We start from the raw sequence: 72,089 nt of genomic DNA, 5'->3' as shown, positions 1-72,089 counted from the left end.
TCTTTCTCATGATGGAATCTCTCAAATAAAATCGTTGCATTTAAATTATAAATAGTGGCAAAATTAAACGGCAAGCGTGTTGTTTGAGAGATTCCATCATGAGAAAAAATATATTTATTGAGGCTACGCGACAAATTATTTCCTAGTTGTAAGTGCATTTCTAAATAAAACACTGAAACTTAATTTTTTTGAATTATATTTTATTAAATTGTTAAACATAAACTCCATAAAAAGTTGTCATTAAAACTCAAAACGACGGGCCAGCAACGCGAGCCCGGGTCTGCTAGTTATACCCTACACCACTGGGGAGAGTATTACAAGTTGGTTTTGTCCAAAAAGTTTGTAACGCATCGAAATAATGGTCGTAGACCCATACTTATATATACCAAAATGAATGTCTCGACGAGCTGAATCGATCTTGTTGATGAGCCTATTGATTTTGGTGATGGTCGGATCATATTCAGGGTGTGGGGAAAATTATTTGGAGAAAAAGTCAACGTTTTATTTCAGAGCGCATATCGCCGCATCTATAAGGGGTATGTCAAAAGCAATACCTGCTAACGAAAGTAGAAAATATCACCTTTACAACGGTGTATAGTAGAAGACGAAGATATCGCAATAGTCGCTAATACAACCCAACTTTTAATTATGATGACGAATATCACAGCTTTGGATGGAGAACTTCCAAAAGCAAAGCCTGACTATGAAAGTAGAATATCCCACCTTTACAATAATGCAAAGTAGGTTGGCGTAGGCGGCTAAATAACGGAGATATAGCAATAGTCGGCAATACATCCCATTTTTAAATTTTTTTCGAAATCGCGCTACAGGTCGCAATTTTGATCGGATCGTCACGAAATTTTGGGGGTTATTGTGGGTCCCACAGAGGAAGAAGCCTATTGATTTTGATGGTGGTCGGATAATATTAAGGGGTTAGAATGAGCAAAAACTTTTTTGGAGAAATGTCAACGTTTAATTTCAAAGCCAATATCTCTGTTTCTTTAATGGGTATAATAATTGTTCCACAAACATCCCATAAGGGACAAGGGAGACTTCTCTCATATCAATGAGTGCACCCCGATTCATTTTAGCTCAATGATATGGGACCTACAGTTTATTGCCGAGTCCGAACGACGTGTCTAAGACACCACTTTTGTAGAGAAGTTTTACATGGCTGAAATACTCAGGAAATGTCGCCAACATTACTGAGGGGTATTTTGCCACCGTTGAAAAGTGTTTTGATGTTGCCTGGACGGGGAATCGAACCCACGCCCTTATGTGTGCAAGGCGGGTGTGCATACCATTGCACCACGGTGGCACCCCTTTAATGGGTATATCAAAAGCAAAACTTGCAAGGAAAGTAGAAAATATCACCTTTACAACGATGTAAAGTAGGTTGTCGTAGGTGGTCAAACAACAGAGACATCGCAATAGTCGGTAATGCATTCCATTTCCCGATTTTTTTGTAATCACGCTACAGGTCGCAATTTTGATCGGATAGTCACGAATTTTTTTAGTTGATGCGGGTCTCGCTGAAGAAGAAACCTATTGATTTTGGTGATGGTCGGATAATATTCAGGAGTCGGAATAAGCAAAAAGCTTATGTGGAGAAAACTCAACGTTTTTTGCGAATATCTCCGCTTCTGGCAGGAGTATTCCCAAAGGAAAGCCCGTCAATGGAAGAATAAAAGATTTCCTTTATATTGATCCAAAGTATGTTGGCGTAAGTGAGCAAACAACCGAGATATCGCAAAAGTCAGTAATATATCCAAATTTTTCCATTTATTTATAATCACGCTACAGGTTGAAATTTTTATCGGATAGTCACGAAATTTTGGAGGTAGATGGGGGCCCCACAGAGGAAGAAGTCTATTGGTTTTGGTGATAGTCGGATAATATTTAGGGGTCGGAATGGTGAGAAACTCCTGTGGAGACGAATTCAAAGTTTTATTCTTTGTGAATATGTCGGCGGGTATTCCAACGGCAAAGCCTGTCAATGGAAGAAGAAAATATTACCTTTACATTGGTGTAAAGTAGGTGGCCAAACAAGGGAGATGCCACAATAGTCGGTAATGCATCCAATTCTTCCATTTTTTTGGAATCGCGCTACAGGTCGTAATTTTTATCGGATGGTCACGAAATTTTGGTTGCTTATGGGGGTCCCAGAGAGAAAGAGGCATATTATGTTTGGCGGTGTCGGATTATATTCCCTAAAAGAAATTTTTACCAGTGAAAAACTTATGCAAAGGGGTAGTGGTGTAGGGTATCACATGGTCGGCCCCGTCCCAACTATAGACTTTGCTCACTTGTTTTTTAATAAAGTTAATTAATTAGTGGTTAATAAAAACCACAGTACAATAATAACCCAAACAAACCTTTAAGCACCTTTGCTAAACTTCAACAAATAAAAATAGAAGAGTTATAAACAAAAATTAAGCTACAATTTTATGAAGTCTGTTTATACACCAGAGAAATAAATATAACTAAATGCGTGTCATTTATATTCATTAGGCCTGGCATATTTTCTGAACGTTAAGCTAGTAAATATTTTGCTATGACATCGTTGTGTTTTGTTGTGTTAGGGATTGGGTAAATGACTAGTGTTATATTCTATCAATGGTGGTGTAAAGATAATATGTTATAGCACCGCATTATTTTACCTAAAGCCCTGGTTTTCATTTGTAATACTTTTAGATTATTTTTTTGTTTGTTTGGAGAGTGAGAATAGTTGTTTTAGTGTCCATATGGTTCTGGTAGAAAACACATTAGCAGCATCCATTTTGTTAGGCTTAAAAGGGATTTATCATATGTACCTGTAGTTGTGTTGAATAATTAATGTAGCATTTATTGGAAGTATGGTTTATCCCATGGTTAATATTTCTTACACAAACATAGAGGAGTAAAACTAAAATGTATAAGTTATCAATAACACGTTACATTACTTCTAAGTTGTTGAATACTTACATTATTTCTACGTTTTAGAATACTGCGGTGGTGATATTTATTAATATCTAAAAATCAACTTTTGTCCATTTGGCAATTGCAAACTAGTAAGAAAAGGGCCGATCATACATATGATATCGTACATTATACAAGTAAGTACGTATCAGTCAGATGTGCTGACGGAGAAAAATTCCCTCAGCCACTCACCAAGAAAAAAACAAATAAAACCAAACACAATAATTATGCCGTATATAAATTATATTGATTTTATATCACGAGTTTGCTTTAAAATCTGTAGGTACCGTAAAGTGGGCTAATACCAAATCATTGAAATATACCAAACATTTTTGGCAACCAAACTTGCTCATAAAGGACTCAAAATATTAAATTATGCTAAATAAAGTTTGAAAGAAATTTTTGAAAAAGTTTTAGAGATATCTTGCACAATATGCGACAGGGTTTTGAAGCTTTTGTGCCATTATCTTAGGAAGTATTGACTTACTCCGGAACAAAATGTACCATTGTAAATGAGCCCTCTCCAACAATCTACTGAAAAATAGTCTAAACTTCACTTTATCCGAATTTTGTGTGGGAGGTACCCGAAGGAGTGGACCGATATAGTCTATATTTCAATCCCATACTGGACTGGATGAAATAATACGATGTGCAAAGCCTGCATCAATAAAAAACTCCCTGCGAGGATTATCTTGGGGATTTGTCATTTTGGTTGGTGCCGTCAGGGTTTCATGGAGCTTTTAGGCCAATATCTCAGGAATTATTGACTTACTCCCGCAAAAAAAATTGTATCGTCGTAAAGCGAGCCACAAAAAAAAACCTACTAAAAAAAATACAAAACGATCAGTGAGAGCTCTTAAACTTCACTTTATCCGAATTTTGTGTGGGAGGTACTCAAAGGAGTGGACCGATACAATTCATATTCGAACCAAATACATGACTGGATGAAATAATACGATGTGCAAAGCCTGCACCAATCAGAAATTCCCTGCGAGGATTATCTTGCGGATTTGCCATTTTGGTTGGTGCCGTCAGGGTTTCTTGGAGCTTTTAGGCCAATATCTCAGGAGGTATGGACTTCCGCAAGAAAAAAATTGTACCGTCATAAAAGGAGCCGCAAGGAAAACTTACTGAAAAAAATTGCAAAATCATCTGAGAGGAGCCTTTAAACTTCACTTTATCCGACTTTTGTGTGGGAGGTACCCGAAGGAGTGGACAGATATAGTTCATATTCGAGCCAGATCTATATCTGGAAAGAAGAATACGATGTGCAAAGTTTTGACCAAATCGATTGCTCCCCTCGAGAGTTATCGTTCAGACCATTTTACAGAAAAAAACTTAAACTAAGTTTGGACAAAATTGGTTCGAATCGGTTGAAAATTTGGTTCGAATCGGTTGAACTGTTCAACAGTTATCGTGCACACAAGCCGGACAGACAAACATTTTCCGTATCAAAGAGTATATATACAATTCTAGCCTAAAGGCTGAGGGTATAAAAACACGTTGTCTTCAAACCATTTTTTAACATAAATATAGCCACGCAAATTAATTTTTATGGCCAATATTTTTTGGAAAGTCTAAAACGGTAAACCTTGACTTCACCTATGTTAAATTTTCAAAAATATTGCCCATATATATTGCTGAAGTATTTCTCTTTGTAAAACTATACAAGAGCCACAGTGGAAGAAATTGGGATACTAAAGAGAAATAGAACGAAGTAAATAGAACAAAATGTAATGAAGAAGAACAAATAAAAAGCCGTCAATTAAAATATTCTTAACTAAAATGGAATCGTTTCTTTCCTATCCACAATTTTAGGTGCAGCAATTTTTCTATCACGAATAACCTAAATGCCAAAATTATCTAATCTAAACTTAACAAGTAAAAAAGCGTTAAGTTCGGCCGGGCCGAACTTTTCATACCCTCCACCATAAAATATTCTGAACTAAAATGGAATAATTAGTTTTCATTCCTGTCCCCAACTTAATGTGGGTACGTTAAAATGTCAGATAATGTACATAAAATGCTTCATTCGGGAGGCCATTTTTATGGTGCCTATATCTAAATATGTATGTTGACAATTTTTTGTGGGCTAGAAATTGGGAGGTACTGTTATATAGGGGTTATAATAAAACATGGACCTATGTTGACAGTTTTTGATGGGAGCCTTTAATGTCAAATAACTCCTAATTCGGTTACAAATTGTAGCTAGAATCCTCAAAGCACCGAAAATCGGTACATAACGTGGGAACTTCAAATGTCATTAACAGCTAGTTCAGAGGTATGTGGGCTATACGAAAATATGAACTTAAATGAACAATTTTTGTTGGCTTTTAAATTTCAAATTACAGAAAGTTCGTCCAAAAAATAAAGCTAAGGTACGGAAAATCGGTAGGTTTGTTTGGGGCTATACCAAAACATGGACCTACGTTCGGTATTTTAAAAATCCTCAAAGTACCGAAAATCGGGAAGTATCGTTATATTGGGGCTATGTTGAAAATTGTTGATGCAGATGTGTGGTGACCACTACAACCTTCAAATGTCAAATTACAGATAGTTCGGTTAAAAATAGTAGCTAAAATTGCCAAATTACTGAAAATTGGGAGGTACCGTTATATGGGAGCTATATACGAACATGGACCTATGTTGTGACCAATAAGAACTTTAAATGTCAAATTACTGCTAGTTCGGTTTAATATTGTAGCTAAAACCATCAAATTACTGAAAATCGGGAGGTACTTTTATATGGGGGCTTTATCAATACATCGACCTTTCTTGACAATTTTTGGTGGAGAGGTGTGGTGACCACTAAGAATTTCAAATGCCAAATGTTCAAATTACAGATAATTCGAACTTGTAGGTAAAATTCAGGGACCTACATATGTTCATAATTTTTTCGAATATAAGTTTTTTGGTCACCAAGAATCCTAAATATCAAATTATAGCTAATTCGGTTTAAACGTCAAAATACCACTGAAATCGGGCGGTAACGTTAGATGGGGGCTATTCCAAAACATGGACCTATGTCCACTAGTTATATAATTTTATTGACATTTAAGAACCCTAAATGTCAAATTATAGCTAAATCGGTCTGAAAATGTAGCTAAAAACGTCAAAATACCGTAAATCGGGGGGTACCGTTATATGGGGGCTATTCCAAAACATGGACCTATGTCCACTAGTTTTGTTATATAAGTTTATTGACACTTAAGAACCCTAAATGTCAAATTATAGCTAAATCGGTCTGAAAATGTAGCTAAAAACGTCAAAATACCGTAAATCGGGGGTACCGTTATATGGGGGCTATACCAAAACGTGGATCTATGTCCAAAAGTTTTGTTATATAAGTTTATTGACACTTAAGAACCATAAATGTCAAATTATAGCTAAATCGGTCTGAAAATGTAGCTAAAAACGTCAAAATACCGTAAATCGGGGGGTACCGTTATATGGGGGCTATACCAAAACATGGACCTATGTCCACAAGTTTTGTTATATAAGTTTATTGACACTTAAGAACCCTTAGTGTCAAATTATAGCTACATCGGTCTGAAAATGTAGCTAAAAACGACAAAATACCGTAGATCGGGGGGTACCGTTATATGGGGGCTATACCAAAACGTGGACCGATATAGCCCATCATCGAACTTGACCTGCCTGCAAACAAAAGACGCATTTTCCCAAAATTTCAGCGTTCTATCTCCATTTTTGTGGATGCTAGAGTGATTACCACAGACAGACGGACGGACGTGCACAGATCGACTCAGAATTTTACCCTGATCAAGAATATATATACTTTACAAACGGAAAAACAAACTTAATATACCCTCGATACTATGGTGGAGGGTATAAAAATGTGTTCAATCGGGTGGTACCTTTATATATGGGCTATATCAATGTGTGGACCTATGTTGACAAATTTTTGGTGGTAACGTTTTGTGACTGCAGTGACTAGATTTGGGCAATCTAGATCCCGGAGCGGATCGATCTTTCTAGCTCCTTTTCTTAAAAGGAACTAATTCCTTAATATAGTTCTATAGTTCCAAATAGCAGTAAAGTTTTAATTGGCGATAACTTGGATGAGTAAAATTCAATAATTGAGAAGTTTTTGTTTCTACTTTAAAAACAGATAGGGGCTAAAATTTTTTTGAAGCCAGCTATTCAAAAAAAAAAAATGCGAAAAATTTAAATGAATTCGAACCTAAATACATGAATTGCTAGTTTACTGTCACATCTTCATCAAAGTTAAAAAAAAAGCATCAAATATATTTATTTTTTCAGTAAATAAATATATAATTATGTACATCGCGTATCATCCATGGTAAGCATATGTTTCATTTCCATTCATTTCCATTCAAATGGAGGAAACTTCTCTTACTCTCATTGGTGTAGTTGGACCCTTCCCAAAGGGGTCTTATTATGCCCAATTTACGGTGGAATGATGTGGAATGGGGTAAACGATGGAAAACATTTTTCGTTAAAAGGATTAAAATAAAATCGCAGTAAAAGTGAAAGAAGTTTGTGGCATTCATGTCAACTAAAGTTGTTTATATGGGACGAACATTTAATCCCTCATAAAGTAAAGCTGAAAAGTCATGGGATGAAAAACACTAACTCTTACAGTACAAATTTAACCTAAGCACCGAATGTTTAAAAACACTTGCTACACACACTTAGTGTGTATATAAATTCATACTGGAAATGTATAGATAAATTCAGCCTTGTGAAACTATATGTAATATTCTAGTCGTACATTATGCCATTGTATACAGAAGATGAGCTCTAAACATGTGAACAACAGCAGAAGTGACAAATAAAACTATTCAAATTGTCTGAAAACTCTATTTGAGTTAACTTAAACCAAAGCTCAAAGAAAGCATGGAACATATATTTATCACCATTAAATTGAATTTTATATTTTTTTAATTTGGAATAGATATTGAAGAAAGTTAGGCTCAATATAAGTACATTTTCAAATTTGTTGCTTTAATTATGTGTTATTATATTCATAACGAAACATATTTTGAGTAAATAGGGTGTGACATAATAAAAAAGCACCAACATAAAGCTATTTAAGCTTCAATATAATTTTAAATGATCTCAGTTAAAATCACTTTTTTCAAATTCTACGAATTACGTTTTAAACAAGTTCACTTATGAAACGTTGGTAGATCAGCAGACAGTTTTATCAATCAGCTATTGAAAGAAAAAGAAATTAATGTTATGTAAAACCACTAATGCCACAAAACCAATAACTTCAATTGTGTTTGAGTAAAGTTAATATTACAGACTTACTTGCACTTGTTAAAAACAAGAGAATAAATACTACCACCATCATCAGACGATTCATGGTTTAGACGAATGAATTGGATGGGTAGATAAATTGAGGAGTTAAACAAACTATGGTGGTGCTGAAAGATATATAATGAAGGCGAATTAATGTCAGTTGAATTTTATTACTTTAGAGAATGCTAAATAATAACACAAACTGACGATATAACACAATGCTTTCGGAAAGGAACAGGAGAGAAATAATGGCTTTAGAATCCAAGTATGTTTGGATGAAATCATGTCGGTCTCTCGGACGGATCAATAGATTTGGTCTTGATATATCTCTTAAAAACCTAGAATGGCTTGTGGGCATTATAAATATTGAAAAGAAAGACTTCCCAAGTCAGATCCAGTTCGAAGATAAGCTCTGTCTGTCTATTCCTTCAAGTACATCATCATTACAAGTTCAACACATTTGCGCAAGAACACATTTCGGCTGTACATATCGCCTATGTCACATCTAAAAATATCCAGGTTCTAGAAAAAATTAAATGAAAAAATGTATAAACGTATGGGGCAATGTTCAAAATTTGAGTTTTAGATAATAATATATATGATCACAATATAATTAAAACAAAGTAGAAAGAATATGTTTACGTGTTATTATGCTAACAAACTCATTTTAATTTTAACCCTCCATCCATATTTCCAATAAATGCAACTTTAATTATTCTACAGCTAAATAAGAGCCTAACAAATTTGTTGTTGCTAATGACTTTTTTCCTGCCACTAAAATAACTATTCACACTCACCATACAAAAATATTATCTAAAAGTATACAAATGAAAGTCACGACTTTGAGTAAAATAATGCGGCGCACAGTGCGAAATATGGGAACTTTAGTGGAACTTTACTCAAAAATAAAGTACATTGATATTATTGTTGGGATCCATTGCTAAGTATCCCACGACAAATGCCTCATATTCAGTTTTGTGATTTACCCCGCGAAACAACTAGAAATGCACTTAAAAGTTGCACTTTGTTTTACAATATTTATTTTCCTTAAAAATTGCTTCTAGCTTTGCTTAAGTAATATAGTGATACAAACAAATGGTAAGCTAATTGGCCATATTTTTTGTCGGTGTTATAATTCTTGACAATTTAATTATTTGCCAGTGTCTTCAATTAGAAACATTGCGGGTTTTTTTGGGATAGCGTTTGCAATTTTGTTTTCTTCAAAATTTTGTTGTTGTTGTTTTAATATTTTAAAACAACTAGTTTATTATTGGAAAAATTTGGCATTGTTCGCCAAGGGGTAAGGCAGGGAATACTATAGTTTCCATTCTCGCCACAGAATCTCATCAGTTCCCTTGGTTTTTGTTTGTGGATATTCTCCACAGAAGTTATTTGTCAATAACTTCTTCAACAAAAAACTTGTTATACCCAAACATCAATCGTCTGCTCAAAGTATAACTTCTTCAACAAAATTTAAAATATTAAAAAAAAAACAATGGGATTAAGCCAGACTATTTTGAAAAAACTAAATTATGTTTTTTATCAGGTTTGGAGGTTTTTTAAGGATTGTGGTGAACTGCAGAAAAAATCGCATATTTTCTGGGAGATAGGATACTTTTCTATGGACAAACCAAAAATTAGCTGCAGGTTGCGCAGGTTTGAGAGATATGCGACTTTTTAAGAAAGTCATTGGAATATCCTTATATCTATATTTTTGAAAATTTGATAGAAGGACCGGCATTTGACGTCAATGTTGGTTTCGTTTATCCCAAAATGGGTTCACCAATACTAAAAATGTTGATTTTAAAAGTTTTCTGACTATTCTTGCAAATTTCATTCACATTTTATAAAAAAATGGTCAAATGGTCAAAGTACCTAAAACAAAGCATAGTTGCACCAGATGTTTTTAGGTGATATACTCATTTGCAAAACTCTGTAATAAGACAAACATATACTCAGTCGAAACGTTCAATTTGTAAAATTTATGTTATATCAATGACACTATACTAATAAAACATAATTTTAAAAAAATAAGTTTCAGTGTTTTATTTAGAAATGCACTTAAAACTAAAAAATAATTTGTCGCTTAGCCTCAAAAAATATATCCTTTCTCATGATGAAATCTCCCAATAAAACGCTTGCCGTTTAATTTTGCCATCATTTATAATTTAAATGCAAGTGTTTTATTTGAGAGATTCCATCATGAGAAAGAATATATTTATTGACGCTAAGCGACAAATTATTTTCTAGTTTTAAGTGCATTTCTAAATAAAACACTGAAACTTAATTTTTTTTAAATTATTTTTAATATTTAACTTTTTAGTAAATACATATTTTTGACCACTGTGAACAAAATTATAGTCAATATAGGCCAAAAATTTATATAAAACTTTAAAATGCCTGAAATCGTGTAGTACCGTTATATAAAGGCTATACCAAAACCTGGACTTATGTCCATAATTTTTGGTGGCGAAGTTTCTGTACAATTGGGAACCCCAAATGCCAAATTACTGCCTATTCGGGTTAAAAATGAAGATAAAATCCTTAAAACACTTGAAATCAGGTGGTACCGCTATATGGGGGCTGTACCAAAACCTGTACCTATGTCCATCATTTTTAGTGAGGAAGTTTCTGTACCAATTGGAGGTCCCAATGCCAAGTTACAGCCAATTCGGCCTGAAGATGAAGATAAAATCCTCATAATACTTGAATCGGGTGGTACGGGGCTGTATCAAAACCTGGACCTATGTTCACAATTTTTGGTGGGGAAATGTCTGTAAGCAAAAATTTATTTTCTAGTTTCTAGTGCATTCATAGATAAAACATTGTATCTTAATTTTTTTTAAATTACTTTTTATTTTTAACTTTTTAGTAAATTAATTTTTTTGACCACTGAGAATCCCATAACCAAATTACAGCTAATTTAGGCCTAAAATGCAGGTACAAAATTTAAAATGCCTGAAAACGGGTGGTACAGCTATATGAGGATATACCAAAACCTTGACCTATGTCCAAAACTTTTGGTGGGGAAATTCCTATACCATTGTAAACAGCAAATGCCAAAGTACAGCCAATTCGGACTAAAAATGAAGATAAAATCCCCATATTAGATTTGGTTTCATATTCATGTATTGTCATCCAAATCTGAAAAGTGTGCAAAGTTTTAGTTCGATTTGAACTAAACAGACAACAGAGGAAGTAAAATAAAACATTGTAAAAATGAGAAGAATTGGATATATTAAAAGCACCATGATGATAAATAAACTCTTAAACAAATCATCATCCCAGAATGTAAAAGAAAACAACACGTCTGGTAACACCAAATACTGTAGCATACAATTCATACCCCAACTTACAGAAACAAATATAATAAGGCAAATCATAAGCGACAATGAGGTCAACTTAGCACACAAACCATACCAAACAATATCCACATTATATACAAGAACAAAAACTAAAATAGATAAACTCGATCAGAATAACATCGTATACGAGATTACATGTAAAGGGAATGAAGAAGAAAAATGCGGCAGACTATTTATTGGAACAACAAAAAGAAGCTTAAACACGAGAGTAAATGAACACAGCAATGACATACAAAAAAGAAAACAAACAACAGCGTTAGCGCAGCATTGCGTTAAAAATAACCAAACAGCTGACTGACTAAATACCAAATTTCAGCCATTTGGTGAGTTGTTGTGGCGACAACCATCAAAATACCGAAAATCGGGAGGTACCATTCAATGGGGGCTATATGAAGGCGTGGACCACCAACGAAGACCAAATACCAAATATCAGCCACAACCTACAAAATACAGAAAATCGGGAGGTACCGTTCTATGGGGGCTTTATTAAGGCGTGGACTTGTACCAACAAATTTCTGGGGGAAAGTTTTGTACCCCCAACGAAAACTAAATATCACATTTCAGCCATTACGGAGGAATAATGAGGCCACAACCTTCAAAATACCGGAAATCGGGAGGTACCGTTCTATGTGGGCTATGGGGAAAATTTCAGTCATATTGAGGCCACAACCTTCAAAATACCGGAAATCGGGAGGTACCGATGGCGTGGACATATACCAACGACATTCAGGGGGAAAGTTTTGTACCTCCAACGAAGACGAAGTACCAAATTTCAGCCATTTCGGTGTCATATTGAGTCGTAAACCTTGAAAATACCGAAAATCATTTTGTACCGTTCTAAGGGGGCTATATCAAAATGTGGACCGATATAGCCCATTTGCAATACCAAAAATCCTAAGAGAAACTTCTCTACCCAATTACAAATCTCTATCTTAAAAACTCCGAGCTGTATCTTGATTTCAACAGACGAATGGACGGACGGACATGATTGTATCGACTTAGAATTTTACCCTGATTAAGAATATATATGGGGGTTTCTGAGTGAAACCGGACACTTTTTCCTTTATACCAGTGTGAAACATTTATTATTTTACCAAAAAATAAATATATTCATTTATAAACATTTGTTTTGATGTTTTATTTAGGAATTTATCTTAAACCAATATCAAAGAAGTACTTCTTTGCACATAGTTTTTACAGAATTTCACAAAATTCTAAAAATATACTAAAATGTTTTGTTGATAAGCAGCTTCAACCCAGCAACAAATAAAATAAATCAAAACCTCATCTTGCAAAAGTGTCCGGTTTCACTCAGAAACCCCCATATACTTTATAGAATATATATACTTTATACCCTCCATTTTATGGAGGATGGTATAAAAACACTAAAATTACCATAATTTCCAGGAATTACACTTATATTTTGTTCAATCGATTTCAATAATCACCATTAAAACACATCAATCTATGCCGTTTCAATGCGGTCCACCAAGAACAGTGGATGCAGCATCACGTTATATTTTTAGACAATATCTATTATATCTCGGGACTCGCGATAGTTTTTATATATCTATAATAATATCAGTCTTCCAAATATCAACATTCATTTGATTTAGATGTAGTGCATATATTAAAAAAATATATTAATTAGAAACTTTATCTTAAGCTCCACTTTGTGTAGTAAAGCAACTAATTTGAAATTAGTATCGATGGGATGGGATTTACCCATGTTTTGGGTAAATATCTGGTAAATACCTTTAAATCAATGTCCATAGATGAAAGAAATCAAAAAACAAAAAAGCCGATGAAGGGATTTTTAAGCAATTCGCGGTCAAATTTCACATTTTTAGGTTTATTTTTGGTTTTCGTGATTTTGCTTGAAACCTCAAGTCCTATCGAAATGGGGCTAAAGAAAATGTTGTTGCTGTGAAAATTCTTTAGAGATTGAACGTTATTATTTGTTCCTAGGTTTTACCATTTTTGAGATATAGAAGTTCAGGTCACTTTTTTTTAGGTTTTTTGTTAGTTTTCACGATTTGCTTGAAGTATTATCGAAATGGGACTAGAGAATATCTTTTAGCTGTGAAAATCTGTTTTCGTATTTTTTTCCTAGGTTTAAGCGTTTTTAAAATATATTAGTTTAAGTTGTGAAATTGCAGTCAGGACATTGTTTTATAAGGAGACGATACTGTCAGTGACTTGTCCCAATTTGAAATTCTATATCTCGAAAATATCATAAAGTGGAATATTGTAGATAATTTTCACTGCTACTACATTCTCTTTAGTTCCATTTTGATAAGGCTTGCGGCCTCTAGCAAAATCGTGAAAACCTAAATAACCCTAAAAATGTGAACTTTGACAGCGATTTATTTAAAAAGCGCTCCGGCGATTTTTTGGTTTTTTGATTTTTCTCGTCTATGAACATTGTTGTTTCAGAATCCGCAAAAACTTCCCAGGTGTAAGTTTCTTTCATTTAAGGTTGGTTCTAGAGCACCGTGTGTTTATTTGGGTAAATAAAATTTTATTCTGAAATCAAAATCTTGTTTTTCTGTCCGACAGAAAATCAAAAAGAATACCAGAAAAGCGGTTTGTTTAACCACGCGGACTAAAATTTGTATATGTAAATTCGGTCGTTGGAGTTGCTTGTGCAAAAAAGTTAACGAAGAATCCAAAAGTTATAGAGGAGGGCCTAAATCTCAAGATTATCCTCCGAAATCATGGGTTAATCCATCTGAAATAAAAAAACTATTTTATTCATTGATTTGACCAATTTCCCATCACTATAAATTGACATGAAAACGAATCATGTTGAAACAGTTTCACGGTGTTCCTTAACCAAATTTAAATGGAAGGTGCTTACTCCTGGGAAGTTTATGCAGATTCTGAAACTACAATGCTCATAGATGAGAAATATCAAGAAACAACAAAATCGCCAAAGGGATTTTAAAATAAATCGCGATTTAAGTTCACATTTTTAGGGGTTCTTTAGGTTTTAACGATTTTTCTTGGAAACCGCGAGTCCTATGTAAATGGGCCTAAAGAAAATGTTGTAGCTGTGAAAAGTCTCCACAAGATTTACCTTTATGATATTTTCGTAGGTTTTACCGTTTTTGAGATATAGAAGTTCAAATTGAGGTAATGCACTGACTGCATCGCCTCCACCTAAATAACCCCTAAAAAAGTGAACTTAAATGGCGACTTATTTGAAAATCCCTCCGGCGATTTTTTTTCGTGATATTTATCACCTATGAGTATTGTAGTTTCAGATTCTGCAAAAACTTCCCAGGTGTAAGCACCTTCCATTTAAAATTAGTTAAGGCGCATCGTGGTTTATTTTACCTAAATGATTTCACATGTATGGTATATTACAACTGTTCGCGAGTTATTTCCTCATACTTCAGTTCAACATAAATTAATTTTCAACAAAAGACCGATATGCTTTATTTAAGTTAAAATAAACGCCAAAAATTGTGTATTAGACCTATGCACAGCGTTCGATTTTCGAAAAAACCTGGCCAAAAATCGAAAAAAAATTTTTTATCAATTTACACTAAAAAGGGTCAGATATTGTTAATAGGATGCCAGTGCGTGTAGTTATAAAAAATATATACATTTCTTGTTTAATAAGTGGGTATAAAACCAGGTCAAAGTGACCCTATTTGGATTTTTTTTTTAATATTTAAGATGTTTATAAATCTATGATAATATGCGAAATAAACAACGGTTATTAAAAATTTTCTTTTCGTAAATGTAATGAAAGGTATGTGAAACGTATTTATGATGTTCAGTGTCGCCAATGAATTGTGCGTTCTTTAATAATTGATGTCCGTACTTGTTAATTTTTTTAAGATCAATTTTCACAAAAAATAATGAAAATAGTTATGAGTAAGATCGAGTTGGGCTGTGTAACTTATCATTTCATAAAAAGGGAAGAGTTTTTTACCAATTTTGTCTTTCAAGTACATGAAGAAAAGACAAAATTTTTTAGTTTTCCATCGAAAAAAAAATTTAAAAAATTTTTTTAAGCTACATGAAAAATTTTTGGTAAATGGATTGAGAAAACATTCCCTTTCTCAAATCTGTTCGAGATACTAATTTCGGTTATTGCGCGCAAAAGTTATGGCGGTTTCAATTCTGATAATAAGAAAAAAATCTTAAAAGAACGCTACTCATTATATTGAGACGAAAATGCGTCGGACGGCAGCATACTTTTGTCATCGCTTGTACCACTAAGATTGTCCGAAATTGATGACCAAAATTCAATAATTTGGCAAAATCAAAAACCGTCGTCTACTCGTTATTGCAGTCCAATAAAGGTGGAATATGTTCGTGAAGATCAAAATTCGATTATTCAAGAGCAAATGTATATCGATCAACAAATAGAAGCTCTTGTTCCATATTCTACTCACATAAACGGAAAAGATATAATAATTGCATACAAATTACTTTTTACCATGATTGATGGCAAAATTCGTAATAATGTCACTCTTACGAAGTCAAACATGCGTTGCTATCTGTGTAATGCTACGTCTAAACAGTTCAATAAATTGGACGAAGTTTTAGCTTTGCCAGTTGAGGAATCAAATTTGCGCTATGGTATAGCCACATTACATGCTTGGATCCATTTTATGGAATATTTTTTGCATTTGGGATATAAATTAGCAAACAAAAAGTGGCAAGCCCGCTCAAAAGAAGATAAAACAAGATTGGAAGAAAAAAAAACGGGAAATACAAAAGAGTTTCAAACATAAATTGGGGCTTATTATTGACACGCCAAAAGTTGGAGGGTTCGGAAACAGTAATGATGGTAACACGGCCCGAAGGTTCTTTACCGATTCGGAGAAATCTGCCGAAATTTTAGGTTTAGATGCCGACTGCCTTAACCGAGCACACGTTATAATGCAAGTTTTATCTTGTGGTTTCGCAGTAGATATAAATCTTTTTAAGCAGTATTGCTTGGATACTGCAACATTCTTAATAAACACGTATCCGTGGTATTACATGCCCACATCAATTCATGAAGTACTCATCCATGGTTTTCTCATTATTGAGTGGGCACCACTGCCCATCGGTCACCTTTCCGAAAAAGCTCAGGAGTCCAGGAATAAGGATATTAAGAAATATCGGGAAAACTTTGCTCGAAAATCTTCTAGAATAAACACAATGACAGATATAATGAATTGGTTACTTGTATCCTCAGATCCTCTCATTTCAAGTCTGCGTTCAAACCCTCCAAAAAGAAACAAAAAGCTATCCTCAGCTGCTATTAAATTATTATCTACTAACGTCATTGGGAATGCTGAGGTAGTACCTGTAAACCCCAATATAGATTCTGGATCATCAGACGAGTACGAGTCTGACAGCGAATAGTATTGACTTATTGTGTGTATTTTAATAGTAAACGAAGCAATTACATATATATCATGTATGTATATAAAATGGTCCTTTTCACCCTATTTATAATCATCATATTAATTTAAACTTTTTTAAATGATCAAGAATAATATGAAAAAATATTTGTAAATTTGGTTTAAAATTTAAAAAAAAAATGTTTTCTTAATTATTTAGTACCTTACAAATTTCATTTCATTGATGACTCATAATGAAATTTAGCGGGAGAAATTTTTGTCTTTGACACCATTCTGGCCAAAACTTTGATGAAGTACGACATTAACCCTTAAATGTTTTTCTAATTTTCATATTTCTGGAGCATAGGTAAGATATAGAGTTTTGGTGTATTCTAGGACCTATACTAAAAATTGATGGCGAACAAATGTGTAGAATATTTTGATCCGATAAGATCACATTTTATAGGAGGAGGGACCAAAATGACCACTTGAGGGTTAAATGATATGAAAAATGAAACCAGCGAGCCGAAAAACATAAAACCCAAGGTTTGGCCGAGATCCATCCATTTTTAGAGTTTTGGCCAGGTTTTTTCGAAAATCGAACACTGTGCTATGTGGCATGGTCCGAAATTTAAGATAATATTCAATTTTAATATGAAACAAGTGAGAAAAGGCTATAGTCGGTACGGGGCCGACTATGTGATATCCTACACCACTACCTATTTGAATAATCTTTTCACTCGAAAACATTTCTTTTAGGAAGATACGAAAGTTTTCACCTATCTGGCTTTTATACCAAAATAGCAAAGTGCCCGCTACTTCGTATGCGGAAAGGATATAAAAAAAAACAAATAAACAATATATAACATGGAAATGGCAAACCCTGAAAATTTTATTGTACTTATACCAATTTTAATCAATAATTATTGTTATTTTAGTACTGTTCGTACCGCTTTAGTTCGATTTTCAAAAAATCAGCCGTATCTCACCCTTACTTGTCAACAGCGAGACCAACATTGCACACCAATACTCACACTAAACCCAAAAAATACAGATTCCAGCACTGTCCCTACACACCCAACAACAAATTGAGTGCCACTAAGTACTCTTCGTACCCATAAGTACGATTTTCCAAAACTACCTCAATCCTTCACTTCACCAGTGACCTTAATTCCAAAAAACAGGATTCCAGCGCTGTCGGTGCACTCAAATTCAAATTGTACCATTTGGTATATTTCGTGCCCATAAGTACGAATTTCAAAAACTACCTCCATGTCTCAATCCTACACTCCAACCGTAGTCTTACCAAATTCCAGGATTCCTGCTCTATCCGTTCCGCCAAACAGCCACTGTACCAAATTTAGTACCATTTAGTAGCCATAAGTACGAATTTCCCAAACTACCTCAATCCTACACTTCAACAATAATCTCAATTCCAAATTTCAGGATTCCAGATTCCAAATTATACCAAATTTAGTGCTTTTCGTATCCATAAGTACGAATTTCCAAAACTACCTCAATCCTACACTTCAACATTAATTACGAATTTAAGGTTTCACGCTCTATTCGTTCACCCAAATCCAAACTGTACCAAATATTTAGTATTTTTCTTACCCTAATGTAAGAATTTGCAAAATTAACTCCATCCTACACCCCAACAGCAAGCTTAATTCTAAATTTCATTATTCCAGCTCTGTTCGTTCACCCAAATCCAAATTTGGTACTTTTTGTACCCATAAGTACGAATTTTCAAAACTGCTTCCATACACTCCAAATGTAGCCTACGAAGTACGAATTTCCAAATTATCTCAATCCCATACTCTAACATCAATGTTAATTCGAAATTTCACCCTAAATCCAAATTGTACCAAATTTAGTACCACTTAGAACTTTTCGTAACCTTAAGTACGAATTTTCAAAACAACTTCTACAATCCAACAGTAGCCAATCTTATATTCCAGCAGCAATTTTTATTCCAAATTTCAGAAATTCAGATCTATCCGATGATCCAAAACTTAATTGCACCAAAATTATTACTTTTCGTAACCCATAAGTACGAATTTCCAAATTATCTCCATCCCACACTACAATATCAATCTTAATTCAAAATTTTAGGATTCCAGCTCTATCCGTTCTACCTAAATCCAAATTGTACAAAAATTAGTACTTGTCGTATCCATAGCTACGAATTTTGAAAACTACTTTCATTCTATTCTTAGTAGCCTTAATTCAAAATTTCTGGATTCCAGCTCTATCCGTTCGCCCAAATCGTAATTGTACCAAATTTAGTATCATTTAGTACATTTCGTACCCATAAGTACGAATTTTCACAATTACTTCCATAATACTCTCTAACAGCAGCCATAATTCAAATTTCAGGATTCCAGCTCTATTCGTTCGCCCAAATCGTAATTGTACCAAATTTAGTACCATTTAGTACTTTTCGTACCCATAAGTACGAATTTTCAAAATTACTTCCATTCTACTCTCTAACATCAGCCTTAATTCAAATTTCACGATTCCAGCTCTATCCGTTAGCCTAAATCATGATTTTACCAAATTTAGTATCATTTAGAACATTTCGTACCCATTAGTACGAATTTTCAAAACTACTTCCATTCTACTCTCCAACAGTAGCCTTAATTCAAATTTCAGGATTCCAGCTCTATCCGTTCGCCCAAATCATGATTGTACCAAATTTAGTACCGTTTAGTACTTGTCGTACCCATAAGTACGAATTTTCAAAACTACTTCCATTCCACTCTCTAACAGCAGCCTTTATTCAAAATTTCAGGATTCCAGGTCTATCCGTTCAACCTAAATCCAAATTGTACCAAATTTAGTACCATTTAGTACTTTTCGTACCCATGGGTACGAATTTGTAAAACTACATCCATTTTACTCTCCAACAGTAGCCTTAGTTCAAAATTTCAGGATTCCAGCTCTATCCGTTCGTCCAAATCATAATTGTACCAAATTTAGTACCATTTAGTACTTTTCGTACCCATAAGTACGAATTTTCAAAACTGCTTCCATTCACTCTTCAACAGTAACCTTAGTTCGAAATTTCAGGATTCCAGCTCTATACGTTCGCCTAAATCATAATTGTACTAAATTTAGTACCATTTAATACTTTTAGTACCCATAAGTACGAATTTTCAAAACTACTTCCATTCTACCCTCCAACTGTAGCCTCAATTCAAAATTTCAGGATTCCAGCTCTATCCGTTCAACCTAAATCCAAATTTAGTACCGTTTAGTACTTGTCGTACGAATTTTCAAAACTACTTCCATTCTACTCTCTAACAGCAGCCTTAATTCAAAATTTCAGGATTCCAGGTCTATCCGTTCAACCTAAATCCAAATTGTACCAAATTTAGTACCATTTAGTACTTTTCGTACCCATAGGTACGAATTTGTAAAACTACATCCATTTTACTCTCCAACAGTAGCCTTAGTTCAAAATTTCAGGATTCCAGCTCTATCCGTTCGCCCAAATAATATTTGTACCAAATTTAGTACCATTTAGTACTTTTCGTACCTATAAGTACGAATTTTCAAAACTGCTTCCATTCACTCTTCAACAGTAACCTTAGTTCGAAATTTCAGGATTCCAGCTCTATACGTTCGCCCAAATAATAATTGTACCAAATTTAGTACCATTTAGTACTTTTCGTACACATGTGGGCACTTTCCCTAAACCACCTCCTTATGTCAACCGTACCTTTAAACCTTGATTCTCACACCAAATTTCAACCTTTAACCTTTATCCGTTCACAACATACGAATTGGCACCAAATTTAGTACACTTTAGTAATTTTCGTACACTAATAGTTCGAATTTCTAAAAACCCTTTAGCACATCTTTCCTACACTCCATCAGTGACCTTCATTCCAAATTTCAAAGTTCTAGCTCTACCGGTTCGGCAAATACAAACGGTACCATATTTAGTACCTTTTAGTACTTTTCGTACCCTTCCAGTTCGAATTTCCAAAAACCAAGCCTTATCTGTCACCTTCGGACCAAGAGTGACCCTCACCCAAAATTTCATGATTCTAGCTTCAGCCGTTTCGTCTGGGCGTTGATGAATCAATCAGTCAGTCAGTCAATCAGTGAATCAGTCACTCTACTCTTTTATTAATATAGATAGATGACTTAAGGCGAACTGAACCAAAATAATTAATATTTAATTTTATATTTGACTACTTTCGACATCACCATCATCAATACGAGTATGCTTCTATCTCTGTGAGAAAATTTCGTGATGATCCGATCAAAATTCCGACCTGTAGTGTGATTGCCGAAAAAGTGGAAAAAGAGATTCATTACCGACTATTGCGATATCTCTATTATTAGACCACCTACGCCAACCTACTTTGCATAATTTTAAAGATGGGATTTTCTACTTTCTTAGACAGGCTTTGCTTTTAGAAGGGCCCCAACAAAAGGTGCGATATCCGTCATTATTATTAAAATCGCAAAAATGAAAAGTTGGGTTCTATTAGCGACTATTGCGATATCTTCGTTGTTTGAAAACCTACGGCAACCTACGCTACATCGTTGTAAAGGTGATATTTTCTATTTTCATCTCCAGGTTTTGCTTTTTGTATACCCCTTATAGACGCTGAGATATTTGCTTTGGAATAAAATGTTGACTTTTTCTCCAATTAATTTTTTTGCTCATTCCGACCCCTAAATATTACCCGACCATCATCAAAATCAATAGGCTTCTTCCTCTGAGAGACCTCCATTAACCCTCGAAATTTCGTGATGATCCAATCAAAATTGCGACCTGTAGCGTGATTTCCAAAAAAAAATTGAAAACTGGGATGTATTACCGACTATTGCGATATCTCCGTTATTTGGTCACCTACTCCAACCTAGTTTGCATCATTGTTAAGATGGGATCTTCTACTTTCATAATCAGGCTTTGCTTTTAGAAAGTATCAAACCAAAGCTGTGATATACGTCATTATAATTAAAATTATAAACATTAATTAAAATCGCAAAAATAAAAAGTTGGGTTTTATTTGCGAATATTGTGATCAAAATTGCGACCTGTAGCGTGATTACAAGGTTTAGATGGACAGACGGACGGACGGACACACATAGCCAGATCGACTCAACTCGTCGAGACATTCATTTTGGTATATATAAGTATGGGTCTACGACCATTATTTCGATGCGTTACAAACTTTTTGGCCAAAACTAACTTATAATACCCTCCCCACGTAGTGGTGTATGGTGTAAATAGCTTAGTCCCGGTCCGTTTTTACATCGAATTTCCCACTACAGCAATTTCATGATTTTACTCTACCATGGAACTCGATCTAGAAACGCACCATTTCGTAAAATTTTTTAATGAAATTCACGCTAGTGTGGACCGAGACTTATTTAAGAACGATTTTCTGTCGTATGAAAAAATAAGAAATAAGTTAACAATAGGGGAAATGACAACGTATTTCTTAATATCTTTCCATGCTCTGCACGACTATGTTGTGATATTTTTGATATTAGCAAAAAGTTATAAACTAATATACACCGTGGTTTCTTGCTATATTTCATAAACTGGTGAGGAGCAACAGAGTTACATACATATATCAAGCTTTTTGTAGAAAATTAACTTATGTTGAAACTGAGGTATGGGGTATTGTAACTCGCGATCAGTTTTACTATACCATAACTTTTGACCGCATTTCGGTAAAATGAACTGTTTTAGCCCGATTCACCGAGGGGTTTCTTAAAATAATAATTTGAGCGGAAGCTGTGGTCGTACTAATGCAAAAAAATCGGAAAAAATCGTTGAATTAAACGAGTTTCATTATGTCACTTTCCAATTAGTGGTTGTACAACACAATGTAGAGCTTAATGCTCAAAGGAGAAGTTAAAGAGTACACTTCAGAGTTGAAGTTTGTAATGTATGATTTTTTAATATATCCACTGTATCTACCTCAAACGGATGCTGACATTTTGAAACCTGAAAATGGGGTTTTTTGAATTTTTGCTCTAATCGGGACGCGCAGCTGGATTTCACTAAAAGCTTAATATGATTGTAGTACTCGCGATTTCGCATTTTTTAATGTATAACATATAGCCCTAACAGGATCACAGTAGTCTGCGCCCAAACACGAAATTTTTGTGCGTAAATTTTCTCAAAAACCTATTTTTTTTGGTTTATAAATTAAGAAACGTCATTCGATATCCGTGGAAACCCGCGTAAATTTAGTTTTTTTTACGTTCTGAATCTAACAAGCCACGACGCGTAAAAATCCACCCACAAGATCGTCGGATATGATACCCCTCAAATTTCGAAAATTTGCAAAAAATTATTTTGAAAATATCGCATATTAAAGCGCCTTTTGGATGTGTCAGTTCTACTTAAATAAATAGATCGATACGCGTGTTTAAACTATGCGAAAACAGATATTTAAAAACTCTCGTAAATCCAGAGATATAATAGATTTTTTCTAAAAATTGTGTGCGATGATACATCCACGGTTCTTGATGGATCGCATTGAATCTGCATAGAATGATGTATTTTTTAATGGTGATTATTGAAATCGGATGCGCATAAAATGTAAATGAACTTCGCGGAAATTATGACCATTTTACAGTATTTTGCACCCTAATATGCAGCAGATGCTACATCGTGGCAGCCAAATAGAATTTGACAAACTGTACATCAAATAAGAGGGATTGATTCCCTGTGTTGGAAAATCGGATGCGCATCATGTCATTTTAATAATTACGCGGTTTATATGCGTCTCAAATGTTGTAATATTCAATATAACATTATTTTAACGTTATGCCACAATTGGAATTCCTTGTGATTTAATATAAGGTTCTAATAATATTATCCAATAGGAAAACTAAAAGCGAAAAGTTTGTTACAACGGAATATCATCATTATTGCGTGAAATTTTCACGAAAATGTCGAAGAACTCAAACATTTTTTCTCCAACTTTTCCTATAAAACCATAAAAAAATAAAATTAGAATAATATGATTTTAATTTTTTCCTAATATTTTCTTCGTATTTTTGCAAATAACATGAATACTTTAGCTCCGACCTTCACAACTTAGGTTTCATTTTATTCGTCAAAATGTCTGGATGCTGTTATAATTTTTTTATATATTTTTCGTAAGTATGAGCGCTATTGTTTCAAAAAAATTTTTGTAAATACGTGAAATTATTTAACAAATTTGATTTTTCGCGAATCCATTTAGACTTTGCGATTATTTTTTGCATCATCGCAAAGGTTACGAATTCAGTTAACGATAATAGGATATCACAGCTAACTATATTAAACCGCGATTTTTTAGAATTTTTTCTAATTATCATAATTAAAACGGTCATATCTTTTGCGCGCAACGATCAAAGTTAGTAACGAAAACAGATTTGGAATGCAGATTTTTTTCTTAATCTATGTACCAAAAATCATTGATGTAGTATTCAATTTTTTTTTGTTTTTTTTTTTTTTTTTGAAATGGAAAAGACAATTTTAGACATTTTTCCTGATATATGTATGTTCATAGTTTTCTTAGACATGTCAGCATATACAACATCAATGTGTTTTTTATGTGAAAATTCTTTGCCATTTTTCATTTATTTCATTCAGCATGTTCGTCCATATATTTAGTTTTCCTTAAGGGCTCTGAGTACGTATAAATTTTAAATTATTATAATATATTAGTAAGACCAACCAAACAATTTATTTATATTTGTTTTATCTCTGAAGCATTTAGAAATAAATGTTTTTTGGATCGCCTGGCTTGTAGTAGACATCATTATCCAATTTATATCGTCATTATTGTTTTAATGATTATATCATGTGCTTCTGTTAAGTAAAGAAAAATCATACAAAAAATGTTCTTTCTCCTTAAGCAGAGAAACAAGTTTTAAATTGAAAAGAAAGAAACAAAATATTACAACAGGCAAAAATTATCTTAACATTTTGCCAGTGGAATAGCCACCGTTTTTTGTTACAAAATGACAGAAAAAATATTTTTATAATAAAATCCGTGGTAAAAATGTCGTCGCTAGTAACAAGCAAAACTGTTGGTTTATTAAATCAGCAATCATGTCTATCAATCAGCAGTAGAAAGAAAAACGAAGTAATGTTCAATAATTTAAAAAATCATAATCAAAAACTAAAATTGAGTTTGGAGAAACGTAATATTACTGTGTTACTTGTATGTTTGTGTGAATAAACCGAAGAATGAGTGGCAAAAAATAGAAAATTTAGCATTATGAGAAAATTGATGGTATCGACAAATGAATTGGATTTGAAGATAGATTTAGGAATAAAATTAACGGTGGGGATGCCGAAAGATTTTGAATAAAAGCAAATTAATTTTGACTGAATAGTATTACGTATAGTACAGGAATCTTAAACATGTTCAACACAAAACAAATAATACAAACCGCAGATATACCGCAAATATAATAAAAGAGTTGTTATGACTTCTACTGCTGAAAATATTTTTACATTCAGTAATATATATGGATTGACGATCATAACTTTGAAGTTTGCCAAAAATCATGAACATTTTAAATGTTTTGTGGCCTTAAAATAACATCCCAGTAGGGACAAGGGAGACTTCTCTCGTTTCTTTGGCTACGGAATTTTACCGGGAAATATCTATTTACATTTATCACAACTGATATTGAATGAATGAATAAACTATGTAATAAGTAAAGAGTCTATTATGATAAATTATATGCAGGTCTCTTTTATATCATGGAATTATAATTCTATAAGATTTTACAGAATCAGGAAACGACAAAATATTTGGAAATAACTCTAATCCACAACATTTTTTTAGGGACACAGTTTTAAGATCCAAATACTTAGACTTTAACCACGCAGTCATATAAGTGCGAAAGAAGATTTTATATTTTAAAGTCCCATTTTTTGAAGCAATCTTAACCACAAAAATATATTTTTGCACATCGAAATCTTGATTAAAACAATTTAAAACAAGTAAGAGTAGGCTATAGTCGGACAGTGCCGACCAGTAATACCCCACACCACTTCCTCTGGGCACTATTTTCCATGAAATTTATTTTATGGGATTGCGACACGTTATATGTTATTTTCTTTATTTTATAATGGACTAAAACGGGCTGTCGTTTTCTTTAAAAAAACTAAAATTTGTATTAGGAAAATATAAAATTACCAAAAGCATTATAACTTGCTTTTGGTGATTTTTACCCCTAAACTTTACAATGTTCATAGATGAGAAAAATCAAAAAAAAAAAAAAAAATCGCCGGAGGGCTTTTAAATAAATCGTGTTCAAAGTGAACATTTTGGGTTTTTTTTTAGGTTTTCACGATTTAAAATGGACACTGCAAGTCCTATGGAACTGAAGAAAATGTTGTAGCAGTAAACATTCTCTACAAGATTGACGTCCATGATATTTTGGTAGGTTTTACCGTTTTTGAGATATAGAAGTCCAAATTGGGACAATGCACTGACTGTATGCACCTTCTTCTCTTCTTTATTTGCCAATTCGTTTTCCGAATGTTAGCGACCAATACAATTATAAATAGATTTGTTTTTATAAATACGTATATATATACAATATTTGTTTAAAGATTGCTTAGTATGTCTGCAAACGCATTTCTATCTCTAGCCTTTGATAATAGGGTTGTAGTATCTCGGATGCCCGTCCATTCTGTAATATTATCCATCCATGTTGTCTCCTTTCTTCCTCTAACAGGTCTTCCTTCTATCTTTATGTGATTTCTATTTTGTAGCAATTTATATTTTTGATTTCGAATTATATGCCCCAGGTACGCAGTCTTTCGTCTTTTTATAACTGAGACAAATTCTCCTTCGCAGTGCATCCTTCTCAGTACATCGGTATTTGTCATATGGGCTGTCCAGGGAATTTTGAGTACTCTCCTATAAATCCATATCTCAAAACCTTCCAGTCTTCTTATATCAGCAATTTTAATTGTCCATACTTCCGTTGCATATAATAACACTGACCAGACATTTGTTTCGATAAAACGAATCTTTGTTTCAAGATTAATGTCATGACTCGTAAGTACTCTTTTGTATTTTGAAAATGCTTCTCTGGCCTGTTCAATTCTGCATCTTATTTCTTGCGAGAACTGCCACTGTTCAGTTATTGTAACTCCCAGGTATTTGAAACTTTTAACTCTGTCAACATAGGTATTGTGAATTTTCAATGTTGTACTATTGTGTTCATTCTTCTTGCTTATATCCATGAATTTGGTTTTGCGGATGTTAATTTTCAGACCGTATTTTTCGCTGTGTATTGCGAGTTTATTCACAAGGTTCTGGAGTCCAGATATGCTATGCGCCAGTAAGGTTGTATCATCAGCATATCTTATGTTGTTCAGAAATGTTCCGTTTATATGAATGCCGATTGGGATTTTGTTTATGGATTCATGAAAAATTTTTTCTGAGTAGATATTGAATAGAAAAGGTGACAATATGCACCCTTGTCTCACTCCCTTAGATATGTCAATTCTATCTGTCATTTCCCCGTCCACTTCTATTTGTGCACTTTGATGCCAATATAGACTTTTGATACAATGCACTTCTTTCTGGTCTAGGCCAATGGAGATGAGGATGTCAATCAACTTATCGTGTAACACTGTATCAAAAGCTTTTTCGTAGTCTATGAAGCATAGAAATACGTCTTTTTGTGCGTTTTTAGATTTCTGGGCCAATGTTTGTATCGAAAAAAGTGCTTCTCGGGTTCCCATACCTTCCTTAAATCCCATGGCTTTCTCGCACTTTGAGTATATTCTGGAGTGAATTATCCGTAGAAAAATTTTTAGGGCATGGATCATGAGACTTATAAGTCTGTGTTCGTTACAATATTTTGCGTTGCATTTTTTCGGAATGGTAATAAATGTAGATTTTAACCAGTCTTGTGGGTATCGACCTGGATCATATACAACAGCAACAACATTGTTCCACAACATCCCATACGGGACAAGGGAGACTTCTCTCATATCAATGAGTGCACCCCGATTCATATTTAGCTCAATGATATGGGACCTACTGTTTATCGCCGAGTCCGAACGGCGTGTCTTAAGACACCACTTGTGGAGAAGTTTCATGGATCATATACATGGTTGAATAATTTTGTTAAAAGTGCGATGTTTTCGTCATCTATTAATTTAAGGATTTCCGAAGGAATCTCGTCAGGGCCACAAGCTTTCCTATCTCTCAGAGTGTTTATTGCTGTTTCAACTTCTCTTCGACTGATGGGATTTCCTGTAAGAGATTGTTGAGTCCGTTGTTCAAAAGTTGTTCGATTTTCATCTGTAAAAATTTGTTTTATATAATCTCTTCAAATAGTCTTCTTTTCTTTTGTATCAAACACAGGATCATTATTATCATTATATAGTACTTTTTAATGAGTTTTGCGGTATACACCAGCCATTTCTTTTAACTTTTTATGGAGATTAAAGTCGTCGTGAAGGCTTTTCAATCTCCTGACATTGCTTATTTATATGATTGTTTTTTGCCACGCTTATAGCGACTTGGATTTCCCTGTTTAGTTCCCAATACAGTTCAAAGTTCTTATTTTTATGTTTTCGTCTCTCTTCCATCATGTTGAGAATATCCTGTGTCATCCATTCCTTCTGTGTAGATTTTTTGCCGTATCCGAGGGTATTATCTGCTAGGGGTTTGAGCGTAGTCCTTAGTGCGTTCCACAAGTCGTCAAAGTTTTCACTATTTATATTTCTTAGTTCTCGATTTATATTATCTCGAAGATTTGCTTTCAAGGTGGTATTTTCAAGTTTTGCCACATTGAGTTTACGACGGATATTCTTTTTTCTATTTGTAACAATTTTTGTGCGCAACTGCATCATCAGAAGATTGTGATCTGAAGGAACATCAGCGCCTGGATATGTAGAGCATTTCTTAACCGAGGATCCGAATCTGGCATTAATTAATATAAAATCTATTTGGTTTCTCACAATATTGTCCCTTCTATCCTGTGGCGATTTCCATGTGTATAGTTGTCTTGGGGGAAGGCAGAACATTGTGTTTGTTACCATCATTTTATGTTCTTGACAGAACTGAATTAGTCTGTCACCCCAGTCATGTCTTTCGCCTAGGCCATAGTTTCCTGTTACGCCTTGGCACTTTTCTGCTCCTATTTTAGCGTTAAAATCGCCTTGAATTATTGTAATTTCGTGCCTCTTTGTCATTCTTAGTAAGTCTTCAATTTCCTCGTAAAAAGCTTCAATTTCATGATTAGCTTTGTCCGCAGTAGGTGCGTATACTTGGATTATGTTCATGTCAATTGGTTTACATTTAATTTTAAGTAGCATAGTCCGATCCGATTTGAATATAGAACCCTTTACTCATTGCGCTATGTTACTTTTTACTATAATCCCGACACCGTTTCTGTGATTTTCGCTGGAGTTGCCAGAGAAGTATATTTTCATGTTTTGGGAGCTAAATTCGCCGCTTTGTGGCCACCAGGTCTCACTTATTCCGAGTATATCGATGTTTAATCTGTTCATTTCCATAATAGTGTTGGCTAGTTTTCCTGCTTCATAGAGACTCCTTACATTTCATGTAGCAATTCTTAAATGTTGTTTTTTACCTCCGGGGATTCTTAGCACCCTTGTGTTGCCGGAGACTAAGGGCCGTGTATTTATTTCATCATTCATAATAGATAATTGTATAGTTTTTAGGGAGAGAGGTACTTCAGCGGGTTCCCCTTGCCATCTGGAGGGTTTATTGTTTTCCTTCTACATATTCAGCCGCTCCTAACTTTAAATGAAAACCGCTTACACCTGGGAAGTTTTTGCGGATTCTGACACAGTATTGTTCATAGCTGAGAAAAATCCAAAAACAAGAAAAAACGCTGGATGAATTTTAAAATAAATCGCAGTCAAAGTTTACATATTTATATTTTTATGTTTTTGAGGGTTTCCATTGGAAAAAGCATGTGCTATCGAGTTGGGACGAAAGAAAATGTTGTAGAGAATTTTCACTGCTTTTTCGATTTTTCTTGGTTTAACGCAAATAGCTGGAAACCTGAAATTTGGGATTAAGATTACTGTTGGAGGGTAGGATTGAAATATGGGATAGTTTTGGAAATTTGTACTTATGTGTACGAAAAGTACTACATGGTACTAAATTTGGTACAATTTGGAATTGATTGAACGGATAGGTCTGGAAACTTGAAATTTGGAGTTAAGGTTACAGTTGGAGTGTGGGATTGAAGAAGATTTGGAAATTCGTAATCATGGCTACGAAAAGTGCTAAATAGTACTAAATTTGTTACAATTTGTATTTGGGTGAACGGATAGAGCTGGAATCCTGAAATTTGGAATTAACATTACTGTCGGAGTATAGGATTGAGGTAGTTTTGGAAATTCGTACTTATCGGGACAGAAAGTACAAAATGGTACTAAATTTGGAACAATTTGTATTTGTTTTGGAAATTCATACTTATGGGTATGAAAAGTACTAAATGACACTAAATTTGGTACAATTTGTGTTTGGGTGAACGGATAGCGCTGGAATCCTGAAATTTAGAATTGAAATTATAGCTGGCATGTATGATTGAGGGATTTTTGTAAAATTCGTACTTATGGTTACGATAAGTATTAAATTTCGTACAATTTAGATATGGTTGAATGGAGAGAGCTGGAATTCTGAAATTTGGAATTAAAGTTACAGTTAATGTGAAGAATTGAGGTAGTTTTGGAAAATCGAACTTATGGGTACGAAGAGTACTAAATGGAACTAAGTCTGATACAATTTGATAATGGACGAACACATACTGCTTGAATCCTGAGGTTTGAAATCAATATTGATGATGTTATTTTGTATAATTGTCAGTGTAGGGTTGAGACATGTGGTTGCCAAAATACGTACAATAAGTTTACGAAAATTACTAAATGGTACCCAATGTGTTGTTGGGTGTGGGGGCGGAGCTGGAATCTGTATTTTTGGAGTTAGGCTGAGTATTGATGTGTAACATTGGTATATTTACGAAAAGTACTAAAGAGGTTTAATGTTGTATCGGGTGTAGGCACGGGTGGAATTTTAAACTTTGTTGTCACTGTTGGTATGTGGGGTTAAGATATGGAGATGGTTTTGGAAATGGATACTATAAAAAGTAGTAAATGGTATAGAATTTGATATAATTTGTTATTATGTAAAGGGGTTAGCAGCAAGTTTTGAATTTTAAGGAGGAGGTTTCGGAAATTCTTTCTTATGTATTTATATGTAAAGTACTATAATTTAGTTTGGGTGAACTGGTAGAGCTGGAAATGAGAATCGCGGTTGGTATAAATGGTTGATATAAGAAGGTAATTTTTTGAGGTTATATCCACGTGTATGAAATTTGAAATTCATTCTTATTCTTATAACGTGATAAAATTTGGATTTGGTGAACGTATCGAGCTAAAATCCTGAAATATAGAACTAAGATTACTGCCGGAGTGGAGGATTGAGTTAGTCATTGAAATTTGTACTTTCTTATGAAAAGTAAATTGCACTAAATATTGTATATGGAATTCGGAAATTTGGTACTATAGTTGCTGTTGGTGTGTAGGTTTGAGTTATGGATGTCATTGTGGATATACGTACCACAAGACGTAGAGCTGAAATTGTGAAATTCGGTATCAGGATAGCAGTTGGGGTATAGAGTGGAGATAAGGAGGATGTTTTGGAAATTCATTAAATTTGGTTTTAGGAGACAGATAGAGCTGTAAAAAGATATCGTTCTTGCGATATAGTATTTGATATAGGAAGTACTAAATTTTGTACCGTTTTGTTGTTGCATAAAGGGATATAGCTGGAATTTCGATTTGTTGTATTAGGTTCAGGGCTACTGTTTAGATAAGGAGTTTTTTAAATGCATACAAATTGCGAAATTAGGTATGGAGGTCGCTGAGGGCTAAGGTCTTGTGCTGGTGTTGGAAATGCGAAAATACATTTTGATATCACAAACTCCGAAATTAAAACTACTTCGGTTGGAAAATATGGATACAATTTTTAAACTACCCACACCGTTGTAATGCGGCAAGGTTTTCTTTTTTTTGGGAAATTAGAACTAAAGGTGTCCGAACGGTACTTAAAATAAATTAAAAATCAATTAAAATAGGTATTGATACATCAAATTTTTTTCATATAAAGTATTGTTTATTTGTATATTCTTCCTTTTCCGCATACGAAGGAGCGGGCATTTTGCTAGTAGGATATAAGAGAATATTTTGCAACCTACTCATATTTTTTATCTCATTTCTTTAAACTTACATCGTTAAAAAACAATTTCGAACATCCGGGCGTATGAGGAACATTCAGCATTGATTAACGGGTCCATGCTACTCATACGCCCCATTATCCATGGATGTTATAAAGTTGTACGAATTGTTGTTACAAACTTTCCCCAAAATGTCTACATTTAAACTTTCCATTAAAATTTTCACAATTTTTTGCCATCAAGAGAACGGAGTTCATTGGAACAAACATATGTTGCCTCAACATCCCTTGGGCTAAGTAACTAATACGACCTTGATATCCTAGGAAAATTTGTATAAACATAAGAAATACTTTTTAATTAATTTCTTGTTGGAAATCGAGCTCAATGATAAATAATGCATCTGAAAAAGGAAAGCCGACGACTCGAACCCACACACCACTATGTGACATGACATGTTTCGAATTTGGTAAAGAAGGCTCCTCAGACATATCGGATGTGGGACGGCTTCGCTATCATCTAACTTGTACTCTTTCAAATGCAGTTTGTTTTTACAGTGCTGAATGTTTTTTTTCAGTCATAGCATGGCTTTCATGACAGAATTACACTACTGGCATATCTTCCTTGTCTATTGTCATAAGCAGAGCACATTATCTTTTTTTCCTTGCTGCAGGATGTGCAGGAAAGGCAATTATTTGATATTTTCAACAGTTCCCCAAAATGACTAAAATGCAATTTTCAACTTGTCTAATATTTAATTTAAAAATATATTACATTGCTTTATTTAAAGCACTTAAGAATTGACACAATGCAGCATTTTTATTAGGATAAGCCAATACTCACATAAAACGCATTATTGCTTTCACAAAATTAAACGATTTTAGAAAAAAAATTAAAGATAGCAGCCAAGAAATTGAATACCTGGCTATAGTTTTAGTGAATATTTTTATTCCGCTTCCATTTACATTATCTTTTTGTGAAGTGGAAAATAAAAAAGTCTGTATTTTCATTGATACAGCTCTTCTACAATGGATTTGTTTTAACACATATTATTCATGATTTTAATCAACCCGCTCTGACCGGAACTCATATAGAAAAGAACGAGGTCGAATGCGCAATTGCTTCACTTAAAGATAGAAAAGCAGTTGGTCCCGACGAAATTCCCTCAGAAATTTTAAAGTTAATAGATGGAGAAAACATAGACATGTTAGTCACACTTTTTAACCACATATATGACAGTGGTCAATATCCACAAGACTGGCTAAAATCGATTTTCATAACCATACCAAAGAAAAAGAATGCAAAGAAATGCGATGAATATAGGCTTATAAGTCTAATGAACCACGCCCTAAAAATCTTCCTGAGAATTATCCATAGAAGAATTTATGCAAAATGCGAACTTCATATGGGCAAGTCACAATTTGGTTTCAAAGAAGGAATGGGTACCAGAGAAGCGCTATTAAGCATACATTCGCTGATCCAAAACTGTCGTGAAGTGCAAAAAGACGTTTTTATATGTTTCATAGATTATGCGAAAGCTTTCGATACTGTCCAGCACCACAAGTTAATCGATATACTACTAGTATCAATTGGGATAGATGGGAAAGAAATTCAATGTATAAAAAATCTATACTGGAACCAAAATGCATGCATTGATGTTAACGGCGAACTCACCGACGAAATCGCAATATCAATGGGCGTCAGGCAGGGCAGTATATTATCGCCTCTTTTATTTAATATTTACTCCCAAAAAATATTCACAGAGGTCTTGCAAAATGAGAAAATGGGAATACGAAACAATGGTGTTCTTATAAATAACATACGATATGCAGACGATACGACAATTCTAGCAAGCAGTCTAAATGGCCTACAAAAAGCAATAGACAAACTTACAACGGTAAGCGAATTATATGGACTTAAAATTAACATCACAAAAACAAAATACATGATTATCAGTAGAAAGAACACATATAATAACACATCGCTGACAATCCATAACACAGAAATTGAAAAAATAACTACATTAAAATATTTGGGAGTATTGATAAATGACAAATGGGACATATCACATAAAATTCGATGTCGAATAGAGATGGCCAGAGGAGCATTTTATAAATACAATAAATTACTAACAAGTCATGATATCGGGCTTCAAACAAAAGTTAGATTTGTGAAATGTTACGTATGGTCTGTACTACTATATGCAGCAGAGACATGGACAATTAAAGCCAACGATGAAAAAAAAACTAGAGGCATTTGAACTATGGATCTATAGAAGAATCTTAAAAATACCCTGGACCGATCGAGTAACTAACAATGAAGTTTTAAGAAGAATGAACGTGGATCGACAATTGATTAAAACGATAAAAAATAGTAAAATCTCATATTTCGGCCACATAATGAGAAATGATAAATACCAACTCATCCAAACAATTCTCAAAGGGAAAATTGAAGGAAGACCCAGTAGAGGAAGAAGAGAACTCTCCTGGCTTAAAAATATTCAAGATTGGACTGGCTACGATGACGAAAGGAACTTGTTTAGGGCGGGCAAAAATAGAGAACTGCCGACAATATAAATAACAAAAATATATATAAGATATATTCTGAAATGTAATATAATTATTGTAAAACGATTTAATGTATGATCGCTTATATTCGAACAACGGATGGGCAAATAAAAGAAGAAGAGATTCATATCCACACAAAGTTTTTGAGTTGGAGTTTAGTGCTTATTAATATAAATTGAGGACGTTAATTAATGAGAACTGAAAAGTTCAAAATATTTCCAATTCTTGGAGGAATTGTATTGAAAAGTCATTTTACAGTATTCCTTTGTAGTTTGCTTGTTTACAGTTTTCTTTGAGTCCTTAAACCCACTCTGCTTTGTTCAATTTGGCAATCAATATATTAAGAATATTGCTGCTTTAGCTGGATTGCCAAAAACTGAAAAAGTTTTTGTTGTTGCATAAGAAAAAGAAGAAGGTGCATAATTGTTTACTGTTTTTTTGTATTTAAAACACCTTTTGCGATTCTCTAACTCATTTGTTGAGTTAACGACATAAATCTGTAAAACTAAAACGCAAGATAAGAAATGAAAAGATCAAATCGTCTGCCTCGAACGAAAAGGTCGTAGGTCCATTTTTAGAAATTTTTCAGGAGGAAGAAAAAACATTCCACCGTTTTCTGCACTAAAGATTTTATTATGGTGGCAAAATCAGTATTCTTCTTCCGCATCCATACCTGTACTTTGTTTGATTAAATTCCATCGCGTTTGGGAGATAGTTGGATGTCTTTGGACTTAAGAACTTTTCCTTGTACAGTTTTGTTTACGGATTTTTCGGATTTTTTAAAACAACATATTTATACTTTACTCAACATTGTGGAAAAGGCATTATATGTTAATTTTGCCCAATATTCACGTAACATCGCGAAATATTCGAAATATTCCGATCAGAAGAGACCCTGTTAGTTATTGGTGACGATTGTAAAGGGTAAAATGGACCAAAAAAATCTTATCCGATTTTGAAGCGGTACTGTAGGTCGCAATAATAATCCGATCGGCCCGAAATTTTGGGAAATGTTTGAGTTTTAGACAAAGTTTACCCTGATGATCAGTTAATAATTAGCGGGTTTAATGGATCAAAACATTTGGTTGAAAATTGGTATTTTCTTAATATGATGATGATGATGATGATAATAATTTATTTCTGGAAGACCACTCACTTATGTTATGTTGGTAAGATGAATTCTAGGCCTTTCCATTGACGCCAATTATATTGATGTACACATTCAGATAACAGACTTCCAGCCTAACATATAACGAGATCCACAGTTTTAAATGTTTGTAGTGTAACCATAATCACGCTAGAGGACGCATTTATAGTTCAATGTCAGCAACATTTCCCACGAAGGAAGATGCTAATAATTGTGGAAGATGAATGGGTAGTACTTGGCGGGTGAAAAGGACAATGTGGTGTTAAAAATTGGCAAATTTGATTTTTAATTTGGTAAAGTAGCTTAAGAATGTATGGAAAGAGAACTTAAGACCTTTCCCTTAATGCAAATAAAGTAGGGGCTAAATAACGGAACTGAAAACTCCAATGCAATTATTCCATGATCAATTTTTTGAGGTAAACTCTTCCACTGATCAAAAAAGTTCAGTTCAAACAATTGATCTCATGTTTTTAAAACAATACAGATCCGCCGCTTTTGCATCATCGACCAGATCGAATAGTTTTAAAAATGGAACGTTTTTAAAACTTTAAAACAAGTAAAAACGTATCAGTCGTCTTTGCCGACAGAGATATACCCTCAGCCTGTGTGAATTTAAACGTCCATCTATTGACAATATCGAATCTACGGATTACGGATTTTGTGGTCCATTTTGGAATTTTCCGACAAAAATATATTTGCTTTTAAGTTTTGCTTTTTGGGGCGAATACCATTAATTGCGAGGTTTTTAATTAATGTAATTAATCGAGCTATATGACCTAGGGAGAATACATTGAAAAAATTGATATCTAGCGAAGTCCTACACACACACATCAACCGTTATGCAACGATCGTTTCGTTAACTGGTTATGTTAGCATCCTCAGGTATATTAGATGTTGTGGTTGCTAGACAATTTTCGCCATTTGGAGCTCCTATTTATACATCCAAGATTGCAAATTTGCATTTGTGAATTTCAAATTGAAGCTTTTTATTTCCAAAGAAGACTCATTTGTCCCCATTCTGTTCTAGAAATCAATTTTTCAATATTACATCATATTACAGTTGATAGTTTTTTTCAATCATACTGTAGTATGTCTTTCACATCGAAAGATTTTTTAAGTGAATTGTGGTTCAGAACGCTAAGACGTCAGCAACATTGTCTTTCAGCAACATCTTGGGATTCGAACCTGGGTCGTCAACTGTAATGTGATGTGATATTGAAAATTGAGTTCTAGAACAGAAGGGAGACAAATGAGTCGTCTTCGGAAATAAAAAGCTTCAATTTGAAATTCACAAATGCAAATTTGCATTCTTGGATGTATAAATAGGAGCTCCAAATTGCGAAAATTGTCTAACAACAACAACATCTAATATGCAAGAGGATGTTTGTTAACCTAATCAGTTAACAAAACGATCGTCGCATAGCGATTGATGTGTGTGTAGGACTTCGCTAGATATCAATTTTTCAATGGAATCTCCCTAGGTCATATAGCTCGATTAATTAAATTAACTAAAAAAATATATTTGGTTTGAATCAAAAAAGAGTTGCGGAGGATGTGATTGAAGGATTGGATTTTGGAAGTGGATCTTATTTTCAGCCACGAAAAACATAACATCGAGCGTTTTTACAGCTTTCGGGATATTTTCTCAGGATAGACAGCAAATAAAAGTTGCTACAACAGCAAAGCAATTCGAGAGCAGGACATAAACTAAACTTTTCCAAAACTTTGTCTGGAAGGTACCCGAAGGAATGGAACGATAGAGTCCATATTGGAAATTCTTCTATACCTGGAAGAAATTTTACGATGTATAAAGTATGGACCAAATCGGTTTCTACCTTTAAGAGTTATCATTCGCACGATTTTTCGAAATATTTTTGAAGTTTTGTGCGGGAGCGGACCCAAATGGCCCATCTTCGAACTTAAACTAAGTTTGGACAAAATATTACGGAAGCTAAATTATGGGCCAAATCGGTTCATTCGTTCTAGAGTTGTCTTGCGCACCAGCCAGACAGACAGACGACTCCAAATTTTCTGAAACGGATTTTGTCCATACATACTTGGGGTCCGTTATTTCTATGAGGCACATTTTGCCCGTATGAAAGTGTATATGTTAAATTTCAAATTTCCTTTACAAATCCATTAAAAAATTATACAACAAACATCCGCGATTTTTCGTACATAAGTTAAGCATTCACAAGATTGGATGCTGCGCTGAAAAGTTGTGGGGGTTTTATTCTCTTATAAAGAAATAATATTTAAAAAATCCCTTTGTGTTGTAGTAAGAAAATCTATATATATAAAAGAGCTCAGTGAGTGAGTGAGTGAGTGAGTGAGTGACTGAGTGACTGACATATCATCGCCCAGACGAAACCGCTGAAGCTAGAATGCTGAAATTTTGACTGTGGGTTGCTGTCGGTGTGTAGGGGTGAGATAAGGCTGGGTTTTTGGAAATTCGACCTAGAAGGGTACGAAAAGTACTAAAAGGTACTAAATATGGTACCCTTTGTATTAGGCAAACGGGAAGAGCTAGAATTCTGAAATTTGGAATGAGGGTAACTGATGGAGAGTTAGAAAGATGTACCAAAGGGTTTTTGGCAATTCGACCTATAGGTGTACGAAAAGTTACTAAATTTGGTACCAATTGTATATTTTGAGCGGATATAGCTACAATCTTCATATTTGGTATGGGAATCAAGGTTGGGAAGTGGTGTTGATATAAGGAAATGATTTTGGAAGTTCGTACTTATGTGTACGAGTAGTACTAAATGGTACTAAATTTGGTACAATTTGGATTTGGGAGAACGGATAGAGCTAAAAACCTGAAATTTGGAATTTAGATTACCGTTGAAGTGTACGATTTAGATATGGGGTAGTTTTGGAAATTCATACTTATGTGTACGAAAAGTACTAAATGGTACCAAATTTGGTACAATTTGGATTTAGATAGACATGGAAACCTGAAATTTGGAACTAATATTACTGATGGAGTGAAGGATTTAGGTAGTTTTGGAAATTCTTACTTATGGGTACGAAAAGTAGTAAACGGTACTAAATTTGGTACAAATTATATTTGGGTGAACGGATAGAGCTAGAATCCTGAAATTTGGAATTTAATTACTTTTGGAGTGTAGGATTGAGTTAGTCTTGGGTACGGAAAGTACTAAATGGTACTAAATTTGGTACAATTTAAATTTAGTTGAACGGATAGAGTTGGAATCCTGAAATTTCGAATTAAGGTTACTGATGGAGTGTAGGATTGAGGTAGTTTTGGAAATTCATACTTATGGGTACGGAAAGTACAAAATGTACTAAATTTGGTAAAATTTACATATATTTGGGTGAACGGATAGGATTGGAATCCTGAAATTTGGAATTAAGATTACTGATGGAGTGTATGATTGAGGTAGTTTTGGAAATTCATACTTATGGGTAAGGAAAGTACAAAATGTACTAAATTTGGTACAATTTATATTTGGGTGAACGGATAGAGTTGGAATCCTGAAATTTGGAATTAAGATTACTGATGGAGTGTATGATTGAGGTAGTTTTTGAAATTCATACTTATGGGTACGGAAAGTACTAAATGTAATAAATTTGGTACAATTTATATTTGGGTGAACGGATAGAGTTGGAATCCTGAGACTTCGAATTAAGGTTACTGTTGGAGTATAGGATTGAGGAAGTTTTGGAAATTCGTACTTATGGGTACGGAAAGTACTAAATGTACTAAATTTGGTACAATTTGGATTTGGGTGAACGGATAGAGCTGGAATCCTGAAATTTTGAATTTAATTACTTTTGGAGTGTAGGATTAAGTCAGTCTTGGAAATTCGTACTTATGGGTACGGAAAGTACTAAATTTGGTACAATTTAAATTTAGTTGAACGGATAGAGTTGGAATCCTGAAATTTCGAATTAAGGTTAGTGATGGAGTGTAGGATTGAGGTAGTTTTGGAAATTCATACTTATGGGTACGGAAAGTACAAAATGTACTAAATTTGGTAAAATTTACATATATTTGGGTGAACGGATAGAGTTGGAATCCTGAAATTTGGGATTAAGATTACTGATGGAGTGTAGGATTGATGTAGTTTTGGAAATTCTTACTTATGGGTACGGAAAGTACTAAATGTACTAAATTTGGTACAATTTATATTTGGGTGAACGGATAGAGTTGGAATCTTGAAATTTCGATTTAAGGTTACTGTTGGAGTGTAGGATTGAGGAAGTTTTTTGAAATTCGTGCTTAAAAAAGTACTAAATTTGGTACAATTTGGATTTGGGGGAACGAATAGAGCTGGGATTCTGAAATTTGGAATTATGATTACTGTTGGATTGACTTAGTCTTGGAAATTCGGAAAGTACTAAATGGCACTAAATATGGTACAATTAAATTTATGTGGACGGATAAAGCTGGAATCCTGAAATTTGGAATTATGGTTTCTTATGGAGTGTAGGATTGAGGTAGTTTCGGAAATTCGTACGTATAGGTACGGAAAGTACTAAATGGTACTAAGTTTGTTACATTTTGGATTTGGGTGTACATATAGAGCTGAAATCGTGAAATTTATAATTAAGATTACTTATGGAGTGTTGCATTGAGGTAGCTTTGGAAATTCGTACTTATGGGTACGAAAATTAATAAATGGTACTAAATTTGGTACAATTTTGATTTAGGTGGACGGATAGAGGTGGAATCCTGAAATTCGCAACTACTGTTGGAGATAGTTATTGAAATTCGTACTTTCGTACGAAAAGTATTAATGGTATTATGAATAGAAGTGGAATTCGGAAATTTTGTGTTATAGCCGCTGTTGGTGTGTTTATGTTGAGATATGGATGTGGTTGTGGATATACAATAAGTGTACGAACATTACTAAATGGCACAGAATTTGGTCCAAATTGTTATTGTGTAAAGGAGTAGAGCTGAAATTGTGAAATTCGGTATTAGTATAGCAGTTGACGTTTAGAGTGGAGATAGAGAGGAAGTTTTGCAAATTCGTACTAATGTATACGAAAAATACTAAATCGCGGTTTGGATATAGTTTTGGATAAAAGGAAGTAATGTTTGTAACTTATACATACTATAAGTACTAAATTTGGTACCAGTTTGGTGTTGCATGATGGGATATAGGTGGAATTTTGAATTGTTGTATGAGGGATTCTAATATTAGGCTGAGGGCGGGTTGATTTATTGAGAAATACGAAATGTACTAAATGCTATTAAATTTGACGTTGGGTGTAGCAATGAAGATGGAATTAAGAGGATAACTGTTGAGATTGGATCAGAATGTTTATTTAAATCCGCCTTTAAATGTATGAAAGGTTTCTACATGTAATACCATTGACATTGGGTGAACAAGTAGAGCTAAAACTGTAACATTTGAGCTAAGGTCCTGGATTTTAAAAATTTACTGAATAATGTACTATTGTTTCTAGGTTAACACGAATTCGATTTCTAAATAATGTACTGAAATCAAAAAGTCAAACGTACATTTTCAACAAAATTGTTTTTATCTTTGTTGTCTATTCTAAACGTTATTGTAAGTTAATTTGAAAAGGTAGATCTATGCGGCTAATGTTTTACAAGAAGGTTTTTATATCCTGAGAAAATAACATGTCTCAAAAATTAACTGTTATATAGGGTAACATCGTCTGAATAAATGTTTTCTACATTTTGATATCACAAATTCAAAAATTCGGTTGGAAAATGTGGATAAAATTTTCAAAATACCCACACCGTTCTAATAAAACATGGACTGGAATTTAAAATGTAGGCCGCTGTTGAAGTGTGGAGGTTTTTTTTTGAAATTCGAACAAAACGTATACGAGCAGTACTTGAAAGAAATTAAATATGAATTCAAATAAGTATTAGTACATCAAAATTGTAAGTGTTCTCCATATTAAATATTGTTTATTTGTATATTATTCCTTTTCCGCTTACGAAGTGGCGGGCATTTTGCTAGTGTATATATAAATCGTAAAAAGCATTTGATATCTATCTGTAGATGCTAAAATATTTGCTAAATTTATTTTGGCGGAAAATCAAAAAAAAATGAAGAAATCTTGGAGTAAAATGTTATTTATTCTAACTCAGAGTCCATAAAAATCTCTATAAAATAAATTAAAAATACGCAAAAATCTAGACAACGCGTAGAAAAATGTCAGACCAAAATTATAAAGATTGGGTTTGTAACTTGCATATTACAGCAACAACAAAAGAAGAAAACTATTGTTGGAAATTATTTCAAAAATATATTTTTTGGTTTAATACGAAAAAATGGAGAAATTTTCTTGGGAGTTATTCTACTATTTCGTTAAATTTCCATACGAAAAGGAAAAGAGTTTGCCAACGTGAAAGTATATTTGCTTTCTGTGATAAGTAATAGAAATAAGAAGTAGAGAGTAATAATTAAATTGCAACCAAAGAAAAAACACAAAAGTTAAAAAGCGTGTAATTCGCGAATTCTTTAAAATCAATCAAGGCGCATGCGAGTTTTGGATGCAGCGAGTGTATCTCTATCAACACGTATGCGTTTATCTATGTTTTATTGAGCGACCCAAGTGTGCCGTCTGTTGCGCCTCACAACTACAGAATTTCAGCATCGATTTTAGGGGAATATAGAGTATATGTCCAAAAATCATAGACTAGAAGCATGTTGCCCAAAGGGTATTCTTTAATTCTTTCTTTGTGCACAGGTCTGAATGTGCAGTGGTTTGGCAAGAAATGAAGAAAGAACTCGAAAAAACGTGTTTTCTTTAACACATTTTTACCCATTTTTTACCACCAACACAGCTTACACGTAAATTATTTTTTATGGTCCATGTTATAAGATCGTTGCTAAAACACTTCAGTCAACAGAAATATATTTATACTGCATAATATATATTTACAGTTCGCGATTTATTAAATGGTAAACCTCAACTTCAACGATTGTAAAACTTTTTTGAATATTACCATATACCCTCGTCCAAAGCCAAATACATACAAATGTATGATCATACGGCTCCAGATTATGACGGACTGCTTTGCAAATGCCATATAATCAGCGGAAACACCAACCTTTTTATTTTAAAGTTTTGCCTTTTTAGGGCTGTTCACGTTCGTGAAGCGCCATTGATTTCGGATGAAGGGTCGGCAGATCGGTTCGGCGATATATACAAAATTATAGTTGAGTTTTGTTAATAAATGCGTGCAGACGGTTTTAGCTTTTTTGGAATTATCGATAAAAATGTTATTTTTTATTTTTATTCATTTGCAAGATGTTCTTGACTTTTTCTCTCTTTGTTGGCTCCAGTTTTGCTCTCCAGATGCAGCTACAAGGGCGAACGCTATTATTTTGTGTCATTTATTATTTAATTTAATTAATCGAGCTATATGACCTATAGAGATTCTATTGTATGTTTTTGTTTTGCAAAGTACAAATTGTGTATAATATATATATAAGCACCACATATGACAACAAACACTTGATTTTGTTAAAAAAAGAAAAAAAAACAATAAAAAATTTAGTTTTTTACAAATTGTACAATAATCGTGGTATTTGAACACATACATCATCATCAATGAAAAGGCCAGGAGTCCACTTTTCATAATCAGTGGGTTTATAAAGAAAATAGCTGTCAAGTATAAATTTTCGTTGCAAAATAGGAATTATCAAATTTTTATGTAAAAAATTAGGTCCTTTGGCTCGCCAAATATCATCCGATTATCATCCAAAGATGTAGGCTTCTTCACAATGTACCCCAAACATTAGCTGTAGCATTCCTCATATTGGACTTACGACCTTTTCGTATACAAATTCCAAAATTTCCCTTTCCCGACAAGCGTAAAGCATATAGAAAAACGCGACATAATACCATTTTCTTTGTTTAATACGACGTGTTTTCAATTGTACTTTCATTTAGTAACAAAATCGCGGTTTTCATAAAAAGTGGACTTACGACCTTCTCGAGCAAGGAAGACGAAATAAATGTTGGCAACACTCTTGCTATCAGTATAATTTTACGACTACTTTTTATTCGTCGTTAACTTACCGAAAAACATTGTTAATTACCGATATTATAAGCATTTTATTTTCATCGATTTTTGTCGGTAACTCAAAAAAAATAATTGGAGAATTCCAACACTGGGGTCGATGACAGGTTTTCGAGGCAAAAAATCACAGGGGCAAGCTAGACCTTCAAAATTTCGTGCTGTTGTTTATAATCGGCCTAGAAACAAATCTGCAAAATTTGGTTGATATCGGTTCATATATAGATATAGCTCTCATATTTCGCCATATTTCGAGTAATTGATGGACCAAACACAAAAATTCTTTCCAATTATGATGATATTTGGAATATGTGGCGGAATTCGAAGTGGAAATAAGTTTGCCAAGTTATTATGAAATCGGTTCAAATTTGGATATAGCTCCTATATATATTTTCGCCCGATTTCAGTGCAACAAACACTTCTGTCCAATTTCGATGAAATTTGAAACGTGTGACAGATTTCGGCCTAGAAATATGTTTGCCAAATTATATTGAAATCGGTTCAGATTTGTATATAGCTCCCATATATATTTTTGCCCGATTTGAGGTATTTGGTGCAACAAACACGCAAATTCTGTCCAATTTCGATGAAATTTAAAATGAGTGACGGAATTAGGTTTAGAAAAAATTATGCCAAATTATATCGAAATCGATTCAGATTTGGATATAGCTCCCATATATATTTTCACCCGATTTTAGGTATTTCGTGCAGCAATCACGCTATATATGTCCACTTGTGATTAAATTTAAACGTCTGACGGAATTTGGTCTAGAAAATATTATTGAGACATCATATTGAAATCGGTTCAGATTTGGATATATCGTTCATAAATTTTCTCTGTCGAAATTAATTGTTTTCTCATTTTAATTGGTTGATACCGAACTACCTTGAGAACATAGTTTAAATATTTTTCTTTTGACAAATTGGCATAGTTTAAATATTTTTCTTTTGACAAGAGCTTGGTATTGTTGCCGTGTTCATAGGAGACTTCCGAAGCATGTTTTCTTCCTTCACTATAATCCACATCTCTCTTCTTTTTATCATTACCTTGTTCTAGCGTAAATACTGTGTCGCTAGCTAACCATAAGCTTTCAAATTGTAATACACGTTTTTTTACCTCCAATTTTTTATTCATTTTGGTTAAGGCGTGGATAAATGTTATAAACTTGTTTTTTAACTCCCGTCAGGAAGTTGTCTTTGACACCTCGATTAATTTTCGCAGAAATCGCTGATTTTCCAACCAAATATTACAAATATCCAGATTTTTAAGTTTTACGAAATCTGGAAATTGATAATTTTTTTATTCGCAAGTATACGCAAAATTTATTTTCAAAATCTATTAGCCGGCATTGTCACCTTTCACCAGATACATATATTTACGAGAATACACCCCGATACCGAAAGTTCTACTGCAAAGAACATTTGGCGCCACAATACTTAAATTGTTTAATTGCGACTGAAAGTCAAAAATACACGGAATGAAAATGAAGACATTTTTGGCAGCTTGGCATGTCGCCGGGGGCCGTTGCCAGATTCTAATTTTTTGGTTTTGGAGGTTTGAAAGTGTGAAGAATATAATTCCGTTATTATTTGATTTCAATCACTGACTTGAAAAAATTACTTTTTGCCTCTAAAACCTGGGAAGTTTAGTGGAACTTTAAGGGATTTTTAAAGTTCATGAAATTAATTAAACTTTTATTCAATTCGTTAGCTAAGTACTCCACTGCAAATGGTCCATACTCAGTTTGCCGATTTACTCCACCAAACAATTTAAAAATGCACTTAAAGTTGCACTTTTTTGTTTAATAATTTTCTTTTTGTAAGAAATGTATTTTTAATTCTTTAAAAAAATGGAGTGGCGCGGACAAGTGGTAAGTCAGTATGCCATGATTTATTTTTCTTAATATTTTACAAAACAATTATGATATTTTACACTTAAAAAAATGCAAAAAACCCGTATTGTTTTGGTGCAATTTTAGTCGGAAAGAAGTGATTTTTTTGAAGTTTTCAAAATTATATTTTTTTATTTTCCGTGAATATTTCAAAAGTGAGTTCCGTACATTCACGTGTTAAGATATATATAATCTGAAAGAGTGGATTCTCCTCTTTTCGCAAAGCTATAAAACTGCTACGGTATCGCGCGGTCTTTGGAGATATTTAAGATTTTCTAAAAAGACTTCGGGAATTTCATTCAATTGCATTTTCCAAAAGTGGAAGGTAAACGCGACAATGAACGCCATTGTTGACTGTGTTATGGAGAAATGGCCTCACTAATTCTAACAATGATAATTTCTGTAAAATTAAGAAACCTCTCGCAATTTTTCATAGTTTTGACCTCTAAATGTTGGTGATTTACATATAGTGCAACATTTTTAGATGCTGTGGTGCAAATACCAAAATACGTTAAAAATTGTAATGTAGTGCAGACCTGAACTTGATCTGAGGAATACAGGAAACCGCGGGTCTATGTGGCCCAATTTGAGCCCCACACTGTCCACTAATATAAGAAACATTTGTGCAAAAATTTAGGAATCTACACCTTTTCCTTTAAAAGTTATTAGTAAAGTTCCGCTAAAGTGCTCAAATTTTGCACTGTGCGTTGGCCCCATCGTGCACTGCTGTGAACTATACAGAAAAAAATAATACCTGCTTTATGAGTCGTAAAAGGTGAATAAATGTTTCATGGCCTTTTAATTGTTGGTGATTTACTTTCTTTAACTTTTATAAGGATTTTCTACTGTCTTATTATTTACTGCAAAATAATTACTATATATTATTATTACTATAACAATTACATTTAAATGTTAGATTAATAAAATGTTGGTCGTTACAATGATTCTTTAGTCATCATCATTCTCTATAGAAAAACTGACTTTCTGAATTTTTATTGAAACAAAGTAAAGCTCCGTTCAAAATCTTCACAAACTTTCTTTGTATCTTTTATTTTTTACAAGTAAAACTTAAGTGAATTTTACACGCTAAATACAACCCGATCATTATCAACAATTATTGGCACTATCCTTGACCAAAACTATTACCTCGTGCAAACATTTGTCAGTATTGAACTTTAACTGCTATCTCTAGCGTTTGATTAAGTTTACACTACCCACAATTAAAACTGTATATGGGGATTTCTGATTGAAATCGGGCACTTTTCCAAGATGAGGTTTTTGATTTCCATTATTCTTTGCTGTGGTGATGCTGCTCATCAGCAAAACATTTTAGTATATTTTAGATTTTTTTTGACAAACAGTTCGAGAGTTATCGCGCCTTGTTTTTGTACCAGCCGGACAATGAACTAACTAAATTGATGACCAAGAAACTACAGCTTGGGAATCATATGAATGGGCATCCGAGACGAATAATCGACAAAATATTAAAATGATATTTTCACCAGAAGATGACTATTAAAATACGAAAGTGGAATTGAATTTGAGATATTAAATGTCCAAAGTTATCGTGGGCAAAAAAAAAACATCATTTGGTAATACGCAGTAATACTGGTACACTAATTACTAAACCATTAATTAAATTGCAAAATGAAGATGATTTTAAGATGTTTAAGATAAATTCCATCAAAACAAATGTTTGTATATGAAACTGTTTATTTTTTGCGTAAAATAAATGTTTCACACTGTTATAAAGGAAAAATTGTTTAGGCAAATTATAAAAAATTGTGAAAAAATGTAATCTTTCGAATCCCACTATCAAATAGGATTTAAAATTTTTGTAATGAAACGTAGTTTAATAAAAAATCAAGAAAATCAAAGAGTACAATCATTGATAAAAAATGATTTTAAATTTTAAATCGTAAAAATTGCATCCAAGACCACGGTGCAAAATTTATTTCTATTGTTTAGTAGATGGTTGAAATAAACCAAAAAATATACAAAAAAAGATTTTTTTTATATTTGAACCAATTTTAAAGAAGTTATGAATACTTCTTTGCACATATTTTTTACAGAATTTTCCTTTTTCAAGGCGCGATATCTCTGGAACTGTTAGTCAGGAAAAATCTGAAAATATACTAAAATGTTTTGCTGATGAGCAGCATCACCACAGCAAAAAATAAAGAAAATCAAAAACCTCATCTTGAAAAAGTGTGTGATTTCACTTAGAAATCCCCATGTACTGCTGTAACTCTGTTATCTGACCACGTACATCAACATAATTGGCATTAATGGAAAAGTTAAGCGTTTTCAGTTATAAGGATATAGTCATTTCACTAACAACTTTACCAATTTTCAAACAAAAGTTCTGGTGAAATAAACCCTCTAAATATTATCTGATCATCACGTAAACCTAAACCTTACAAAAACTATAGGGGTGTATTCTGGTCTAATCCCGACCTCCGTATCCAATTTCGTGAAGATTGGTTTATAACTGCGGCCTGTAGCTCGCGTACAATTTTTAATGGGCGGACAGACTGACGGACGGACACACTTCTCAAAATCGCTTTATCTCGTTATGAATTTTGGTATACCACATGGTAGACCCCCCATGCGGGGGCATAAGATGCATTTTTCGAAAAACAAACATGTAATACCCTTTACACATTCCGCGTAGTCCCTATTTCATGATTGCGACATTTTATAGCAGTCCCGTCATACATACGTTACATACACACATTACTAAAGAAATCGAATACGCCATGCAACAAAATGGAAGTCCGCCATGAAGCGAATTTTCGAGATGACATATCCTCAGTAAAATCAAATGATTTTCTTCGTAGAATATTTCGACTTTCTAACTCTCTTCTTGACCACTGGGAATCTGTAGTGTCAACTTACATCTAATGTGGTCCGGTAATGTAGTTTAAACATTGAATTTGATCTGCACGGCTGGCTGCCTGGCTGGATGATAGAGTGATTACAACAGACGTATGGAAAAACATATGCCGACTCCGAGTTTTGCCCTGATCAAGAACATATATGTTCTATAGGGTCGATAATGATTATTTCATATAAAGATGTGTCTATGTTCGTTACTTCGATGTGTTACAAACTTTTGGCCCCAACCTAACTCATCACAGCATCAATGTATAAGTGTGTGTCTGTAATGTTTATGAGATATTTTTTTCATCACAATTGAAAAAATGCAATATTACATTTAAAAAGATTGGTTATTTCGTTGAATTTTATTTTTCCTCATCAACACTTCTATATGCATAATTTAATACTGGCACTGATTTATAAACGTATTACAGCAAGCGCTTGATATTCTTATGGCGCACACTTGTTTGCTGTGGGAATTGAAATGAAATATAGCTTCAAAAAAAAAAAAAAAAAAAAAAAACAATGAGCAAAGGCTATAGTCGGGATGGGGCCGGAATGGGTCGTCATGAAATTGGGGACGAGTTCTTTGTTTCAATACAAACAACTAAGCGGACTGGTGAGGCCAAGTGGCGTTGGACGAAACTAGTCTTCTCTGCCTTTCCCTAAAGTAAATCAATTTTAACTACACACTTTTAAGAACTTGTTGTTTTTCAAATTTGAAAACAACAAATACGAGATTATGTTGGCTTACTTTAAAAATAATAAGTAAACTCACATCTCTACAAAACTGGGAAAGTGAATATAAAAAATTTTTTGTTGTTATTTTCAAACAAACTATAAAATTTTTGAATGTTTCTGTTGAATTCGCATTTAAACTAATTCACCGGTCACTGCAGAATTTCCTACAATTATTTTGTGAAACAAAATATTTTAAGGGCACATTAATATAATTTATTTCCATGTACTCCCTATTGTCTTAACAAGTAAAAAAGTATCTGTCGGCTTTGCCGATGTGCTAAGTATGGACCAAATCGGTTCATGAGTTATCGTGCGCCAAATTTTACGAACATTTTCAAACTACTGTGGGGGAGGTACCGGAAGGAATGGACCGATATAACCAATGTTCGAACTTAAACTAACTTAAGACAACATATTACGAAAGAAATTTCAATTTTAAATAAAACAAGTAAGCAAAGGCTATAGTCGGACGGAGCCGACCATGTGATACCCTACACCACAACCTGTAGGAATTAGCTATGTGCAACCGCATTGCACGCTGAATGTCCGGGTATGATTCCCAGGCCTGGCCACATCAAATTTTCAACGGTGGCATAATACCCCTTTGTAATGCTGCCGATATTCCCCAATTATTTCAGCCATGAAAAACTTCTCTACAAGTGGCAACTTGTACACGCCTTTCGGATTCGGCGATAAAAATACTTCACATATCAATGACATAACATGAATTCATTGGAACAATTTTTTAAATTATACATTTCTAAACAATATGCCAAAATTGGAAAATTCACTTTGATTGTGGGTTTATTGAAGATATATCGTCCTCACGTATGCTTGGTAATGCACGCAGTTTTGTGATTTTCAGGGCATTTCGAAAATAGTTCATTGTGGTTATATACATATTTTATACCGGTAGGAATAACTAATAATATTGAATAGAAATTCAAATAATTTGAATGCAAACAAATTTATAAATCCCAAAATTATTCATATTCAATTACACACTAAGTAAGATAGTACTTATAAGTCAGCTCCGCTAACGGTATCGTAATGTAAAGTTTGAGAATTATTTTTTGGAAATTTTGGACCATTATCTCAGGAAGTATGGACTTACTCCGGAAAAATTGTACCGCTGCAATAGGTACCGTGAAAAGAACCTTATTCAAAAAATTCAAATAGATCCGAAACTGGTCCTGCACTTTTCCCAAATTTTGTGTAGGAGGTACTCGAAGAACGGGACCGATATAGTCCATATTCCAACCTTATACATGACTGGATGAAATAAGTTTGGACCAATCAGAAAATCCCCTTGAGAGTTATATTGCGGATTTGCCATTTTAGTTAGGTTTCTTGCTTGTTTTTCAGGGTTTCTTGGACCTTTTCGACCATAATCTCTGGAGGTATGGACTTGCCACTGCAATTGTACCATCGCAAAGTGGACCGCAAGGACAATCTGCTGAAGAAAATCAAAACGATTCGATAGGACTCTTAAATTTCACCTTTCCAAATTTTGTGTGGGAGATACTTGAAGTTGTGGAATGATATAGTCTTACCGGATCTATATCTGGAAGGAATACTAATATATGGAAAGTTTGGACCAAATCGATTTCGCACTTCGAAAATTATCGTTCACACAATTTTTCAGACAAATTTTGAACTTTTGTGGGGGGGGGGTGTTGAAGGAGGGAACCGATGTGGCCCATATTCGAAATTAAACTAAGTTTGGGCAAAAATTACGAAGTGCAAAATTTGGTTCCAATCGGTAGATCTGTTCGGGAGTTATCGTGCGCACCAGCCAGCTAGACAGTAAGAGAGACAGATAAACGGAACTGAAAATTTCTCTGTCATGATATAAGACAATTGGTAGCATGGGAGGAAATTATGGTTCTCTACAGAAACCCCATTACATATTAGGCAGTATTCCCGTTATTTGGCGGACACAATATTGCAATTTGCATCAGGGGAAAGGTCAATAGTTTTTATTCCATATGTAGGCTACTTTGCCGGTATATGCCTTTCAGAAATTGAAACATGGACCCAAAATAAAATTTGAATATTTTTTTGTTTTGCCTTATTAAGGCGAAGGTCATTTTTAGAGTGATATTTGAATTAATTCTCTTTCGAGTTGAGCTATTTAGACCTGATAGGTACATTGAAAAATTAGGAATCCACCGAAAAAAAAACACCATTCAATATGCCTGATGATCGGTCTAACCACCCGTGAAACGTAGCATAGTGGTTGAATGTGTGGGACTTCGGTGGATTCCTAATTTTTCAATGTACCTATCAGGTCTAAATAGCTCAACTCGAAAGAGAATTAATTAAAATTTGAATATTTTTCATACAAAATTAATGATCAATGTCACCCGCTAAATAATATCAGATCATCATTCAAAATTATAGGCATTTTATTCTACCTAAACTCTTACCACGTGAACTATAATTGCGACCCCTAGCGGGTTTATAATTACACTACAAACAAAAAACTGGATATATTAGGCTGTATCTCTGTTATCTGATCACGTACATAAACATAATTGACATCAATTGAAAGGTCAAGAGATCGTCTTCCAAATGTAACTCACGAGTGGGGAATGTGTCTTTCAGGAATAAAGATATAAGCTGTTTATAAAAAAATTTCACAATTTTCACACAAAAGTTGTGGCCCATTTAACCCTCTAAATATTATCCGATCGCCATCTCAAATTGCAAGCTTCTCCTTTGTGATATACTCTTACCTTATTTAAAATTACGCGTTTATCGGACTATTATTGAGACCTACAGAGCCGCTACAAAATTGGATAAATATTATGTTTTTGGTCCATTTCACCCGCTAAATATTTCACGATCATCACCAGTAAGAATAGGGATCTATTCTGATCTGAACCCGACCTCCATACAAAATTTGGTGACGATCGGTCCATAATTGCGGCCTGGAGCGTGTTTACAATTTATAATGGACAGACGGACGGACGGACGGACGGACACACATCTCAAAATCGCTTTATCTCGTCGAGATATGAAGATTGGTATATGACATTGGGGGTCTCCGACGAATATTTCGCGGTGTTACATGAATTTTTACCAAAACAAACTTATAATACCCTTTTCAACATTGTGGTAGAGGGTATAAAAATTGATAGGTTTTCGCCATAAATCCGATAAATTTTTTTAAAAAAGTCTTTCGCTTAAGGACAATTTTATATAGATCATTCCGTTTTCGTGCTACAGTGGGCACTGCTTTCAGAAAAGCCATTTCGACAAATCACAACGAATTTGTCCTTTCTAACGTATTTTTGTCCGATCGAATTTCTTTGCAACATATTCTATTCTACCAGCATTTTAAAAAAATTTCGATTTTTTTAAATTTGCAAGTGGCCATAACACTTTGAGGGAAGGAATTGACTACATTGTCTATATTGGAAGTGAACCTTATTTTGGGTGTCATTCCTTTCGGTAGATATCACGCCCACCAGTCGTTACCGTTAGTCACCGTATAATTAAGAGCTTTTGGACCATTATGTCAGCAAGCATGGACTTGCCCACGAAAATCAAAAGGATCCTCGAACAGACATTAAACTGCACTTAAACAAAAATGTTGAACTTTTGTGAGGCAAGTAACCTAAAGAGTGGACCGATATGGACCATTTTCAAACTTAAACTATGGTTGGACAAAATATTACTAGATCAAAAGTTTGGAGCATTGTTCCGTTTATGGCAAAACGTGCGTACCGCGTTATTGAAAATTTTCGAATTCTAGTGGTGAAGGTACTGGAAGAAGTGCGCCGATAAGCACCATATTCAAACTTCTTCTATTATTCGAAGAAATATTATAATATGTAAAATTTGGGCCAACGCAGTATCCGGTTCGAGAGTTGTGGTGCGCACCAGCTACTCTCCATATGTATGGATTTCTAATTCCTTTCACTTTCGCAGGAAGTATGGCTTCAAAAAAAAAAAAAAATCTTAACCATCGAAGATTGTTTTTTTTTTTTTTTTTTTTTGAAAGGCAAGGCCATACTTCCTTCGAAAATGAAAGGAGTTAGAAATCCATACATATGCGAAAATGAAAGGTGTTAGAAATCCATACATATGGGGAGTAGCTGGTGCGCACCACAACTATCGAAACGGATACGTTGGCCCAAATTTTCCATATTGTAATATTTCTTCCATGGAACCCGATGGAATGAACCGATATAGTCCATATTCGAACCTCATGTATGACAGAAATATTACGATATGCAAAGTATGGACCAAATCAGTTACTCCCTTCGAGAATTATCGTGCGAGTGACGTCCCAACTACTCCGCTTGAATAAAATTCATTTATGTCTGCTTAATGTAGCGAAAACAAAAGTCTCAAATGAAATTTGAAACTTTAGTTTTTGTTCCCACATTCTCAGACAGTCATTCAATGCAGCGTAAGCAAAAATCCTTCGCTATATTGAATGACAAACTATTAAAACTATAATTTGTATTTTAGCCTTAAGACCACCGCAAATAAATGAACACATAAAAATATTTAAAACCGTGTTTATTATTTTGCATTTTACTTGCGCACCAATTTAGCGAAAAGTTATGATTTTAGGCCATAAGCTGGCATGTTGGGTTTGGTTAGTGTTCAGAAAACTTTTCGACATTATTATCTATATTTTCGGCCGAAATTGGCGGTAATTTGGCATTTACGGGTTCCCAGCGGTCAGGGTGAAAAAGAGGCAATTTGCATTTACATTGATGTGTAAATAAACATTTGAGAAACATGGTTGTACTCATGCGATCATATTTTCTTATCCTGCCGAATATCGAAATGACAATGGGAAAAGTTCAATAAGTTAGTTTTCGACGAAAAGTTTGTATCATACCGAAATAATGTCGCTAGGCCTTTTGTTATACCGCAGTCGCGGCCTTAGTAATACTAGCGAAGCCATAGCCGATTTCATAGTTATAGCTTTTTAACTACTTCACTGTGTATCTCAACGGAAAAATCCCTCAATCCTTTATTATAATTAAAAAAGTTACACTTTTACGTTTCTTTTATACTTGTGATCGCATTTAACTGTTATTGCCATGCGTTCTATTTCAGATAATTACCCTTTACAGCTTCTTCTTAAATTTTCATACAGTTGCGTTGTCGATGGTCATAAAACTTAATGAATTAAATAGGCAAACAACTAGTAAAACATTGGATTGGTCCTTCATAATACATATAACGACGTACACACAAGTGGATGCTATAATGAAATATTCTTAATTATATAATTACAAGAGAATTTCCTTACGCTTTATGTATGAAATCCTTTCTGGCTATCTTTATGAAGAAAGAGAAAGACAAATCATAGATTTTTTGGTAAATTCCGATTTATGGATGTGAATGTAGGCAGATGCTCTTGGGAAGACATTTGATTAAATCGGAATGTAGAGTGAGCAACGTAATGAATGGCGTATTCATTTTGAACTTAGCTTATTTTGTTGTAAAAAAGACGACGATATTATTTTGTTGTCAAAACACTTTACTTTAATTAAGAACAATGCTAGGTTTACATTTACGAAATCCACTCGATTTCAACTGTCAATTCCTTTGCGTATACGTCGAATGAAAACTCATTTGAAATCCATTGGATTTCATTTGACGTTTAAGCAATGGAATTGACTGTTGAAATTAAGTGGATTTCGTAAACGTAAACGTACTACAAGTGAAGACAAATTATATGTTAACTGATGAATAGCGCTTTAGTGACTCTATTGACCCGTACATGGAATGTATGGGGATAGTAGTCAGGTGTGGAACTACCGAGGCAGAGTTGATGAACGTATTCATCCCGCCGATATATAGTTGTGTCTCAGGTTACGTGCCTAACATTAGCCCTCTTTTAGAAGGTCATAACCTTCTGCTCTTGGGGGACTTTAATGTGCATGCATCGGTCGTCGGAAACGATCAGATGGGTACAGCGCTGGCGGTTGGATTGATAGCTCTACGTTTTGCTCAATCAATGAGAACGCCCCTACTATTAGAGGATGTCGTCACTGTTCCCCCGTCATAACCACCGTGTCACCTGGTCTGAAAAATTACGCCATATGGCGACCCGTCATTACTCTTGGGTCAGACCATTTGCCCATAATTGTCTCCATTAGCAGACCGCCCGATTTCATCACATCGGAACGGCGCACTTTCGTCCATCATGGAATGCAGATTGGTCGAGTTTCAGACAGTTCACCAATCAGCGCTTCAGAGATCTCTGATGTTCGGGTAGCGGAAAGGACGTTCCGGACATCATAACTGCTGCAGCCGCTCGCCATATATGTATGTACCTACTGGTCGAATACCCGAAGTGAGACCAAACTTCCCAGCAGAGGCGACGGAATTAGCAAATGAGCGTGAAGAGCTTCGTCGAGCCAACCCCAGTGAAGGCAGAGTCAGGGAGAAGACCGTGGAAGTTAACAGGTTGGTGGAGGAGCATATGCGGGAGAAATGGTTAAATCGTCTGAAGAGTTGCAACATCGAAGTCGGTATAAGTGAGTTGTGGGTAATGGTTAAGCCACTCTCGAACCCTGGAATGAACGAAGATAGGACATCAGTCACGTTTGGCGACTTTACGTTGACTGACCTGAATACGTGCGCAAGTTATTTCAATCTACAGTTTGCCGAGCACCCCCGGCCCGAAGTCTGAGAAATGGGCAGGGTGGTCCCGCTACTGAAGATAGGCATGGATGCCAGCAAAAGTGAATCGTACAGGCCGATTTCGCTTTTGTCGCTATTCAGTTGCCGATCTTCAGCATGGATTCCGTAAGCAGCACAGCACGACAACAGCGCTGCACGCCATCTCCACAACCGAGGACTCAACCATAGACCGCTGTGTCATAGAACAGTGATGGTGGCGCTTGACTTATCAAAAGCACCATGACGTTTGAGTACATTGAGCAGACAACCCTCCGGCCAAGCTTGAAACGTTGGATAACCAATTATATGTGTGGACTAGGCCGGGGCGATTTGTATGGAAGGAAAAACACCTTATTGGGCCCTTCGCGTTTCTCATTCCTATGATTGTGCTGAGAAAAAAAGTTCACTAGACCATATGTCTATGATGAAAATCGAGCCGATTTTAAAGTCTTTTATCCACTTTTTTTGATATTTTATCATACAACAGCCAAACCATTGAGATTTTCCATCCAACACTATTTATACCCTATACCACAATGTGGAAAAGGGCATTATAAGTTTGTTTTGGTAAAAATTCATGTAACACCGCGAAATATTCGTCGGAGACCCCCAATGTGGCGTACCAATCTTCATATCTCGACGAGATAAAGCGATTTAGAGATGTGTGTCCGTCCGTCCGTCTGTCCATTATAAATTGTAAACACGCTCCAGGCCGCAATTATGGACCGATCGTCACGAAATTTTGTATGGAGGTCGGGTTCAGATCAGAATAGATCCCTATTCTTATTGGTGATGATCGTGAAATATTTAGCGGGTGAAATTGACCAAAAACATAATATTTATCCAATTTTCTAGCGGCTCTGTAGGTCTCAATAATAGTCCGTTCAACGCGTAATTTTAAATAAGGTAAGAGTATATCACAAAGTAGAAGCTTGCAATTTGAGATGGCGATCGGATAATATTTAGAGGGTTAAATGGACCAAAACTTTTGTGTGAAAATTTTTAATATACAGCTTATATCTTAATTCCTGGAAGTGACATTCCGGACAAGTGAGATATACTTGAAAGTGGAACGTTTGACCTTTCAATTGATGCAAATTATATTATTAATAGTCACGAAATTTTGCACCGGTTAAGAGTATAGATCGATAAAGATGCCTACAATTTTGAATGATGATCTGATATTGTTTAGCGGGTGAAATGGACCATTACTTTTGTATGAAAAATATAAAAATTTTATTTTTGGTCGATATTTTAATTCCTTGAGGACATATATATTTCGCAAGTAGCCTACATATGGAAAAAAACTACTGACATTTCCACTGATGTAAATTGCAATAAATTGTTTGCTAGATAACGGGCCTACTGCCTAATATATAATGGGTTCTGTGTAGAGAACCACATATCCCATGCTTCATATTGTCTCTCCAAAAGTTTATGTAACACCACGAAATATTCGTCCTAGACCCCTTATTTGGTATGCCAAAATTCATATCTCGACCAGATAAAGCGATATAGCGGTGTTTGTCCCTCCATTAAAAATTGTAAACAAGCTTAAGGCCGCAATTAGGTACCGATTGTAACGAATTTTTTAAGGAGGTTGGGTTCGGGCCAGAATAGAAATGATTAGTTTTTGGTGATGATCGTGAAATGTTCAGGGGATGAAATGGAACATTTTAACCAATTTTGTAGCGGCTCTTTAGGTCAAAATAATAACCCGCAAAATTTTAAACAAAGTTTGTGTTTATGATGAAGAAGCAGCGTACAAACCAACGTGAAGATCAGATAATACTTAGCGGGTTAAATGGAATAAAACTTTTGTGTGAAATTGGTAAAAATTTCAATAACGTAGCGGTTAAACAACGGAAGTAGTAGTACTTCATAAGTGGGTTTCATTACATTTTAGTTTGTGTGAACTAAATTTTCCTTTCCTGCTACAAAAACTGTCTTTGTCATGCTAGATAACTTTTTGGTTTTGGTCATAAGTATTATACATTACATCTCTGATATTTGATAATTATTAAATTTTCACAATCATTGAAAAGAAGTTCCGTGGAGAGCGATTTTCCAGGGATAGTGGTATAGGGTATCCCATGGTCGGCTCCGTCCGACTATAGACTTTTCTTACTTGTTTTTCTATGAAAATTTGCAATGAAAATTATTTTTCTTATAATTTTTTCCATCCGACATTTATCTATTGTAAAAGTTGTCATTTCATATATTCATAGAGAATGAATTGAGCGCCAACATTCTTTACGATAGGAATACATTTTACATTTATGTGTCGGTTTATTAATTGGTTTTTACAAAATTTTCATATGAATCAGCAGAAGAAGAATGCCTACTAGAACAGGAATTGGTACACACAACCATAGTCTATGACACAACACGGCATACATATAAGTTGTTAAATTCCTAAACTTTAGATGTTTTCTTAAACACAATTAGCTTTCGGTAATGTTTACAATAAAAAACAAGTTAGCAAAGTCTATTGTCGGACGGGGCCGACCATGTGATACCCTACACCACAAACTCTAGGAATTAGCTATGTGGAACCGCCTTGCACGCTGAATGCCCGGCTTCGATTCCCAGGCCTGGCCACATAAAATTTTCAACGGTGTCAAAATACCCCTTTGTAATGTTGGCGATATTTCATGAGTATTTCAGCCATGAAAAACTTCTCTACAAGTGGCAACTTAGGGCACGCCTTTCGGATTTGGAATAAAAACTAAGTCACATATCAATGATCTAATATAAATTCATTGATATAAGAGAAGCCACCCTTGTCCCTACTGCGATGTTTGTGGAACAATTATATAAATTATACATTTCTAAAACATATGCCAAAATTGGAAAATTCACTTTGATTAGCATCTCCTGCTACATATTTAAATTGTCTTTAAATATCAGATTCCTTTTTGAAATACACCTAATATAAATAAATATACATTACAATTTGCCATATCTCTTATATTTGATATTTGGGAAAATTGTGAGTTCATTGAAAATCTATCGTCCAAAAAATTGTGCACTTGCACCTCACATATGCTTGATAATGCACGCAGTTTTGTGATTTTCAGAGCATTTCGAAAATAGTTCATTGTGGTTATATATTGTGATATCAAACATATATTTTATACCGGTAGAAATAACTAATAATGAATAGAAATTCAAATAATTCGCATGCAAACAAATTTATAAATCCCAAAATTATTCATATTCAATTACATACCAAAGAAGATAGTATAAATCAGCTGTGATAAACCCTCAGCCTCTGACCAAAAAGAGAAACCAACACAATAATTATGTCGTATAGAAATATATTGATTTTGTATCACGAATTTGCTTCAAAATACGTGGACTCTGTAGGTATCGTAATGTAAGGCTATACCAAATTAATTTTTGTAAGCTAACCTCTGATTTTTGAAAAAGTTTGAGAATTATTTTTTTTTGGAAATTTTGGACCATTGCAATAGGGACCCTGCAAAGAACCTTCTTCAAAAAATTCAACTAAATCCGAGACGGGCCCTCAAACTGCACTTTTCCTAAATTTTGTGTGGGAGGTACTCGAAGGACATGACTGGATGAAATAATAGGATGTGCAAAGTTTGGACCAATCAGAAAATCCCCTTAAGAGGAGAGATACTTGAAGGTGTGGACCGATATAATCTTACCCGATCTATATCTGGAAGGAATAATAATATATGGAAAGTTTGGACCAAATCGATTGCTCACTTCGACAGTTATCGTTCACACAATTTTTCAGACAAATTTTGAACTTTTGTGGGGGAGGTGCCCGAAGGAGTGAACCGATATAGTCCACATTCGAAACTAAACTAAGTTTGGGCAAAATACAGTCGGACCTCGATTATCCGTAATGGTCGGGACCGGAGGCATTACGGATAATCGATTTTTCCGGATAATTGTTTCTCATATATTTTTAACCAACAAATATGCGCTCTTGCAAATATTTATAAATAAGAGCACTTATGAATTTAATGTGAAGTTTAAAAGATTAAAAATATTAAAAAAATAATTTGTGCATTGTTTTTGTCCATTGCAATTTGCACAAATGATTTTTAATCCAGGATCATAAAGATTTTCGCTGCTAATCGGTGCAAAATTAAAAATGAATTTGTGTTTTCCTTTCCCGGATAATGGAGGTTTACGTATAATCGATTCCTGGATAATCGAGGTTCGACTGTATTTCGAAGCGTAAAATTTGATTCGAATCGGTAGATCCGTTCGGGAGTTATCGTGCGCACCAGCCAGCTAGACAGTAAGAGGGACAGATGAAGGGACAGGGCTAAATCGACCCCACATTGTCTGAAACGAATTTCGTCCAAATATACTTGGGGTATAAAACAATTATTTCGATGAGGCACATCTTTGGTCGTATTTTGTATATATTCCCTTTACCCTAAAGACTGAGGGTATAAAATAGTTGGCGAAGTAACCAAATGCTGCATTATTTGTATAAAAAATCCAATTGGACAACTGAACTGAAAAATTCTCTGTCATGATAGATACAATTTGTAGTATGGGAGGATATTGTGGTTCTCTACAAACCATTATATATTAGGCAGTAGGCCCGTTATCTAGCAGACACATTATTGCAATTTGCATCAGGGGAAATGTCACTAGTTATTTTTCCATGTGTAAGCTACCTTGCCGGTATATGCTCTCCAAGAATTAAAATATGGACCAAAAATAAAATTTGTGTATTTTTCATACAAAAGTAATGGTCTATGTCACCCTCTAAATAATATGAGATCATCATGCTAAATTATAGGAATTTTATTCAACCTAAACTCTTACCTTCAGCAAAACTTAGCGAATATTGAGCTGTAATTGCGACCTCTAGCGTGTTTATGATAACACTACAGACAAAAACTGGATATATTAGGCTGTAACTCTGTTATCTGATCACGTACATCAACGTAATTGACATCAATGGAGAGGTCAAAAGATCGTCTTCCAAGTATAACGTACTTGCCCGGAATGTATCTTCCAGGTGTAAAGATATAAGCTGTATATTAAAAATTTTCGCAATTGTTTGGTATTTTTCAATAGTTTGCCTTCTAATAATTTATTGTGTTGTTGTATTGTTCGGCTATAGGCTTTTCAATTAAAAGACTTGATATTTTTGTTTTTTTTCAAGTATTTATTAATTTCCAATATTTCGATTGGAGTCTCCAATCATCTTCAGGGAATTAAAGGAAGCAATGGCTGTTTTCTGTCCAATGATCTTTAAAGAAAGATCATTGGACAGAAAACAGCCATTGCTTCCTTTAATTCTTTAAAGAAAGATCATTGGACAGAAAACAGCCATTGCTTCCTTTAATTCCCTGAAGATGATTGGAGACTCCAATCGAAATATTGGAAATTAATAAATACTTGAAAAAAACAAAAATATCAAGTCTTTTAATTGAAAAGCCTATAGCCGAACAATACAACAACACAATTTTCGCAATTTTCACAAAAAATTATCGTCCATCTCATACTGCAAACTTCTTCTTTGTCATATACTCTTTCCTTATTTAAAATTACTATTATTCCGACCTACAGAGCCGTTACAAAATTGGATAAATACTCGTATTATGTTTTTGGTCCATTTCACCCGCTTAATATTTCACGATCATCACCAATAAAAATAGGGATCTATTCTGGTCTGAACCCGACTTCCATAGAAAATTTCGTGACAATCGGTCCATAATTGCGGCCTGGAATTTGATTACAATTTATAATGGACGGACGGTTGAACATTGGTATACCACATTGGGGGTCTCCGACAAATATTTCGCGGTGTTACATGCATTTTTACCAAAACAAACTTATAATACCCTTTCCACATAGTGGTGTAGGGTATAATGATAAACTTCCATTTGAATAAATTTCCACTTATTTTCTTATACATGAATCTATCTAAACTTGTTCAGAATTTTTTGTAAAACAACAAAAATCAGTGCCTTTCTTATACCCAAAACAAGTAAGCAAATGCTATAATCGGCCGCCCATGTGATACCCTACACCACTATCCCTGTGCATAAGCTTTTCACTGGAAAACATTTCATTTAGGGAATATAATCCGACTACCACCAAACATAATATGCCTTTTTCTATTTAGGGACCCCATAAGCAACCTAAATTTCATGACCATCCGATCAAAATTACGACCTTAAAAAATTGGAAGAGTTGCATGCATTACCGACTATTGTGGTATCTCCATTGTTTGACCACCTCTGCCAACCTACTTTACACCAATGTAAAGGTAATATTTTCTTCTTCCATTGACACGCTTTTCCGTTTGAATACCCCTACAAGAAGCCGATATATTCACAAAGAATAAAACTTTGAATTTGTCTCCACATGAGTTTGTTCCCATTCCAACCCCTAAATATTATCCGACTATCACCAAAATCAGCAGGCTTCCTACCCTGGGGGGCCCCCATCAACATCTAAAATTTCGTGATCCGATCAAAATTGCGACCTGTAGCGTAATTACAAGGTTTAGATGGACAGACGGATGGACGGACAAACATAGCCAGATCGACTCAGCTCGTCGAGACATTCATTTTGGTATATATAAGTATGGGTCTACGACCACTATTTCGATGCGTTATAAACTCTTTGGCCAAAACCAACTTATAATACTCTCTCCACATAGTGGTGTAGGGTATAAAAATCTTGGAACAAATCTAAATTATTCTATCTCAGAGTCCGTACTCTAAAAAATAAATTAAAAATATCTACAGATTCTAGACAATGCATAGAAAAATATGAACATTAAAAAGCCTGCTATTCGCGAATTAGTTAAAGTCGGTTGAGGCGAATCCCATTGGATACAGCAAATCAATCTCTATACATATTCCGATGTTTCACTCAGCGGCCAAAGTGTGCCGCCAGTTGCATCATACAATGCAAAAAACCTTAAAGTGGGTAAAAGTCGAGCGATGTGCATTTAGATGCGCATCCGGTTTCAGTAGCACCCATCAAAAATACGTAAAAATACACCTATTTGAAATAGATTCTACAAGAACAGCGTATGTGCCTCCACATTCTATTTTGCGTAAGATACCCATATTACTCTCGTATCTCTGTAATATATGACGCGCGTTTCGCACATATTATAATCGCGTATAAAGGATTCCATTTATGTAAAAAATGTTAAAGAAAATCACGGTTTAATACGCCGATTTGTCAAAATACATTTTCGCCGATTTTCGTATTTCCAAGGTATCTATATCCGCGGTTTTAGTGGATGGATTCGACCGCGGAAGGTCTCATTAGATTCGTCGCGTAAAAAAAAAACTAAATTCACGAATGACACTTGTAAATTTTACACTCAAAAAATAGGTTTTTAAAGAAATTCACGCATCAAATGTTGGCCTGTACACTCCAGTTACTAAGATGTTGTACGGAGCACACTGATGAGCTATATATTAAACGACGTAGAATCATGAGTTCTATAATCCTATTATGAGTTTGGAACATTATCTTGTTGCGCGTCCGGATTATTAAAAATATTCAAAAAACACCGAAATTCCGGCTTCCAAATGTCAGCATAAATTTTAGGTGGATGCAGTGGATATATCAAAAAATCATACACTAGTATCATAATGCCCATGGAGTATTCTGTGATTCTTTTTTGGGCATAGGTTAATAAAATGTAGAGTTACCCATTTTTCTACATTGATGCCAACACAGTTTCCACGAAAATTAATTTTAATGGTTGACATTATGGGATCTCTCCTTAAACACTTCATTTTAAAGAAATTTAATCATACTATATGGAATATGTTAACAGTTCACGAGTTCTGAATGGGTGAAACTCGGATTCATCAATTGTAAAACATTTTTGGTTTTTACCATATACCCTCGTTACAATGAATGCTGAGGGTATAATGATTATCGATAACGAAGGAATTTTATTTCAACCTTTCTATGTGTTTGCCATATATTTCACATTATTCCTTCAACTGTAGTTATTATTTTTTCTCTTTGATGCACACAATCCATAATGGGAAATTACATCACCTTTATAACATTTCCACCAACACAAACATTGTTATTTATATCTTTGAGTCTATTCATCCAACAAAATCATTCATCTTCCTCCGGTTTGGCAGAGATTCTCCCATTTTACTATACAAATTCAACATCAACATCCATATACGCCAGACAAGAAAATTGAATTTTCTTAACATAATTTAAGTTATTGACTGAGATTTGTGGCGTTATTAACAGTTCATGGTTTTTGTTTTCTCTGCTTTATTGATGGTTTGATAAATTAGTACTTGTAGCAGGCACTGGCGCCCAATTTTACAACTGCAGTTATATTGAATTCCATTGAAGAAGTTATTTGTAGCATTTGTATATTCCTTATATACCTACGTATGCTGTTGGTACCCGATTTTCAGTTCATCAAGTTACCTTGGTATATTTTTCGGAAAAAAATCGTGTCGTTAAAGAAACCAAGTAAATGGAATACAACTCACTTGTGGAATACACACAGACCATTACATCTTCGCTTTGTGCTGTGGAGGCGATTCGAGAGTCGAAAAAAGAAATGCATATCCTTAAATCCTACGAAAAGTTGGAAAAATCGGCTTTGATATTTTCTTGGTGTTAGATTCGGTTTTGAGGCAAGTTGACCCTAAAATACGGATAAAATCAGAGTTAGACCCGGCTCTGCAAAATATAATGCTATTGGATGGCTTGATGGCTTGTAAAGTAATTTTGCATTTAGATAATAGTCGGCCTTATATATTGCTCCAATATGCAAATTTGGCTAATTTCAGGTAATTTGGGCCCTACAGTATAGCAAATATTTTTTAATATGAAAAAAAAATATCGTTAAGGTGGCACGGGATAACGTTACGCCATAACATTTAATATGTAAGGTGTTTAAATCAAAAAGAAATAATGTTTTACAATCGATGAATCCGAGTTTCACCCATTCTGTATATTCAAACAACCAAAAAAATAACGAATATGCAAAAAACAAAATATAGTATTTTTCGGAACAAAAACCGGGACTATGAAAACACGACAATATGGATAAGTTGTCAATGAGAACCGTACCTAAACATTTTTGCATAATATTTCGAAACTGAAAAACGTCATCTTGTGGTACTTTTATAGCGGTTCTTAAAATAAAGGACGAAGGGACATTGAAGGAAGAGAGTGGATTATTTTTGCCCATTCCTTCGGGTACCTCCCACACAAAATTTCGAATAAGTTCACTTTAAGACATGCTCTTGACTAACTTTGATTTCTTTTGAAGCAACTTGCAATCGCTGTCTCAATTACAATGTAAAAAGTTTTTTTAGTGGAAAGTCCATACTTCTTGGAAAAGTTGTAAAAAAAACTCTATGGCACCATATGTAGTAGTTGGAGAGCAAAATTTGGGCTTCGTCATATTTTGTCCAAACTTAGTTTAACTTCTAAAATGGCCCATATGAGTGCTCTCCTTAGGATACCTCCCCCACAAAAGTTCAACATTTTTGTCAAAGTGCAGTTTAAGGTCTGTTCGGAGATCATTTGGAAATTTATACCGATGATGTACAGCCATATTATGTTTTCCGTGGACAAGTCCATGCTTCCTGGCATACTGGTCCAACAGGTGTACGATAACACACTGAAATGACTAGTGGGCGCGATATCTATCGAAAAGATATGACTCTCAAAATAAGATCCACTTCCGTAATGCACTATGTCGGTCCATTTCCTCCTCCGCAAAACTTTCTAACTTTAATCCTAATCCACATTTTTGTCGGCAAGTTCAAATGACCCAAAAATGCCACAAAATTCTGAAAAGACCCTAAATACATTCGACCTGTCCGTAGATGAAAGTTCCAATTCACATAGGCTGAGGGTATATCTCTGTCGTCAAAGCCGACTGATACGTTTTTACTTGTTTAATTTAATTTCGCTAAAGGACAAGATTTATAGGTTCGTGATGATCTAACAAAAATATGTGCTTTATTAAAAACATTGTCAAAATTTTTCAACAGGAAAATTCAGAAGTTAGCTCAAGGTGTGACTTTTTAGATGAAAAGCAAATCGTCTTAAAAGTTTGGTAGAATTCTAGATTTCGTCTGATCTGAGGTATTTTGAAGTTTTATTTGTTTTTATCGACGGCCCAAATTAGATGTAATTTGGTAATCAGTGTTTGAAGCGACCAATCAATTCTCTATACAGTAGAAAATAGTCTGGAAGACACCTGCGAAAGCTTTGAGATCTTTAACGACATTTTAAAACCAATGTCGCGACGTTCGCAAAAGACAATTTGAGTGACAAAGAAATAAAACCCAACCTGTTCTTTATTACTACGAGTATACCACAGACATTCTCTCGTATTTCTTCACTGATGAAATACTGGCTTCATTGAAATCCTATGTAGTTTTCAATTGTCATTAAATGACTTCAATAACCTCGTTGATGAAATTGTCATAACGGACTCAATTCCTTAATGGGTATGTTTATTTAGATATGAAAATGTGTGTCTACTATCCTACCCATATCCAGTTTCTTTTCGAAAAGTGACGCCTGTCTATAAACAATGGAATGTTTGTCTCCTTGTGGAAAAATGTGTGAGCGTTGGTCACAGATTTTGATAAGCACACTCACTCAGCATTTTTCTATGATAGTTTCTTATGTTGGTATGTTTATGTCACATATGTATGATACATAGTTTTGAGATTTGGTTATGAGAAGTCGTCATAAAGACCCTGTGACACTAGTTCTTTATTCGTACTTTGTCTTAATGGGTCATTCTGTGGCATAAATATGTTCAAAAATGTCAACGGGTTCTCACAACTTTTGGTGAGAGTTTATATTAATTCCGTTAATAAAAAAAATGATCCTATCTCTCTACTGATTAAGTAAATCCCATAATCCCCAGCCGGACAATAAACTAACCAAATTGATAATCAAATTACTACGGCTTGGGAGTTATGTGAATGTGCACACTAGCCGAATAATCTAGCAATATTAAAGTGATATTTTCTCGAGAAGGTGGTTATTTAAATACAAAAGAGGATTTGAATTCGAGTTTTGAAATGGCTTTACCTATAGCGGGCAAACAATAACTTCATTCAATAATACCCACTAATGCTGATACAATAATAACTAAACTATTTATAAGATGTTTACCGTTAATAAATGTATTTTTTATATTTTGGTAAAATAACAAATGTTTATTAAATATGAACATTGTAGTTTCAGAATCCGCAAAAACTTTCCAGGTGTAAACTCCTTTCATTTAAAGTTAGTTCAGGCGCATATAGTTTTTTATAGAATTCGACTTTTTCAAAGTAAGATATCTCCGCAACCGTTAGCAAAAAAGGGCTAAAGAAGACTTCTCTCATATCAGTGATACCAACACCACAACTTATAGTGAAGTTTTACATGGATAAAATACTCAAGAAATGTCTGCAACATTACTCTGAGGGCATTTTCGCCAGCTTTGAAAATTGGGTGTTATGTGGCTTGTGAATTGGACTTGGTGCGCTTAATTGGTGTGCTTAACATTGTACCACGGTTTCACGCACATTACGTCATTTCAGGGACGTAGCCAGGATTTAATTTCAAACATTTTTGAAGTTTATGTTAGCGAAATTCTTTTATTTAATAATGATGTAAACTTTGTTATAGACTTATATAACTATTACTAGTACTATTATTACTGCTTTTATTTTTTTATTGAAATGGCGTAAGACTTCTTGACCAATTTGCACTGTTTTAGAGCACTTTGCACCCCCCTGTCAGAATATTTCAGAAGTAGACTATAACTCCTAACTGCAGTATATAAGTATCATTGAACTCAGTGATATCACTCGGTAAGACCATCGTAGTTTACACTGAAAGAAAAATGCTTCCTTGTATCAATGAACGGGTTTCATTGATTATTTTTCATTGATGTTATGAAATGTTACATTAATACAATGAAATGTTTAGTTAATGCTATGAAACCTTACGTTAACTAAAATTTAATGATTTTTGGTTTCATTGAATAAATGAAACGTATTTCATTGATGTAATGTAACTTCTAATTTCTTTAAATTTAAAAAAAAATGTGAGTACTGAAACTATGCTAAATAGTATGTGCTTAAAAAACTAGTATTCAAACATCTTTTAAGAAAATGGTGGAAAATTGGATATATTTGATGTTTTTAGTTGGCTCCAAAAATTAATGATATAGTTTCATTAAATAAATGAAATAGTTTCATTAAATAAATGAAACAGTTTCATTGAATAAATGAAACAGTTTCATTGAATAAATGAAACATTTTCATTAAATAAATGCAAGAGTTTCATTAAATAATTGAAACATTTCTGAAGTTCCCAATACTATTTTGCGGAATGTAAAAAGGGTCTGAAATCTTACCTATATTATGACCCTTATATTATCATTTTTCTTCTAATTATTTTTCTTTATTAAACAATTGTTTTAAATTTTCCATAATCATAAACAGGACACATTTATAAATCTGCCAAGTACATACATATGTGTGTATAGAATCACATACATCAAACATACATATGTATGTACGAATATTAGCAGATGTGTCTCTAAAAGCGTAACTGTACAAAAATTCCTTACTTGCTTTACTAGCGATTGGCTTTGATATACATACATACATAAATATTCATTCTCATTAAAATGTTTGTCTCATTTTTTCTACTTGGGTATCAAGGCTTATTCTCTCGGTATGTTATTCTCTGTCGTTCCTTGTTATGTATTTCATTGTTGTTATGAAGTAAATTCCAGCTGTGCGGTGTGAATGTGCGTGTGTGCGTTTAACAAGCAGAAAACAAGATTAAGCAAAACAACCCTGTCTGCCAAAAAGTTGATCAGCAAATTGTCAACAACATTGTTTTAGTTGACATTATAACGCCGCCAAGTGCGGATGAATACGATTCGTGTTTTTAACTTAGAAAAGTAAGTATGTAAATATTGGACAAACTATTTCTGTTAAGTTTTATGTATTCATTTGTTTATATAAGCGAATTTACATTTATTTGGGTTTTCTCTTTGTAATAGATGCAAGCTATAGAAAATCTAAAGAAGAATGGAATGACGGAGAAAATGCCAAGAGTTTGGTGACCAGCGACAAATAAATTACTAACAGTTTTTATGATTTTTCAATTTTACTTAATGGTGACAACGCCCAATACGATCATAAACATCATTGAAAGTAGGTATGAAGTGTTTAATGTGAAAAGAAAATACAAATATTAAACTAAAACTGTTTCATGTAGTTTTTATATGTACAGTTGTTTTATGTGAACTTTGTATGCTGTATCCCAACATCATGGAAGTACACAGGGGATGACTGAGCGGCAAAATATGATAAGTTAGTGTGTAGAAAACCAGTTATTTAGTAACAAATTGTTTATTCTTTCAATTTTACTTACAGATGACAACGACCAATGGCATCTTTAATGTATTTAGTTAATAACTAAGGAATCAAAAATGACGTATTGTATCCATGGTCAAAACTAATTGCAATAAAATGAATTAAACATATTTAGCGTTGACTTAATTTTTATGCATTATGTGAGTATGAAATGACTTCATAAAATAAATGAAATCTTACGTTACATCAATGAAATGTATCATTGATTTTGAGCCAACGTAAGGCTTCATTGCATTAATGAAAGTATTTCTTTACACTAATGAAAATATTTCATTGCATTAATGAAAGTACTTCATTGTATTAATGAAAGTATTTCATTATATTAATGAAAGTATTTCATTGCAATAATGAAGAAGTTTCATTGCATTAATGAAGAGGTTTCATTGTACTAATGAAGAGGTTTCATTGCATCAATGAAGAAGTTTCATTGCACTAATGAAGATGTTTCATTGCATCAATGAAAAAGTTTAATTTCATTAATGAAGATATTTCATTGCATCAATGAAGAAGTTTCATTGCATTAATGAAGAGATTTCATTGCATCAATGAAGAAGTTTCATTACAATAATGAACAAATTCGTTAATTTTACTTTAATGAAACTCAATGAAACTTTTTTCGTTTATTCAATGAAGCTCTACGTTGGCTCAAAATCAATGACAATTTTCATTGATGGAACGTAAGATTTCTTTTATATTATGAAGCTTTTTCTTTCAGTGTAATGACCAAAAGAAAAGGAATACAGTCGGAATACCTTAGTAATATCTTAAAATTGTAAAAAATAATGTCTTTTCTTTACCCTTATTTATTTCAGCATAGAGAACATAGCCAAAGCAGTTGTAGCGCTTTGGATATTATACGGCCAAAATTGCGTTAAATATGGCTATGGAATGGTCAGGTCCTTTCCTTTGTTACGTACTTAAAAAAAGTAAAAATTATAGCTTAAATTTCGCACTCTAATTTTTTGAGTACTTTATGAAAAGAAGATGTGATTAGTTGAGAATTGATCGATGTATTGTGAATTTGGGGCCATCGTGACGTCATCCACATGTTTTTTTTCTTTTTTTTTTTTGTACTGAAGGTAGAATTCTATTATAAAAGTGATAGAAAAAACGCCGAGACACGTGTCTTCTTTTTTGCCCCTCTATCACGCTGCGGTGTCAGTGTTAATACGGTTTCCACGACATCCTGTTTAAAAAAAAAAATTCTAGCGACAAAACGTTGGTTTGTTAATAGACCAATTCTGGAGCCCAATCGTGGGTGTGTTAATGGGCAACTTCTGACTTCCAATCACGGTCCTGTTTATATTAATATTCTGGATTCCAAACTGTATCTTTTAAATATACATATTCCGGCGACCAGACGTCAATTTGTTTATAGAAAACATATAGCATCCAATCGTGTTTATTTTAACAGAGGTTGTTTTCATAGAGAAACATCATGGATATTTTCAATGACAAATGCTGGCGACCAACGATTGGAATTTCATGCAGAAATTCGGGCGTCCAATCATTGTTATTTCCATAAAGAAACCAATTGTAGTTATTACCTCACAGATATGATATGCCCAAACCTTGAAAAAAGAAATTTCGGTTCCTAATCGTATATCGTATCATAAAGAATGTCTGAAATCCAATAGAGGTTGTGTTGATAGAGAACTAATGCTGAGCAAAGTGAGTCTATCGTCATGAAATTCTGGCGCTCAAACGTGTGATTCTTTATGCTAAGTTCTGTCGTTCAATCGTGCGTCTTGCAATACACTTATTGTGGCATTCAATCGTGGGCCTTCTATTAGAAAAAATTCTGGTTTATCTTCGTGGATCCTTTAAATTGTTCAGGAGCAAGCAAAACTCTGGCAACCAGTCTTGAATTCTATTAAAATGAAATTCTGGCGCCCAATCCAAGGTCTAAACATGTATACAAATACTCTTAGGTTGTGTAAAGAATTCTTCTTTTAGCAAAAATCCATGAACACAATTTTGACCAATCTACATTTTTTATGCCCTCAGCCTTTAGGCTAATTAACGAATTTACACACTTTCCTACGACCAGAATGTGCCTCACCGAAATAAAGGTTTTAGGCCCCAAGTATGTTTGGACGAAACCCGTTTCAGACAATTTGGAGTCAAGTTAGCGATGTCCGTCCCTCTGTCTGGATGGCTGGAAAGCCCGATAACTCTCGAACGGATCAACCCATTCTATCCAAAATTCGGCCCTCGCAATATTTGTCCCAACTAAAATCAAGTTCGAAGATGGATTATATTGGTCCACTACTTTGGAAACCTTCCACAGAAAATTTCCAAAATTTTTAGAATAGTGCAGTTTAAGACCTTTAGTGGGATTCTTTAGGGCATTTTTTGGTTACCGACAAAAATCTGTCAAATTATTAATGAAAAGTTCAAATAAGGGACCCTATCACGACAGTACAAGTTTTTTTCAGGGACAAGTCCATACTTCCTCAGAAAATGGCCCGGCAGCTGTAAAAAAACAACGCCTACAGCAGCCAAGATCACCCATATACGTTAACGTGACTGCAACAACAACATATGTTCTTTTTATTCTCATCTGCCGTAGT

The sequence above is a fragment of the Musca autumnalis genome, unplaced genomic scaffold (assembly GCF_047663935.1).
Source record: "Musca autumnalis isolate F117 unplaced genomic scaffold, ASM4766393v1 scaffold_2, whole genome shotgun sequence".
Lineage (NCBI taxonomy): Eukaryota > Metazoa > Arthropoda > Insecta > Diptera > Muscidae > Musca > Musca autumnalis.
This window is presented reverse-complemented; position numbering follows the sequence as displayed.